Source organism: Glycine max, chromosome 9 (genome assembly GCF_000004515.6).
Source record: "Glycine max cultivar Williams 82 chromosome 9, Glycine_max_v4.0, whole genome shotgun sequence".
Lineage (NCBI taxonomy): Eukaryota > Viridiplantae > Streptophyta > Magnoliopsida > Fabales > Fabaceae > Glycine > Glycine max.
Genome location: NC_038245.2, coordinates 38,394,960 through 38,462,026, shown reverse-complemented (window position 1 = coordinate 38,462,026; position 67,067 = coordinate 38,394,960). Strand labels below are relative to the sequence as shown.

The 67,067-nt window shown below is 30.9% G+C and overlaps 3 protein-coding genes, 2 non-coding genes and 1 pseudogene across 5 annotated transcripts; 4 read left to right on the top strand and 2 right to left on the bottom strand.

Moving 5' to 3' along the window:
• Positions 1-16,026: 16,026 nt before the first annotated feature.
• LOC100812990 (protein PSK SIMULATOR 1) lies at positions 16,027-18,514 on the top strand. Its single transcript, XR_003262950.2, has one exon. It is a non-coding gene; the product is annotated as a protein PSK SIMULATOR 1 (transcript).
• A 12,155-nt stretch (positions 18,515-30,669) lies between these two features.
• LOC100811906 (probable aminotransferase ACS12) lies at positions 30,670-34,606 on the bottom strand. Its single transcript, XM_003533207.5, has 4 exons — positions 34,012-34,606; positions 33,791-33,919; positions 31,824-31,984; positions 30,670-31,742 (listed from the first exon to the last, which is right to left on the bottom strand). Exons 1-4 carry the CDS (start codon positions 34,453-34,455, stop codon positions 30,887-30,889), a joined length of 1,590 nt encoding a protein of 529 aa, XP_003533255.1. The 5' UTR covers positions 34,456-34,606; the 3' UTR covers positions 30,670-30,886.
• A 1,490-nt stretch (positions 34,607-36,096) lies between these two features.
• On the top strand, positions 36,097-37,449 carry LOC100811373 (uncharacterized; annotated as a pseudogene).
• Positions 37,450-45,972: 8,523 nt separating this feature from the next.
• TRNAG-GCC (transfer RNA glycine (anticodon GCC)) lies at positions 45,973-46,043 on the top strand. Its single transcript has one exon. It is a non-coding gene; the product is annotated as a tRNA-Gly (tRNA).
• Positions 46,044-47,381: 1,338 nt separating this feature from the next.
• On the bottom strand, positions 47,382-50,027 carry LOC100801258 (box C/D snoRNA protein 1). The gene is made up of 5 exons (XM_003533990.5): positions 49,514-50,027; positions 48,918-49,119; positions 48,562-48,630; positions 48,308-48,440; positions 47,382-48,170 (listed from the first exon to the last, which is right to left on the bottom strand). Exons 1-5 carry the CDS (start codon positions 49,743-49,745, stop codon positions 47,550-47,552), a joined length of 1,257 nt encoding a protein of 418 aa, XP_003534038.1. The 5' UTR covers positions 49,746-50,027; the 3' UTR covers positions 47,382-47,549.
• An 825-nt stretch (positions 50,028-50,852) lies between these two features.
• LOC100800717 (uncharacterized) lies at positions 50,853-58,214 on the top strand. Its single transcript, XM_003533989.5, has 16 exons — positions 50,853-51,555; positions 51,841-51,927; positions 52,362-52,530; positions 53,040-53,118; positions 53,676-53,726; positions 54,027-54,121; positions 54,252-54,303; positions 54,415-54,477; positions 54,576-54,626; positions 54,813-54,868; positions 56,014-56,089; positions 56,194-56,247; positions 56,358-56,411; positions 56,804-56,869; positions 56,967-57,015; positions 57,880-58,214. Exons 1-15 carry the CDS (start codon positions 51,372-51,374, stop codon positions 57,012-57,014), a joined length of 1,185 nt encoding a protein of 394 aa, XP_003534037.2. The 5' UTR covers positions 50,853-51,371; the 3' UTR covers position 57,015; positions 57,880-58,214.
• Positions 58,215-67,067: the final 8,853 nt, after the last annotated feature.

The following is a 67,067-nucleotide window of genomic DNA, read 5'->3' as shown; positions in this document are numbered from 1 at the left end:
TGGTGCTCGTGTGCTAAACAAGTATCGCGCTAGTCTTCTTCCTTTCAATGTTCAAGCACTAATTTTAACCCAAAATTGGATAAATGGTTTTGAAGATATTAATAATTTACATTTCTTTTTCCATATTTTTAGTTTGTTATTAGTGTGTTGTTTTATTTACTTGACTTATTATTGATATTGTTTATTTTTTTTATGTCTTTGTAGATGAAATTAATGGTGATGTTGAGAAAGAAGAAGTTAGTTTGGATTTCACAATCCATGACTCTTATGTTTAATTTCAATTTCAATAGTTTAAAAATTTATTTTTGATGACATTTAAATTTCAATTATCTTAATGTTGAATGTTTATTTTGAAGACTTCAATCACTTTAATAATGAATCTTTGAATTTGATTTAGTTTTGTTTCTATATTAGATTTTATTTTAAGTTGTTTGGAATAATTTATTTTTTTACAAAAAAAACTAAAAAGTGGGTCAGCCCACATAACCCACCAACCCGTGATGGACCAGGTCGAACTGACATTTGTTAGTCCACACAAAAGTAGGTCGGGCTGAGCTAGCTCATTTTTAGTTCAACTCGTTGCTGACCAACCCACATGGGCTAGGCTGACCCATTTTAACAGCTCTATTTAAAATCAATCAACCCAAACAGTAACACCAAATTGAAGCCAATATAAAGATGAAAATGAACTGAGTTATTAGTATATACCACCAAATTTATCTTCAATATCACTTTCATATATATCTCCTTTGTTTGAACATTTCATCTTCTACTGCAGTTCTCGCCCCAGGCACCAACATCCTTAATGAGGCTTCTTTAATTAGTTCGTGCAAAATATTAGTAGTCTTCATATTTGTATTAATTGTACCCTTAATCTCTCCACTAGAGAACACACAGTTAATAATGGATTAATATATGATCGTGTATAGGCACCTCCTCTTCGTTAAGAACTTGATATATATATATATATATATACACACACACCTCTCTATCCCGGAATTAAGTAGTACCCGTGCTTTCTTGACCCGTTTTCACGCATGATATCGTTATCATTTTTAATGTCTTGAAATTGGGAGTTAACTGTTTCTGATAACATTCATAATCAAATTTAATCTTCTCATGATGGTGAGGTATGGAGGAGCACTTATTTAATTTGATAGTCATCCTCATCCATAAAATTCATATTGACATATGTATATATGGTGTTATGATTAAGCCTACAAGATGACAAAGTTTTATGACTAGTATAAAGTTTAAAATATAAAATTCAATTAATTAGACTTTATTCTATATTTGATGTGCTTAAAAAAATAATATATGAAGTTAAAAATAATTTGTTTTAATTTTACCAAGAGGTTGATCAAGAAAAACATAATAAAATTTTAATTTTAGTTCTCTTATAATTTTAAATCTGATTTTAGTCTTCTTATTTCTAAATCAAGATATTTATTTCTTTTATTTTAAAAAATAAATAATTTTGATTATTCTATTAATTGAGTATCTAAAGTCAAATATTAACTTTGATGTGACATATTAATATGATGTGGAACTCTTGTAAGCAATTAACCTCAAATTTATGTGAAAAAAGATTAAAAAAATAAAAAAAAATTTAATAAAAATTAAATTCATAATTCTTTATTTATAGATAAAACATCAAATCATTAAGACACTTACCTTAGTTAATTACATTAATATTAATTTTTATATATTGTTAGTCAAAAATTATTTTTTCATCAAATTATCAAAATTTATAAATTAAAAAAATTAATATATAATTTTTTTTATTTTATGTTAACAATTAGAGTTAAAATAATCTACATATTAAAATCAATTTAAAAAAGTTATGAAAATAATTTACATATTAATTTATAAAATTTAATTATAAATTAGTAAAATAAAAATCAAAATATGTATATTATTCAAAATAAAAACATATAAAATAATATAAAATAAAATTAAAAAGATTTATATATAGAATATATTTTAATTATAAATTTTGATAATTTGAAAAACTTAATAACTATTAATTAATAATACATTAAAATAATTATTTAAACAAAATAAGTATATTAAACATTTATTATCTTATCTATAAAAAAATCACGAGTTTAAGATCAATATGTCACATCATAATCCTCAAATATTACATCGATCGAAATTCTACATTTGTTCAAAATTTAACATTGAAAGAGATCAGTGCGTGTTACGCCGCTATGTTCAGTGCGAAAGTACCAATCAAATTCTTCTCAAAAGAATTAAATAGCTTTAACTACCACATTAAGTATTTATATTTGTTCATACCAGTAACCCCATTTTGAGGATATTTGACACCAGAATGATGAGGACGTCAGAAGCTTCTCAAAAAACATAACTAGATCATGATAAGGTTTTCCTGTAAAAGAAAGATCATGATAAGGTTTTATTTATATGGATTATTATAATTATTTTACGTGTCCTATTAATTAAACATATTAGTTGGATAGTTATATGGATTATTATAATTATTTTACGTGTCCTATTAATTAAACATATTAGTTGGATAGTTATATGTATTCTATCAAATATTTTAATTATTTAAAAATAAGTCTTAAATATATTGAATATTTTAATAGAATAAGTACTTCTTGCTTAATCTATATTCTAAAAAAATCATTATTTATTTTCTTATTTTATTTTGTCTCAAATTTGTATAAGCTAATTTATGGCCCTATGTAAAACTTGATGTATCTCAAGTTTGAACTATTTTACTGGAAATGCGACCTCCACTCTCGAACTCTTTTCAGAAATTATTTGTAATACCCTTCCCTACATGTCTAAAAAACTATTTAGATTTCTGAAAATATATCAAATCAGTAGAAGGGAAATAAAATGCCGCAAAAAAAAAAAAAAAAAAGATTCTTGTTCTGCTGTGTCTAAAAGAATATTATAGTTTCCTTTGTTTTGCACCCTTTGTGCCCCCATATTATTATATTATCTATTTGCTGATTAAAAACAAAAAGTTTCTTTTGTTTTGCTGTGTCAAAAATGATAGTAAGTTATTATTCCGTTCTGTGCCAAACTATTTAACCATTCAAGAAATAATCATTAATTTTCACCATTACAAGAGGGAATAATAATTTTAATGAATATTCAATGGAAATTCAATGAAAGATCAAGTGAATGATTAAGCTCTTTTCAGCATACCAACATATAATTGATAATTGAAAACTAGCGTAGAAAAGCCTTTTGCAATTTTATTACATACCCTAACACGTATTTGATCGTTAGAATATGCTAAATAGCCTTTAATACACTATGATAATATATTTGTTTTAAATAATATCGTTAACATGTAATCATAACCATGTAATGCCGATGCATTAAATTTATTAGACAAATTATATATGAACACTTGTAATATATGATATAAATTTATTATTTTCTTTATCTTTCTTTTTATCATATCATATTATTTATCAAATTCACACTTATCTCTTTTTTACTCCCGGCATCCCAAAATGACTGATATTTAAAGAATAATTTTACTAAAATATCATTGTTCTCTAAATTTTAATAAATATATTATTAAGTCAGTTAAAAAAATATTATTTATTACATGCTAAAATTAAAATAAATATTTAAATATCTCATTAAAAAGTTAAAACATCAATCAATTTAATTTTTTTTAAAAGGTTAATCTGTAATCACTTTGAGACGGGAGTATCCATCTCTTTCTTTCTCTCAAGTGTCTACCGGCATATGTTAGTGTTTGTAGAGCATTTTTCTATTTAATTTATAATGGAAAATGTATTCAAAATAACTAGCAATTTTCTAAATATCTCTTCAAAGCTGTGATTGATTGATTACCAACACTATTATTATTATTTTTTTTGTCTTTGTCCAATGCTATACCATAAGATACACCATGAACTGCTTGAATCGCATATATGTACGCCCATATTCTCAAAAAGCACTTTCCAATATGCGACACCAAACATTTTTTATCGAATATTTATCACTGTCATTGAAAATCTATATATTAACATCAGATAGTGTAGATTGTTATTATCCAAACCTTCTATATATGATAATAAGGACACTCAAGCCAAAAGATAAAAGGACAGGATAACCCTAAACCGTACTATTGTAATAAATTTAAATAAACAAATAAAATATCTTCAAAGGAACCTTGCAATAGTTAAGCTATCCATTTACCATTGTTCCGCGTGTGGGTTCATGCACGTGGGTCTGATTGAATAATTTGGTCTACCACGTATGTCCAATGATGATGACACACGTGCGCGATATAGTTCATCAGTGGGGACAAAGGACAAACAAAAAGGAAAAGAGATAGATATTGAAGAATATTGGGAAGAGAATCATAAATCTCATTTGCAATGTTTAATTTCTTCATTCAATCTTTTTATTATTGATTTTTATTTTAAATTATGGATCATTTTCTGAAAGGAATGTCTCCCCAAAGTGGAACAGAACTCCTTCAATTCTGATCAAATGAGAGGCCATAATTCATAACAGCTAGGTTTCTCAAATGGCCATGCATATCCTCTCTATATATATCCATTCCTAAACAAAACAGACCAATAATAAAATAAATATAGTCCATTTTCATTGTTTTGTTTTTATCATTTTATAAAAAAAATTCTCACAACATAACATAATGCTTTGGTCATTTTTAACCTAAACTTCTAAAAGCATTTTTACTTAGTGGGATCTCAATAAGGCACACTTAGGTCACCATCACACACGCATATATATGTAGAGAGAGAGGGCAAAATGAGTATTTGGTTTGACATGAAAAGAGAGCCTTTCATTTCTTCAAAACACCTTTGAAATGCTTTTATCATATGGGTCCAGTCTAAAGTCATTGCGGCCAGTGGGTTCCAATTTTACTTCTCATAAATGGTAGGTTTCAATTTGACCCATAAATCGAAGCTAAAAGTATCATCATATGCTTTCTTTAATTTATTTTTCAGAATTTTGATAGTAACCCTACTGAAGCATATATGAACAAGAATACAGTCCCCGTATGCTTTTTTTTATAAGATTCCTTTAATAGTACTCCAAGCATTAGCTAATTGTACAATAAAGCTTCTTAATTTTTCCTGTATAAATAACAATCATGAACCTAGTTGATATAATTGATAGATAATCATACTTTTTAAACATGTGTGATTACGAGTTCAAATTTTAGATTCATGTGTACATAATGATATCATCAGCCTCAAGAATTTCAATACTTTAATGAATTATTTTCTAGTTCTCGGCTAAGGATATAAGACATCCAAAATAGAATAACAAGCTCTTGAAATATATTTGTACAGAATTAAGGAATTAATACAGCTAAATATTTTTAAGTCAGCTTCAATACTATAAATTGTCGATCAATATCTCTTTATTAATATACTAATCACAAATAAAAGATGCAATTGCAGGAATCACATGTACATACAACGTGAACAAATAAGAGCACGTATATTATTAGGGCTAGGAAACCAATTTACACAGGTCAACTTCAACATATGAGTTCAAAGTACTTTTTATAGTTTGGTAGAAAATATAAGATTTTGTATACTCTTTTACTTCATATATCCTTGGTCTTAAAAAAAATGGCATGCTTAATCAATGTATGAATATCACTTAATTGTTCCAAATTAGTATTTAAAATAAGCTGAAAATGATCGAAAAATTTCGAGAGCTTTTTTATAATATAGTTATAGTAATACGGGATAAGTTGTATGAAATCCGCACGAATTATGAAGCATAAAAATTCTTCGTAAATGTAACTGACTCACTTTCTTATCATCGTTCGTATATACTTTGAAGAATTCACTTTATATTATTAAATAACATCCTTGAAGAATTCTATTTTACTACTATTGAGGATTGAACAATTACTGAAGAAGATGTTAAAAAGTAGTTGATCGGTAAATCAATATAGGGGTAAATAATCATTTTTGTCCCTCAATGTATAATTCACTGACAAATACGTTCCTGAAAGATAAAAATACAAAATTTAGTCTATGAAAATGTAAAAAGTGCGGCAAATATATTCTGTCAATAACTTCCGTCCGTCACTGTTAATAAGATAGTCTACGTGGCACAAATGAACAAATTTGTTACTGAAATGATTGTGAACGTGGATTGTCAGCATATGGATATATTTGTCATAATATTTTTTTTTACTTTTCATTTTTTCACTCCACTGATAAATATGTCCCTGAAAGATAAAAATGCAAAATTTAGTCCCCAAAAGTACAATAATGAATTGTATAGGAGAGAAATTATGAAAAAAAAAGATTAAAAAATAATAAAATATAGCTTAAGATTTAAATTCTTATACTTTGATTATCTATCTATTTATCCATCTATCAAATTGTTAACTAGTTTTTTAATTAATCAATATAACTACTTATTTTCCAAAATAAAATAAATTTTTTTAGTTTTATGATATAAAAAAATTGAGTTACCATTTAAAAAAAAATGAAAACCTTTTATTACTTGAATTTTTTTGTTTCTTCAATTAATTATTAATCTTTAATTTATTACATATTCTGTCACAGTATATCAAATGGAATGTAAGGAAGCTGCAGCCCCTAAATCAGCAAGAGATACAACTCTACATCCCTAAGACAAAGAATAAACCTCTGTATTAGTTTTTTTTTTTAAGTTAACCTCTGTATTAGTTTGAACATTATTGTATTTTTTATTTAAATTTATTTGGGTTATTTATTTGTTAGTAACTGTTTTCATTTTATTCATATTATATATAATAAATATTGTCTCGAATGGAAGCACATAAAGTTTATTTCAGGGATTCTTTCATATATATATATTATTGATTAAAGAAAAAGACTTATAATTTCACTTTAGCTTTATCTAGTTTAAATTTTGTGTTTTTTTTTTAAAAAAGTTGATTAAATTCTTTTTTTAAAATAAATAAATTTAGTCCCGCTGCCGATTGTATTTTTTCTACTCAAAACTCTTTGACATATTACTTTCAATCTAAACATGAGAACATTTAAGTTGGAATTGTGATATGGAATAATTTTAAAGATTAAAAGTGAGAAATTTAGTAAAAATTTGATAAAATTATAAGATATAAGATAAAGTTTTTTTTTAACAACAACGATTAAGGTTTGACAAGGAAATTAAAATAATAAAAATATATATATTAAAAGAAAATTTAAAAAATATATTGCATAAGTACTAAACGAATATGAGCAGTAAATTATAAACACATAATAATAATAATAATATTCACAATCTATTATTAAACGTTCAGATATATTTGTTGCACTTTTTATATTTTGAGGAATTAAATTTTACATTTTTATCTTTCAGAGACGCATTTGTTAGCAAGGTGCAAAGACGAAAAGTCAAAAAAATATTATGACAAATATATTGTTATGCTGGCAATCCACGTTGACAATCATTTTAGTGTTAAATTTATCTCTCTATCCCACATAAGCTATTTTATAAAACGGTAACGACATGATATATTTGTCGCACTTTTTATACTTTAAGGAACTAAATTTTGTATTTTCATCTTTCAGAAATACATTTATCATTAAATTACACGTTAAAGATAAAAGTGACCATTTACCCTTAAAATATTATATAGTTCCCAACCAATTATATAACGATAATGGTTAATTAATAAACCAATTTTCCTCTGTAGCACGAAGAGACACTAATCAGTGAGAATTCATTGTGCCGAAAGCGTGGTTGAAATGCTTAAAAACCTTCCTGTTAGGAATTCTTATTTTTCCACAGTTCTCACACTGATATGAAGCTTTGATTATGTACGAATTTCTCACAGTGGTGTCCCCATCTCACTGACATCATCCGTTACCCTTTTTTTCTTCTGGAAAAATAGAGTGATCAAGAGATGCCATGTTCTTAGGACCTAAAGTGCCCTATATATCATACAACATCATCACCCCTTTAATTACAGAATGCATGAGAGCTTTTCACATTTCTTACGCAATAAGAAAATAAATTTGTTTAGATAAATAATTTAATTAAGTACTACTACTTACCAATAAGTATTTTTTACAAGAGAATATATATTATAAATTTTAACAATAAAATTTATTGATGAAATGAATTAATTAAAATAAGATTATTTTAACAATTTTTTTGAACTTATTAAAACAAAATTAAAAATATATTCTTAATAAGTATAAATAAGCTCCAAATAAACCACAATTTTAATCCAATATATATATATATATATATATATATATATATATATATATATATATATATATATATATATGTGTGTGTGTTTTATTTATTTAAACTTAACTACTTATTATCATTTTGATTTTAAACAAATTTTAATATTATCACTTAAGTTCCACATTTTTTTCAATTTAAAATTGATATGATTGCCTTTCAAATACTTTTTTTTTTTAATTTCAATAACTAATTTAACAATGTTATACCCTTTCAAATCCTAAAATAATGGCAAACTCAGTAAATTTCATATATAATATCCTTTGCATGCCATAAATATTAGAGACTTAATATTGTATAAGCTAGTTTTACCTAAAAACGAAAAGGCACTTTGGTCCCTCATAATTTCTTGCTTTTAAGTAACCAATTGGTGGTCTTCGTGGCTGCGTTGCAAGTAAGGCAGCATGCATGGTTGTTATAGCCCCACGCATGGAATTATATACAGCACGGTGCAACATACTATATGCATCGATCCTTTTTAATTTGTGTGATTGTGAATTTGAACCTCCAGCACAAACAGCCCTTCCCATATTTTCAAACTTTGTGTTGCGGGTGCATTGAAATGCTGGTTTGGATCACTGTTATATGCTAGATTAATTGCAAAGTCTAAAAGCAAAACAGTGTTATACACTTATAACAGAAACCTCCAATACTAAGGTGATTTCAACATCAAAATGATCGGCAAAATATTTCTATATATGTTACTGATCGAAAGTTTGATTGCTCTTCAAAGAACTTGTATATATATAAGAATGTATATCCACATTTTTTAGGCGTATAAATATGTGTAAGCTTCTCTCTAAATTTATATTATAAATGCATCGTTAAAATTGAAATATAATTTTTAATTAGCTACATATACATGATTATTTAAAAAATCATTTGTATTTATTTTTTAATTATAACTTTAAATATGATTTGGTGATTTATATTTATCATTCTTATTTCTCATAATAACAAAAATTTCACTTAATAGATAGATAAATAAATATAGAGATATAAATAGATATAATCAAAATAATGTGGGAGAAAAATATAAAAATGATACTAGAATTTTGGGATGTAAAATTCCTGAAGTTCATACATATTGTTGATAAAATTCAAAGAAATATATTCCACTAAAGTTGGGTTTGATGCATCTTTACTTATTTTAAATTCAAACATAATTTATAATTTTTTTTTCAGAATTTGGTGATACTAAATTTTTACTTGTGAGAATAATATTATTGATATTATAATTATATATGTAAATTATCATTCACAACATTTTAAAAATTGCATATACAAAAAACAAATTTTGTATTGTGTATTTGGTCAAACATTTGGTAATCAGAAATCAAACTCACCAGATAAGAAGTTTATTGTTGTATCTACTAATCAAACATGATTGGAACCTAGTTTTCTACTCTAACAAATAATTAAGGCACACACAATGATTGGCTTGTAATTTCATAAAAAATTCAAACGTAATTTGTACTACACAACAACACTTACATCTTTATATATATATATATATATATATATATATATATATGACTCAAAGAACAAAAAAGTCTCTTAATCAATATGACCTAGAATAACTTGCATATAACAACATTTCAAATATGGCTAAAAGTTTTGGATTTTTTACCATTTTGGCTGTTTTTTGGAAAACATATTACTCATATAGGTGGATCTTGAAACAATTTGTCTGTCATGAGTGGTTTTTATCACATTAAATTTGAGTGACATTTCATTTTTTTGTCATTTAGTGGGTGATATCACATATTCTATGTCAACTTTTCAAGTAACATTGTCACAACACGTGACATCACCTTATCTCGTGTCACCAATTTATCTTTTGTTTTATAGTGGTGACGTCGTCATGTTTCATGTCATCTCTTCAGGTGATTTGTTACAATAGGTGACATCATCCTAACAAGTGTTACACAAGAAGCGCTACCCTGAAAGTTGTCTCCTTTCTTTTATATTTAATAATTATAATTATAATTAAATAATTTTAATAATTAATTTAATTTAAGTAAAATTAATAATTAAATTATTTAAGTGAATTTAATTTAAGTAATTTTAATAATTAAATAATTTAAGCGATTTTAGGTTTTAATAATTTTAATTTTAATTTAAGAGATTTCAATTGATTTTGAATATTATTTTTACTTTTATAAATTGTTGGTCTGTAGGGTTTAGAGATATTGATTAAAATTGAGGATTAATGGTTTTATTAGGTATATGTTTCTATTTATTAATAGTTTTTTCTATTAAATAGCAAAAAAAGAAGTTAAATTCAAATCCATTATAATAATTACCAAAAGCGTCTGGTAAAGTCTCGTCACACACCACTCAATGTCCCCTACTTAGCCCACCAGGAGGCAACCTCCTGATTGGTGCCACTTGGGTGACAATGTGATGCAATCCTACCTCGCAAGGACATTGGATAGAAGACTCTAAGTAGATTGGGTCAGAGATGCAAGAGAAGACCTTAGGGTTCTCATGAGCCTTAGGGTAGATTTCGGGTTCATGGGCTAAGTATGAGCCCACTTATCTTTGTACATATTAGATTAGAATTTCATTATTTTTGGGCCTTGTATTTAGGGCTCCATAATGTAGGTAGGGTACCTTATAAATATAGGATTTTTCAACCCTTGTATTTTAAGGCACCTAGACTAGTTTTTGTATTAGGGGTAGTTTTGTAATTTCACATGTATTAAGTGAATATTTGATGTGTGTGTTTAGAAATAAATTTAATTGAATTGGGAGAAGCCCAATCCAATTAAATTTTAGAGGGGGGGGGGGTGAGCATTTGCTTGCTACACCCCATTGTCACATCATATAGTCAAACTTTGTGCATGTCCTTCATGTTTTACATGCCTAATGACTCCTAAATACACTTAGTGGAGAATCTTGGACTTGATCTTGGATTAGTGGGCTGAACCATAGCTAAAATTCACTAATCATAATTAGTGAAATTTTGGCTCCAAAATTTGACTCCACAAATTCAATTTCAAATTCAAGTGAAATTTGAATAAAAATTTAAATTTCCCTCCAATTTTGTGTGACACTTAAGCTATAAATAGAGGTCATGTGTGTGCATTTTTTGGAACTTGGATCATTTGAAAATTAAACTTCAGATTTCATAACTCTTTTAGAGCACAAAATTTTGGGCTCTTCTCTTCCTCTCCCTTCATTCATCTCCTTCTTCCTCCAAGCTCTTATCCATGACCTCCTATGGTGGTGAGTTTCTTCTAGACTCATTTTCTCCTTGAAGTGGCATCTCCTCTCTCTCTTCCTTCTTCATTCCGCTGCCATTCATTTTTCAAGAAGCAAAGGAATCCATTGATGAAAAAGATCCTAGGCTTTATAAGCTCCAATGAAGCTTACACCACGATGGGTTGATTAGCCCACCAAGAGGCAACTTGCCGATTGGTGCCACCTGGGTGGCAATTGGTTGACTAGTGTCACCAGCACTTTCCACCTCAGGAAAAAAAACACAAAGAAGGAGGTTGTTGGATTAAGTGGCCTCAGAATAATTAAGAAGGGGAGGTTGAATTATTTATTAATGTACTTTGACTAATTAAAAAATATATCCTTCTTAATGTTACTAGATTCAATTAGGCTTTACTATTAAGTTATGTAACTTAAACAAAAGTAAAGCGTAAAAGTAAAGTGCACAGCGGAAATTAAAAAGTTTAGGGAAGAAGAAGACAAACACAAGAGTTTTATACTGGTTCGGCAACAACCTGTGCCTATATCCAGTCCTCAAGCAACCACCGGTTCTTGAGATTTCTTTCAACCTTGTAAAATCCTTTACAAGCAAAGATCCACAAGGGATGTACCCTCTCTTGTTCTCTTTGAACAACCAAGTGGATGTACCCTCCACTTGAACTGATCCACAAGAGATGTACCCTCTCTTGTTCTTAGTTACAACAACCCAAGTAGATGTACCCTCTACTTGTACCACAAAGGATGTACCCTCCAATGTGTTGAGACAAAGAATTCTCAGGCGGTTATTCCTTTGAATCTTTGTGAGGGGAAACAAAAGATATCTTAGGCGGTTAGTCCTTTGAAATCTTTTGTTTAAGGGAAAGGGAATAATCAAGAGAAAATCTCTTGGAAAGGGAGAAGGGAGACACAAAAGAATTTAGGCGGTTAGTCCTATGTTCTTTTGGAAAAAGGAGAAGAGAGACACAAAAATAATTCAGGCGATTAGTCCTTGTTGAATTCTTTTTGGCAAAGGGAGAAGAGAATGAAAAGATATAGCACACTTTTGTTTTCTGCAGAATTTTCACTTGCAGAAGAACAAGGTTTAAAGAAGAAACTTAGAAAACTTTTTGGCAAAGGAAGAAGAAGAAGAAAGATGAGTAGGAAAGAATTGTAAAGGTTTAAAGGTTTCTAAAAAATTATTCAAGAAGTTGTTCAAAAAAGTTTTTTTTGAATGCAAGTCAAAGTCTTGCTTTTATAGGCTCTTCATGTCTGATCAAGAAAATCATTGGAAGAGTTATAACCTTGAGAAAATCATGTCAAGAGTCACATCTCTTGACCTTTTATTCAAAACTTGTCACTGGTAATCGATTACCATAATCATGTAATTGATTACACAATGCATTTTATGAAAAGATGTGACTCTTCACACTTGAATTTGAATTTTAACATTCAGATACACTGGTAATCGATTACCAATATATTGTAATCGATTACACCATTTAAAAATCATTTGGAATGTTGCAAATTCAGTTAAAAGCTTTTGAAATCAAATTTTATCACTGGTAATCGATTACCAGAGAGTAAATACTCTGGTAACTTAGAAAATTTTGATAAAACTCTTTTGTAAAACAAAAATGTGCTATGTTTGATTTTTTGAAAAATCTTTTTCAATACTTCCCTTGTGAAGTCTTCTTGATTTCTTCTCTTGAATCTTGAATTCATCTTCTCATGAATCTTGAAATCAACTTCTCTTGAATCTTGAATCTTCTTGATTTCCTCTAGTGAATCTTTGAAATTAATCTTGATCTTGAACTTGTTGACTCAATCTTGAAATCATTCTTTTGGGCTTTTTGTCATCATCAAAACTACTTGATTCATACTTGAATTATCATCATGAAACTTGCTTCTATGGAGGCAACTTACAAAGTGACGCCTCTTATGTAATTTCTATTAGGGTTGCATCATCTATTTTGATAAATCACCTAAAGAATTGGTGTGAAATAGGGTGACAAATTGGTGATGTCACTTTGACTCAAGCCACCCAAATTTGATACGACAAAAATCACTCATGACATATAAATAGTTTCAATATCCACCCATAAACACCCAAAATGGTAAAAAAAAAAATCCAAAAGTTTTCGTGTTTTTTCTTCTTCAATCAAATATATATGGGTGGCTAAGATTGTAACAAGACATTTTATTTTATTTTTTTAAAGTTTGTCAGATCCGAAAAACCAGCTACGAAGAATCGAACCTCACTTTAATTATTGTATATGAAATATATGAAAAAAAAATGTATAATAAGGACTAAGGAGTGTACGTCGTTGCTTATAGTTAATGTGCCATTAATTGTATATGATTGATATATGTTTATATCATTGGTTAATTTTATCAAAATGTACTTGGGTACTTGGCTGGCTAGCTAGGTCGGTAAAGAATCTAATCTTCCTAGATTTTGCAAAATGGAGTGCTGGTTCATTGCACACACACACAAAAGACAAATTTAAATCCACCTTCTTTAATTTGTCTTTCAAACACTTGTAGTATTCGTTATTGTTGTATACTTGTATATATTGAACGCTGATTGACTAAGTTATCTAGGTGATGATAAAACTATATATAAGATTAGGATTACAATCGGATCATATATATAGCCATTCCTCACACGACATGTGTTGCATTCCAGCTTGCAGTCAATAAGAAATGCCAAAAGATTGATTTGGAGGGTTCTTTTTCCAAAATTTTCTTGAAGAAAACTATTTTCTCTGGGATTTAGCAAAGTTAATTTTGGTGTTTCTTCATTGCATATCCGTGTGCTTCCGGCCACTGGCTGCATGGCTTAAAAGAAGAAGAAAAATAGATGTAAGGTGAAAATAAATGCATGCACGTAACTCATGATCACTTGGTTGGCCTTTTGCTTACATAAAATCAGGACCTATTTTAGATTACAGAACGAACAACTTGTACAATAATATAATAGGCTATATATAATTTTGTATTATAAACTTTTTTTATGATTTTTTTTCTAACTTTGCATGGAAACGAACCTTCCCTTAATCTAAATTTTTAAGTACCAAAATTAAAAGAAAAAACTAATTGTCTACAAATGAACAAACCTTTTCGATATCCCAGTAATAATGCATGTAATAAGGCTCTTTTATTTTTACTAATATTGTTTATCTTTGTCCCATGTGCAGAAGGGTGAATGAATGGATAAAATAAAAGAACTAGCAGGCTGTCTTTCTTGGACTAGAAGAGAAAATTTATTCACTACTCCATGTTAAATCGAAGAGGGAGGGAAATGCATGACCATGCTTTCTCTAAAGGCATCAATATCAATGTAAAATGTGCTCATGATGCCTATTCATTCTCCGACAACTGAACTTAGAAATCCTTCACTACCCTTCCATTGGTTGGCTAAAGACAAGCCAAAATGTTAAAAGGAAAAAAAATAACTCTGAAGATAATTTAATTTGAACTCTTTTCATCACCCTTCAGTGTGCCTCCAGTCTAATTTTTGTACGTGCATTATTGTGAGCTTGGGAAGATTGAGTTTCCCTCCTAATTTAATTACCAAGATCTTCAAATTACATTAAAAAATGCATTATTATATATAGAAAAAAAAATCTGTAGAGCATTTGATGACCCCGAAATATTTCTATCAACACACACTTCCCACTAGCCATGTGACGTGAATGAGTGAGCTAGTGGAGGGCTTTTCTTTATATTTCCACCACCAAAAATCTGCACTATGTCTCTATGCTATTCTGAATGTATCATTCTTTTAGGCGTACGCCACTATCTATGTGTTTTTATTGCTTCCTGACCCTCATTAACTATTCCAACAAGTCAAACTTGATCAATTATGCACACTAGAACTAAGCATTGTTTTCTGACAGTTGACATTACTTATATGCCATATGTATGATAATTTGATCTATACAAACAGTGTTTCAAACGCAAAACATTCTAACACAACTTTTGTAGATGTCATACTTCGTTCGCCAAATTAATTAAGAAATAGTGAAATTATAGTGGAATTTAAAGTGCATATTGGATATGTAATTATTTTCCATGATGATTTCATTATATTGAAGAATATTATATTTGCTAAAATAGAATGAACCTTGGACTTTAGTATAGATTAAGATTACAAAATATCAGTCAACGGAATTGATGAAGAACCTTTGGACCAAAACTGAAATTATTTTGTCACATTCTTGAGCGCATTCTATTACTACTCATCACTAATTAATATATAGTCTTACTTACGATATACAGCACTGTCAAGTTTTCTTTTACTTTCTTTATTTTTTTTCCCCTTTTTTACTTCGGTATGCTTAATGCGTCGTGCATGTGAGAGAGTCTAGTGAGAAATGAAATTTTTAATTAAGGCAGTTAGTTAATCATAGGAAGGAAACGAACAAATCAATATGAACAAAAACTATAAAAATTTCAAAAAAGAAACAGCCAATAATTACATGGCCCTATATCCTCATAAAATATAGCAGCATCTAAGAAAAAGCGTTTCTGTGCATTCAAACACAACAGAAAAGGTCTCTTTTACCAACTAAGAAATCAATAATACACCAGCCCCAGCCCCAGAAGCTTTTCCTCTAAACCCAAAAAGTTAAATAAATATATAAAACCAAAGTGCATAAACCCCCATTCCCCACACCCTAAACAAACACCATCACACAAAGCAAACAACTTCATCATGAGTGAAGCTTCTACGCGCATTTGGAGCGACTGAATCCTAATCAGAATTGACAATAAACCAACCCTATGATGACGCCACAATTTACCACACTCAGCCACTACAAACTGCATGTGGGTCTAAACTTTAAATACTTTAACTACACTTAACTCTCATCCCTCTCTTTCTAATTACGGTCTTCCACCTCACACCAGCATTCTAATAATCACACTTTCCCTTTATCCTCCTCTCTCCTCCTTTCTCTTCTTAAAGACTACACCTACCACACTCCTACTAATCTTATCAAATTATTTTCTTCTCTTTCTCTTTCCATGCAATATCTCAAAACACATGCTGCTCACCCCCCTAGCTCGGATCTCAAACCCCCCCGAAACCCCACAAACCCCACCAAAAAAAAAAGCTACAACCCCATTTCACCAAAATTCAATCTCCTCCCATCCCATCAAACCAAAAATCCAAATTTTTCCAAGGGCCCTGGGAAACCTGGCTCATCAAGGTCAAAACCGGCGCTGTCGCACAGCCTCACGAAGAAACCATCGTTTTTCCTCGTCGAAACCAAAAACGCGTCGCAGTTTTGTCTTTCGAGATCGCGAAACGTGATGTCGAAGCTCCTCCACCCTCTGGCAGTCCATCTCCGGACGCCAACGTCGTCCGCCTCCGAAAACGACGCCGTCTCCCTCGAAGGCGTGCGCAAGCTCATCTCGAACGACGAGTCTTTTCTCCTTAGCCTCGCCGTGGCCGAGTTCGCCGACTCGCTCCGACTCGTGGCCGACTCGGTCTCCCGACTCAGCAAAAACTGCCACGACCCCACTCTCCGGTCCTTCCATCGAGTCTTCACCGAGTTCGCCAACTCGGGACTCGACCCGCACGCGTGGACCCTCACAACCCCCAAAGACATCGAAACCAAACACAGAAAATTGCAACATTACGTGATCCTCACGGCAACGCTCCACAAGGAAATCGACGCGCTCACGCTCCTCGAAAGCGCGTTTAAAAAAGCGCTTCTCAACACTGACACAACCACCGAGCAACACAAGAAACTCAACGATCTTCAGCAGAAGATCTTCTGGCAGAAGCAAGAGGTGAAGAACCTGAAGGATCGTTCATTATGGAACAAAAATTTCGATGGGGTTGTTTTGTTGTTGGCTAGGTTCGTTTTCACCGTCTTAGCAAGGATTAAGGTTGTCTTCGGAATCGGACACAGTAGTAGTGTTCCCTTTTTGTCACGTAGTTTGTCTTCCGTTTATCCCTCTGATCATCAAAACCCTATTTCCAATTCTTGCTCCTTTGTATCTGGGCCGTTGAAAAGATCAAAACTTGGTGAAGAAAATGAGGATTTGCGAAGTGGATTTTTTGAGTCCAATTGCAAGGTGTTGAGGTTGAAGGGTGATGTTGATAGTGACGATGATACTTTGGGTGCTTCAGCTTTGGCTTTGCACTATGCAAACTTGGTGATGGTGTTAGAGAAGATGATAAAGTCACCCCAGTTGGTTGGGGTGGAAGCAAGGGATGATTTGTATGGGATGTTGCCAAGTAGCATAAGGTCATGTTTGAGAGCAAGGTTGAGAGGGGTGCACGTGGGGTTTTCAGCATGTGATGATCACGTGCTGGCTGGGGAGTGGAGGGATGCATTGGGGAGGATATTGGGATGGTTGGGACCTTTGGCACATAACATGATAAAGTGGCAGAGTGAGAGGAGCTATGAGCATCAGAACTTGGTTCCAAAGACCAATGTGTTGTTGTTGCAGACTTTGTTCTTTGCAAACAAGGAGAAGACAGAAGCTGCCATCACTGAGCTGCTTGTGGGGTTAAACTATGTTTGGAGGTTTGAGAGGGAAATGACAGCTAAGGCATTGTTTCAATGTACCAACTTTAATGGCTTGTTAAGCTTGCACAAGCCCTGCTAAGGATATATCATATATGGGTTTCTTCGTTGATTTTTTCCTTCTCTTTTTCTTTTCATTTTAAGCATCATGATCAAATTCTTAAAAAATGATCCGTGACTACAATTTCAACCGTTGCTTCAAGGTTTTTTTGTAGTCACTAGCTACAATAACAATTACAGCCATATATATAGGTTCTCTACAATTTCTTGCAACATCAAGGATCGTGATGGAACTATATCTGCTGTAATTTAAAACCTTGATTATGAGTTTTTTTCTGCTGCTGCCTTAATGAGGGTTCTAATTTTGTCTCTCTCTGGATTTATGGTGGTTGGTTGTAGGTAGTTAATTGAGGTAAGTTCAGATCCTTGAGGTTTGGTAATTTGCTTCTAACCCGGGTCTGTATATGTATGTAAATGATATATGAATTATGAGTAAAATCTCCAAGAAAATGCATGTGGGCTTTCATGATTCATATACCGTTCATAACCATGTGAAAATATTCCTACAGTTTATGTCATAATTAATTTTATCAACTGTTACATAGAGGGGTTTAATCAATTTATTAATGTTGGTTTTTATGGCTGTACCATTAGTGCCAGATTCAGCTCTCTGCGGTTATAGATTGAGGTCTGATACAGGAAAAACAACTCATCCTACATCCGATGGCGTGACATAATAAATATTACTTTAATATTTAATAAAATAAAAAATTAAAAGAAAAGAAAATATTTTAAAATGGGTGTGTTGTTTTGAGCGGTTGTTTGTTAAACATTAATCTTATGGATTATAATCAGTCCTTCCATATCTTGATGGCGTTAATTTCATTAAATATTCAGAGTGGAACGGGCCCTATATTATTATTGAAACTTATATTTGGATACTGTTTTTTTCTTACATCTCGTGGGGGAATCGGGAGGTGACATTTTGCCAATCATATTCTTACCACGATTGTATAACAACTTTTATTTCTTTGTTAAAGTATTTTTTACACATTATTTTATATTGTGTTGTTATTACTTAAATTGAAATATTTTTTTTACAATAAATTGAAATATGTTAATACGTATATACTAAGTATTAAATCCTAAGTACAAGTTTTTACTTGTATATTTAGCATGACGTAAATCTAAGTTCTATATAAATGTTCTTTAAATATTGTACATAAAGGTTTTTCTTGCCTTAAATGGCTGCATTTGTTTTTTGGTACAAAAAATGGCTGCATTATCTCCACTCACTAAATTCTCTTTACAAAAAAATATATTGGATATAATGTCAAAATATTCAATAGTTGAATTGTTGAAATTTACATGTATAAAAAGATTTCGGATGCCCTTTCAAGAAAAGGAGGGATTGGATGTAATAATAATTATCTATCGAGATTACTCTATAGGTAACTCACTGGTTTAATTTTTATGAATAGTAAATATTTTTATATTTTCAATTAATTAAAAATATTTAAATATGACTTATAAAATAATTAATTAAAAATAACAATCTTATCACATGATAATTTATAATTTGATGAAAATATAAAAAAAATACACTACCAACATATTTTAGAAGTATATACACTTATTTTAGAAGTATTGTTAATTACTATGCTTGATATTTTTTTTATAAATGTTAAATTTCGTTAATCCGAATTTTAAATTAATAGTTCTCCTTAAACGGGAACGTCCATTAACACATGCACAATGCAATACCTTTTTTTTCTCCACTTTTTAAAATCATAGATACATGAGGATATTCATAATTGAACTTCAAGTCAATTGGCAAAACTTGCAAGAGTTCTCTCTCAAAAAAGAAATGCAAGAGTCAAGTTTTAGTTTGTTTTTTTTAGAAGTCAAGTTTTAGTTATTAAGTGGTTAAATATATACAATTTAGATCTAAAACCATCGACATGCTTATTTATCATACTTTTGTGGTATTTTTTTGTTTCCTTTTTTATTTGTTCTTTCTTTTTTCCTGGGCTTAGCCAATAAAATTATGTTTTAAACCTTCTCTTTTCCTATCACACATCCAAACTCAACAGTGCTATAAGGTAGGTTGAAGAAAATTAAACTCAATCTTTCTGTTAGATATATTAATTTGAAAGTCAATACGTTTTGTATCTATGATAGTCAGCCCCCATTGTTTTCACGCTCTTAGTTTTTCATAACTTTAAAAATTAACTAGCATAAATACAAAACATATTTAACTTTCAAATAAATCTAATAATTAAAAAGATTGGGTTTAATTTTCTCATACCTACCTTATAACACTCTTGAAGTGGACTTTCGGATGTGTGATAGGAAATTAGGAATAGAGAGGGATCAGAAACATAACTTTATTGGCTACGAAAGAAATTTTGTTGAGAGTCAAATCAAGCTACTCTAGCACTGGTAGAGCCAATAGGACCTTTAGATCTATGAACAAAGTTACAAATCATAACCGTAAAGTAAAATAAGAAAAGGAAATAGAAAGAAACGTTGTTTGTAGGAAGCTTTAGGACACCCTAAACTCAATACAGAAAACTAATGTAACTTAATAATTCGTCTCTTTCACTACCCGTCTTAATTTTATTGTTAGTATTTTGTGAAAGCTAGTATTGTTAAGGCATTTGGGCCCTAATCAATTATTTGATTTAATTATTAAAAAACATTTATAGAGGACAAAATTCATTTTTTTTCCTCAACTTTTTCGTATCCATTGTTATTTTTTAGTTTCCTTTGCTCTCTTTTCTTCTTTTTTTGGATCTTCCTTTCATTAGCAGACACAGCTCACAAGTTTGCAAATAACAAGTGGTCCAATTTGTTCAAGTTTCCAATAAATGTCTCCCCTTTTTCAATATTTATAACTCTTAGGCCCTACTAAACATCATTGGCCAAGCAACTATTTGTATTTTTTTACTGTGTAACTTATGTAGGAATAAATAGGAAGATTGAACCCCACCTTCTCAATCCTATCTCTTCTATATGGCTCTTTAAAAAAATGATACTCTTTCTCTTTATTTGATCTTGAGTAGTTAATCAAAATAAAGATGGCACACGGCTTTATTGAGAGTTTCACCATTTTTTTTTCTTTTTCTCTTTGTTTAATTAAGTTTTTTTCTTTTATTGATGTACGCAAATATTTACTAACCTTTGTGGATAACTAATATTTATTAAAAAAATCTATCCAATCACATTTAGTAAGACTAATATTCTTAACTGCACTTCTTTTTTTTCAGAAAACTCAAATTTAAAATATTATTTAAAAGATTAGAATCTAGTTTTACTGGAACCAATGTAATGTTAGTAATTTAGCCAAAAGAAATGCTTAAGTGAAAGAAGATAAATTGAAGACATCTTCTGATTTTTATTTCTTTTGAAGGTCAAGACATGTCTTGAGATATATGAGAAGAGGTTCTCTAGGCATTTGACCTGTTGTTACACCCATGTGGTGGTGACAGGTGAATTCAAGTGGGCCTAAACATGATTGGGTTTACATGTTTTGGTTTTATATTTTGTACGCATCCCCTACATCATAATTTACAACGAAAATACATTTTCCTGTTCATTTGAAAATTGAGTATTATTAATCAAATTTTCAATTAAAGTATTTCATCATTTATATTTCAAATAATCAAGAAAACCTAAAAATTTGCAATGTTTGACCAAATTAGTATTTGACCTAGTATTTTCAGCTACTACAGTTCTTTCATGAAGACAATGTTAAAAATTCATAAAATTATGAAGGCCACCAGTTTCGCGATAATATGTAAATTTCAAAATTTATTTGAAACTGGACCCACTTTTGATATAGGGAAGTTGAAAGTTAATTTTTTTATGAAGGCAATGTTAAAAATTCATAAAATTATGAAATTCATATCTGAGTATTTTACAGTAAAATTATTTGTGCTTGGATGATTTTATCCTAAAACCAAGTTAGTAGTATAAGTTATTATATATTTTTGGATTTAATGTAAAAGATACCTAAAGTTGAAGTCAAACTTGTCTGATTTTGTACATAAATTCACATTAACTGGTATTTTAATTGCCTAAAAAAAACATGAATCCAAACATGTAATCGGGAGATAAAAAATAAAATGATGGAACGATTCTATTATATTTCATTCTATCCTATTATTGTCTCCAATTCAAACAATAAAAACTTGTCTGTCTCATCTTTTTTTTTTCATTCTATTCCACCAATCCAAATATTATCTTAATTTATTGAAGTTTTAATTGTTTTTTCTCTCTAAATTATGTTAATATGTACTTTTAGTCTTTCAATATTTGGTGTCATGCACGGATCTTAGGTTTACAATTTACAAATTCTTATTTTATTATAGTTTTTAATATATTTGTAATGTCTCTTTATTTTAAATATATATATTTATATATGTCTCTATGTTTTTGCATGTTTATATACTTGTAAAACATATATTTATACTAAAAGTAAATAATTTTGAATTTTTATATTTATACTAAAATTATATTAGAGCAACCGAACTTATATATAATTAAAGTTATTTAAGTAATTTTAAATTACAAATATCCATAAGTTTAAGTTATTACTTACTCATGCTCCTTTAACAGGCGAGTAGAGTAAAAAATGATTTATTTTGCTATTACATGTAAATACTCATTAAATTATCTATTTTTAATCCATATTTTAACCCAAACTAAAAGATGAATCAAACAAAAGTTGAAGATTCACATACGAAATAATATTTTTATATATATAACAAGTATATATATATATAATATTTTTATATTATATATATTAGTCATTCAAAACCATAATTATCATTTTATTCCATACATGCTCATTCATCACATTATACTCATCATCTTCAAAAAAAAAAAAAACACCACAACCGAGAGATCAATTTTAATATTACATTAAAGTATTTTTCTTTGAAGTAACATATGAAATGTGAGAGAAATCATTACCAAGGGAAAACATACTTTGTCCAACTTATCAAACTGGAAAATGAAACATTAATAATAAAGACTAAACAAAAGGAAGAATAATAAAAGTTAAACAATAGAAAAAAGGAAAGAAAGCAAAGCATATAAAGGGACGAATAAAGAATACATTTGGAATTTAAGATAGAAATTAAATTTAATTAAAATAATTAATAAATAATCAAACCGAAAAGATAGACAATCTTAATTACATATAATTGATTTAGAATAATTATAATTGAATATTTAATTGGTGGATTACTTATAATTAACTAACAACAAGCAAATTTCATAATACTAATCAATTTTTTTTATTAATTAATTAAATAATTTTCATTTTAATAAATATATTTAAAACTTTTTATCAGAAAATTAATTATTAAAAATTTATATATGAAAATATATTAAATTTTTTCTTATTGTAAATTTAATCATATCAAAATTAATATCTAAAAAGTATACTAAAAACATTTTATTTTTTAATATTTTAGAATAAATTAAACTTACAAACATATTTTTAAATACAATCTAAATCAAAATAATGATTTAAAGCATAAGAAAATATAGTTTTAAAAGACGTTGAATATCTGATTTTAAATATTCATATTGTTTAATTGAATTATATTTTTTAATAACCAATATATGTATTAATATTTAAATTTAATTTGTTATCGAATCAAATTATTATGAATTATCAAATCATAACATGTGTCATCAAATCTTGAGAAGGGATTTGATTTCAACATGTTATCCAAACTGTTTTTTTTATTCTCATATATATATATATATATATTTATATTATTATATATATATATATTTATATATATATATATATAAAGTCTTGTTTTTTACTTGAATTGTTAGATGTTTTAGACGAAAATGAGATTTTAAAAATGGTGTAAAATGCATCGAAATAAAGATTTAATTAAATTTGATGGATTTTGTAGCATGAAAGATTAAGGTTTTAAGGAAGAGAATTTGGGAAATTTTAAAATAAATTGTATCGTTTTTTATTACTGGTTTTTTTTTAACAAAAAGTAATTTAAAATAACTCAATTGATTAAATACGTGCGAATTGGGGGAAAATTGAAAAATGAGAATTTTAAATAAAAAATTTATTGTAACAATTAAAAAATGATATTAGATTTGACCTAAAAAAACTTGAAACCCAAAACCGTATTGATAATGGTAGAGAAATGAAAAATAAAGAAAATATGTGAAGTAAGAAAATAAAATTATTAACATGTGTTGTATGTACATTGATAGATGTTCGAAAATCTCATTTAGTGAGAAATAACAATAACAATTGTTTATTTTTGGTTGAATGTCCCTTTCTGATCCACAATAATCCAATGTTCCAAAATCACATTTAATGAGAAGAATTAAGTTGTTATGTTTTGTTGAATGTCTGTGGTCCACACTAATAGAAAAAATACAAATTAAATTGATAGAAAGTGATGAAAAAAGCATGAATACGAATTAGATCCACCATAAGCAATAATGAAGTGAAATAATATGTTAAAAAAACACTAAGTGCAAACATTTCAAGGACACTGCAGTAAGAGAAATTAAAAGTTCACAACTTTTCTAAACAAAAACAAAAAAAAAAAAAAAAAAGGGTGAAAATGCGACTAGCCTGAAACCCTATTGCACCCTTCCCATAACACTAAATCTTCAACCATTATCAACCATTAAACATAAAAACAGAATTAAGTTTTTATGTTATGTTGAATGTCCTAGTGGTCCACTCTAATAAAAAAAAAATACAAATTAGATTGACAGAAAGTGATGGGAAAAAGCATGAATACAATAGAATGATATTATTAATTAAATTTTATTTTAGACGATTTAAAATAAGATAAAATGTATTTTGTAGAGAAACACCCAACACACTTATTTTTCTTTTTTTAAATTCGGAATATGGGATAAAATCATTAGTAAAATCTAAATAACAAAATGGTAAGTTATCACGTTCCACTTCCATTCCAACCCAAAGTGAGTAGACACGTTTCTCTTTGGAGTTGATCTCATCTAAATTAAAAAATGTAGCTAAAGAATTTTCCAAAACATAAATTTATTTACTACCAAGTTGGCGATGCAAGAATGACTGAGAAACAGGAATGTGTTGAAACCTTTATTGTTACGTTGAATCAAGCTAACCATGAAATTAAATAAAAACAAAATTTTAGGCAGAGAAATCTATTGATCTTGATTCAGACAAACATCATTTTGAGAAACTGGAATCAATTTGTAATTTTTTGTATTGATCTTTAACGGAGCAAAATACCTTACAAATTTATGGACAACTATTGAAGAACATGCAATTAAATCTGCTTTACAAAACAAAATTGAGTAAGACCCTAAAAGGTAAATAGAAAAGGACATGAACCTGACCCATAGGTAAAGTAGGTCTACCTCAATGTAGAACAGCATTTGGAGAAGGTACAACCTAATCATTCCAATTGTTTGGTACGACCAGGAGTTGAACCATTCAACCTCAACAGTTGAATACAGCTATTGCAATGTTAGAACAGAAGGGAAATCCTCCCACAATTTATGGCTAAAAAAAAATTGACAAAATTTAGCCTTTATAAAATATGATGGTTGGATAAGAGAAAATGATTGGAAGATACATCCAAATAAATAATCACAATGCCAACTCATTATGGATCCTATTTTGTCAAATTAATTCTTGCTTTCTGTATTCTTTGTTACTTGCACGAGCCAGAGATTCCAAAAGTTGATTTCCCTCATCATGTACGTACGCCCTGTACTACTACAATGGAATCAGGAGACTGTGTTGAGACATTTTCAAGCTGTATCTCGTTGAACTCTTTGGTCCTTAAAGATTGTTCTTTGCATAAATCCGCTAAAGTTCTTTGGATTAATAATTCTAACCTGGATCGTGTTTACCTTTCCCTCTTCAATTCTTTGCATAAATCCGCTCAAGTTCTTTGGATTAATACTTTCTTCCGCATGCAATCTTTCATTTCTTGAAGTTTGATATTAATGTCTGTGTTTCGCCATGTTCTCCTCCATTCTTTGAAAGCTTGTTGCAAGTGTTAGCTAAGATTAACAAATTGATACATTCAAGGTCGACCCTAGGATAAAGCAACTAAAACCTATGCTTTAGGTCCACTAACAAAAAAATATTTGTTATTAATTTTTATAAAATAAAAATGTCACATATGACAACAAGGCCAAAATATTTAGAAGAGCCTTAGGGTGATGCCATATGTAAGTTATTTTTGTATGTTTTCTCTTTTTTGGTGTGTTTGAAAGTCAATGTATTTTTCTCTAAAATCTTAAATTTCTTATTATCTATTATAATATGTCCCGGTTCACTTTAACTGTGTAGGTTCTATTGCATTATGATTCAGTGGGAATTCAACTTCCTTGCTTTGATATATATATTGGAGTCAATGAAAGTGAGAAACAATCTAGGCTGTAAAATATCTGATGGAGTAAATGTGATACTGAAAGTTGTATTCCTATTTCTTTCTTATAAGGATTGGAGTAGAAGACTAACAAACATTAATTAATTAGGTAGAATGTAATTATGGGGAAAGAAAAAGAAGATGAGTCTCATTAATTTTGAGGGTAATTTAGAAAAAAAATAATACAAACAGCAAACAAATTTAATGTTACTAATTAAATTAAGCAACTTTCTTAAAGGGTATGAATTACTTGAGAGAGTTTTATATTTAGGGACGGAAGTATTACCCTCTATGGTAATGCAAACAGAATGTTGTGCTAGTAAATGGTTTACCAGGCATTACTTAAGAAAAAATAGGATCAAATAATGACATCATCAAATGGTGTCATTTGTGTGTGTAAAACAGAAAAGAAAGTAAGGATAGCACATACATGAGATTGAATAAGAAATAAATGTTGAGCATGTAATGATTTAAAAATATGGATGAAAACAAGGATGTGATTCAACACAAATGTAGAAAATCAAAGCATATTAATCAAATGGCAAGCCAGGAAAGAAAAATCTTTATTTAGTACTTAGTAGAGACTAATAGAGATATGGAAGGGAAGGTGGAATCTGGATTTGTGGAGTAAGTCCATAGACTAGTGCTGAATTCATAATAATTCGCCTACTGATTAAAACTATTAGAACAATTGTAAACAACCTTTCTAATGACTCGTTAGACTTTAGATGTACTAAAAATCGCAATGCATGTCTTACAGAAGCTAATTGCTTATGTTGCTCTTCCGATTTTAGTATCAGGTAATTTTGGTTTTTATGAATTACGGAAGGAGGGGAGGGGAGGCGGTGGAGCTACTGCAATCTGCTAAGATGCAGTGTGTATTCTTTAATTTTAGCAATAATGAAAACTTGTGCTTCGTTGTTGCATTAGTTTTTAAGAATAGTACTAACTGAATCTAGGATTCTCATATCATTCTGAGTACCATTGTGTATCCTGGTCCTTTCAAGGAGTGTTTTTTTCAACAAAAGCATTTGACAGATTCTAGAGGATATTTGGTTGATGAGGATGGATTTGACTACATGAAAATATCATTTTTGAGAGACATCAAAGCTCAACAAAGAAGTTTACGGTTAGAGTATCATTTCTGTTGTCTGTTTATGCTTTATGCTTCATATTATGTGGTATAATTTTACTGTCCTTGTTCATAAATTGACAATATGCAGAGACTATTCAAAGACCTGTGCTCGTGCGCTCCAGATATTATGATGAAGCAAAACCGTGGAATGAAAGGTGTGATGTTGCATTTGCTTATGCTTCACAGAATGAAATTGATCAATCTGATGCCATTAATTTGGTTAATTCAGGTTGTCGTATACTAGTAGAAGGTAGCTGTTCTTGTAGGATGCAATATTGGTTTTTTTCCTCCTCTTCTTCCTTATATATACTTATGGAAGCTACTTGTTTAGTTTGAATCACAGGTTCAAACATGCCTTTTACCCCTGAGGCAGTTCAGATTCTGAGGAAAGCTAGTGTTCTCATTGCTTCTGCAATGGCTGCCGGGGTTGAATGGATGAGATTTTTACTTTACTTTTCCTATGTATAGTGTACACATAATCCCACCATAACCAAAACAACAGCGACAATAATGATTGTGGTGGTGGTGGTGTACAGCCACTTTTGTTTCTAATAACGCCACGATGAAAATGCAAATTTTATCCACCTTAATTGACTTCTGTTCAACTTAGGGCAGATTCAATTTCAACACCAAACATTAGACATGACATTTGGATGGACCTTTCTTTAATCTTCCGTTCTCCTTGCTTGCAGGTTGTGGCTGGAGAACTTGAACTGAATCACGAATGCAGTTTGATGCACTGGTCACCAGAGGACTTTGAATCTAAATTGCAAGTAGTTTTGTGAATCAACTGCTCTTACAAATCATATAGTTTGCCTTTTAAGAATTGTAAATGGTTGCTAGGTTTATTATTATGTAGCTGTACGCCATGTTCTTATTGACTCTTCCTATTCAAATTGCATCTGACTCATTCTTACATGTTAGAATAGCATGATATAATTTCCATAAGCGAAGTTATGTTTCTTGTGTACAGAGAAATGCATTATAATGTGTTTATTTGTGATTTTCTGTTCTTTTCTCAGTAAGCATCGGCCACATACTGTTTTATAATAACTTCTGTCTTCAAATTTGCTGTTTCTTTGGGCAGGAAGCAATGGAGTAGACTTATCAGAGAGCTATCAAAGCTGCAACTGATTTTGGTTATAAAAAAGAAAGCCCTGAGTAAGTGCTTTCTTCGGTAACATTACAACAATGACGAAAGCCTCTTTCATTTTTCTGTCTTAACACAATACAAAATGTATGATTTTCCTCTCTGAAGATCTCTCTTGATGTTCTGAGTATTGAGTATGCTAATTTAGAAGAATTATAGTGATAAGGAATCATGATACCGATTCTTATGAGCAATTGCAAAGAAAATCATACTTTTACTTTCTTACAAGACAAAAAGTGTAGTTTCTTGTGAGATGCATTCTAGTATTAAATGTCATTTTAATGGCAACTGTAGATTCTTGTGAGTTTAGTTTCCTTGCAATGGATTTGTTTGAATGATCATTCATCTAAATATGGAGCCCTAGTTAATATTTGTATGCTTACAGTGTCAGGGCTCTGGTACATGGACCACTCATCTCTGCCTTTCTAACCATTGCTAAGGCCATGACTGATCAAGGCTCTATATAGAAGTTCAGGTTCATATTGCAAAGTTTTGAATGCATCCAAATTCTGATGTTAACCAATTAGCAATATGGTTGAAAATTTGCATTCACTGAATAGTACAAAATCATTGCTGATGTTGCAATGCAAATTGTCAATGATAAGATGACACACTATTGCCAAAGCATATTTCCTTGTAAAATATGTAACAAAATTTAGAGTTATAAAAGAAAAATATTTGGAGGACAAATTCTAGTTTCAAAACAGAATAAGCATCTTTATTATTGCCAAGAAAAAGGAGAAATTATTCTCGGGTTATTAAACCCTGTTTGATGCTTGTTCCAAACTTGGATATTGAGGTTTGAAATAAAAGGTTAGTGTTCAAATGGAATATGCTTATTGTTTAGAAGTTTTCCCCAACGAAATAGCCTGAAGATATGTATTTCAAAATTTTACTCGAGACATTTTTCTATACTGAACTTAAAAGTGGCCAACCATGCTATTAAATACCTTATATAAAGATTCAATGTGGGTTGATCAGCTTAAAAGAATAAAAAAGTTCTTAAAAAAAAATACCTTCATCGAAGAATAATTCCTATAAATATTCTTGTTTAAATTGAAGTCTGTACAAAAGGTATTCAATCTTGCTAAACTTGCCCATGGAAATAACTATGAATTTTCAAATCTTCTAAAACTAATTTCTACAATAATACTATACTGGTTTCAATCTTTTATGTTTTCTACTATAAAGTAAAAGAAATTAAAATACTAACAGGTGAAAGATTTTTAAAACAAACTACTTCAAGGCACACATTTTCACAACGCACTCAACACAAAACTCGAAACCGTGCAATCATAGCCACAGGAACAACACCTTCCACTTTTTTACTTGGCAAAGTTTTCCTTCTGTTTCCTTGTTATATTCATGCTCGAGATTTTTTATCTATTGTTCCTCCACACGTGCATATGCTTTGTGAAGGGTACTTACCTTAAAGACTCCTTTCATAATGTAACAGTTTTTTATAATTTACAAATTTGAGAATTCTAATTGTTGAATCATATAATACTATATTAATGATTACATTATTAAACATATTAAATTTTAGATAAATAAAGCATTCATAGGTACATAATATTATATTTTAGAAGTGTAGTATCTGTTAAAATAAAGTTGATTATGAAGTATAAATTTTATAATATCATATAAATTTGATGTTCCCAATGAAAGCTTTCAATCTTCATATCAAAATAAAAACTTTCAATCATTAATTGGATTAATGTAATTTAATGTTTACAAAAATTTATTAAGAGATGTAAGCTTAATAAGCTTGAAGTAAATGAGCCCCAACCCACAAGGTTTACAAATAAACTTGTGTAAGTAAATGTTTACAAAATTACTATACCAATTTATTTTCTCTTAATCTTATTATCTAATTTTTTTTTATAACTTTATTTACTTAGTTGCAAGTGTTTTTTTGTATCTTATTCTTTGTTATTTGTTAAAGAATAAATTAAAGAAGCAATTACACCAAAATTCATTTTAAACCAAACTCTGAATTGCAAACTGAGTTTACTCTGTTGAGATTATGCATTATAAGAGAATATTTCCCCTTCAAAGTAACAAATTTTGGACTCCGCAAGACAGCTGAACTTGATAACTAGGGATGTATACATTCCTTTCCAAAATTTCTAAACAGCAGCTTCTGACTGCAACATCAGGCATCTGTAAATGTCAATGAAACAATGGAACTTCAACTAGAAAAATTACAACTTTCAACAACTCTCCTAATTCGATCAATAACCATAGGGATCTCCTCTAATGTTATAGTGGTAAAACAAATCCGAAACCATCCTGGTTCTATGCAATGACAGGCTGACCCAGGAGTTATATTGATCTTGGCAACACTCAAAAACTTCTCCCATAATTCAATTTCTCCTTTCTCACTATAAGGTCGGATTAATCCACTCATATCAACCCAACAGTACATACCAGCACTGCTCTTGGCACACTTGATTCCTAGTTTACTTAAACAACCCACAAATTCATCATGCATTTGTCGTATTCTTTTCCGGTTGGTTTCAAAGTACTCCTGAATAAATCTTTTATCTGAAAGCATTGAAGTAACTAACCTCTGGGTTGGAGCAGATATAGAGGAAAATCTACTCAACTTCTTGGCAGCTGCCAAAACACTCTCATTGAATGAACATATAACCCCCACTCTAAAGCCAGCAAGCGAGAGGTCTTTTGATAGACCATATATTATATGAACCCGGCTCTTGTCTATATAATCTGAATCAAGAATTTCAGCTACGCTCACAAACTTCTCACTTCCATATGTGGAGCCTGCAAATACTTCATCAGCAATGATATGAATATTTTTCTCTTCAGCAAAGTCTAGAAGACTGTAAAGCATGTCTTGTGTCATCATATTGCCAACAGGATTTGAAGGGTTGGAAATTAGAATTCCACGAACTTTGACTCCTCGTTTTCTTGCTTGACTAAATGCTTGTTCAAGAGCAGTGATATTTAAATCGAAATTGTCAGTACTGCGACAGTGAACAGGTATTAGGTCTACCCCAGGACGCCACCTTACATCTCTGTCAAAGCTGTATAGTTCCTTTTAAATTAGCTTTTAAAATTAGCACAATAAATTAGAAACACAAGCTCAAGAAAGTTCCATTGATTACCCTGGATAATATGGTGTAGGGACAAGGAATGCATTTCCATGGTCTGCCAAACAGAAGGACAATATCTCAATAGCAGGAGTTGCCCCAGCTGTTAGTACCATGTTAGATGGGTCAAATTTCACGGATCCACCCATCACCTGATGCATAAAATCTGACAAAGCCTGCAAAATCAAAGCAAAACAAAAGTTTAACGGATAAATAAAACAACAGCATGACTTGAATGAACCAAATTTGAACATATCATAGTACAGAGTATAAAAGAACAGTAGCCAACTAATGGACAAGTCCACTATCCAATATTACCAAATAACCAACAAAGGACAACATCTAAATTTTAACTTTTAAAACAACAAATAATTCTAATTAAAACCAAAACGCTTGTTTACAGCACTATGAAAAAAGGTAATTATTTTCAAAAGCAGATAATTATCATGTATCTTAAAGAGAATTTTGAAATGTAATGATTCTGATGACAATTATGTGTGTTTAGTAACAGTAGGACAGCCATAACATAAGATGTGTTTTGTGACAGTTATGTGTGTACTTTTTACATAGGATGAATGATAGATTTCTGATTCATTGTAAGTTAAATTACTTAAGTTTGTTAGGAGGAGACTCCTTGTTATAGTTTATGCCCGCATCAGTGTTCTGTAATCTGTACTACAAATTCTGGATTAATTCCAGAATTCTTTCAATTAAATCTTCAAGTTTGTGTGTTCAAACTCTCTTAACAGATTCTAAAAGCTCAAGTTCTTCATTCAAAATATTGACCATTGAGTAGCAAAATACACCAAATAATAATTAAATTAAAACCTATAGGCAAATAAGCTTGTATCTGTCAAAAAAAAAAAAAGGCTTGTATCTTAACTGGCCCCAGCTCCAAGACAGGTGTAATGATAACATTTGTCATTAGAATATTTTCAATCCTTTATTATGTTATAAATGCTTTAAGGCCATTTGTATTCCTTCATCTAACAAATTAAAGTTTTGGAATGATTGGTCGTGACAGAGTATCAGAGCCTCTTTAAACAAGTGGTCAAGACTCTCTAGAGTTCTATCCTTATATTGCTTCCATACTTCTTGAAAAAGAAGTTGAAATTGAAACCAAGCATAAGTAAGCCAGCACATTATTCAAACTCCTAGGCAAAAAGCTATTGGGCAAGGGATTGTGTTTGAAACACTATAAAGCATTGCTAATATATCTTTGCCTAACAGTTATAAGTTGTAACTTTTGGGATAATTGGTTCACATCACACTATACCACCTGTCTCACACTCCTACGGTTCAACCTAAATGCTTGCATTTCCATTACACATAGTAAAAATAACAACGAAAAATTAGTGTAAAACACCAATTTGATCCTCAAAAGGTTTACGATGAGTCACATTAGTCTTTTTCTGTCAATTTAGTTCCTTCCGGGGACTAAATAGATTGACATTTTCATTTTTCAGAAACAAAAAAAATAATTTCCATCTTACAGAGCTAATATGACTGATTCCAAATATTTCAAACACAAACAGTGCTTCACACACAAGTCACAACAAAACTATCCCGTTAAAACAAGTGAATCCAGACACTCCATCCACTTTCATGAGTCCATGGTCCCTACCACAACTTTACACATAACCAAGTTTTTATATATATATATATATATATATATATATATATATATATATATTATTTTTTTCGATTTAAAAAAAAGAGTTTAATAAATCTCGGTTATGTGTCACTTGGACCATGGTAGTGAAATAGTTGTTTGGAGATATAAGGTTGATCCAGTGGTTGGAGAAGGGTCAAAGGTGAAGGAAGGAGAGGTCATGGGTTTGAATTCCCCCAATGACATTTCTAACAAAACTAACATTTGTTGATTAAAAGAAAAAACTTGAACCATGGTAGTCTCAAACAGAACATCGCCAGTAGCATTAATTACCACTAACACACACTAAACTAAGCAGAAAAGCTCTTACCATTTTCAATTCCATCACCCCATCAAACGACTGATACGGCACAATCCCATTGATTCCCAAACCAACACCACCACTGATGGAACCTTCCAAGTTCCGCGCCACCCATTCCCCTATCAAATCCAAGCACAGCTACAACAAACAACAACAACGACAACAGCATCATCATTAGCAACACCAAAAACCAATGCAAAAAATCAAAACGAATGAACCAACGAACCAACCTTGTTATCCGACAAGCCCAACTGAATAATCCCATTGGGATTCTCCAATGCATCGTAGGGATCTCGCGAGACCCTCTCCAACCCTACGTAATAGAGTGACTCGTCGGGTTTGGAAATCGACGTGGCGAGCTTGGAGACGCGGACGCGGGAAATGGAGCCACGCGTCGACAAATTGGAGCGGGAGGAGGTGCGGGGGAGGGTGGATTCGGAAGAAGAGGGGGAGGGAGGGGAGAAGTTGGAACGGCGTCGTTTGAGGTAGAGCTGGAGGAAGTAGAAGAGCGTGCAGGGGACGAGGGTCCCGAGGAGAAGCCCTCCGCGGCCCTGCACCACGCCCTGGAGGGGGACGATGAGTTTCATGCCGCTGCTGGAGAATGAAGAAGAAGGGCTCTCTTGGGCTTCGCGGGCTTGCGGGTTGGGCTTTCTGGGCTTCCGGGACTGGGTCATTGACCCGAGAGTGAGTGAGGGTGGAGTGTGGAGGTGGGTTTGGTGTGTGTGGTGGTGGGAGAACCCAAGCCTAGAGGGAACCAACCAACAAGGAGAAGGAGAAACAAAGAAAATAAACCAATCAAACCAGTGTGTTTCAGTTTTTCTTTTTTTGTTTAATTATTATTTCGTGTCAAGTTATTTTATTTAACTCTTGAATTTTTCAAATGTTTAAATTGATTTTTGAATTTTTAAAAATTAATTAATTTGATTCTTGAATTTTTAAAAGACTTAATTTAATTCTCAAGTGGTTAAAAAAGAATGAATTTGATTTTAAATTCTTAAAATTATATTAATTTTTTTCAGTTTTAAGAATATAAGGAAATTTATTTTTTTTTAAAATTTGAGGAATAAGTTAAATCATTTAAAATAATTTAAGAAACAAATTTATAATTAAGTTTTTTTTTGTTTGGCTGTGTTTTTACCGTTCTGTCCTTGGCCTTGGGATCCTATTCCTCGTAGTTGTAAACACCATGAGTCAGGGATTTGTTTTACTAGTATTTATTTTTAAAAAAATTTAAGGAGCAGGAAGAAACAAGGATTAGATTAACGCGCTAACGGGCCTGAATCGCTTGGCTGATATTGGAATTTTGTTCTTTTCTGATGTATTGTGGTATTTTAGTATTTCTTTGCTATATTAGATCCAACGGGCTTATTCGATTTTGATCTATGATTGCAATGTGTCTTTTAAATTAAATCAGTCTTTTTTTGGCTGCGTTTTTATTACTGTTTCTGGTATCAAGTATAAGTATAAGAAAAAGAAAAAAAACACATTTTTTTAAAATATAAGAAAATTTTAATTAATTTTACTTTATCTAATATTACTATCTTTAAAATATTCTTAATTTAATTAAGATACTAGTTTTTTTTTTTTTTTTATCTTTGATACCAAATTTCACAGATAAAAACAATTAATTGAAATTAATATAATTAAATGTGATTAATTAATTTTCTTTCCTAGTTTATCATTTTTTTATATTTAAGACCAAATAAATTATTTTAGGGTCAAAAGCCTTACCAAACAGCTGGAATATTAGCCGGGTTATTGATTTCTGTTTTTAATAAGTGCTTCATAGTGTCTGGCAATAAAAAAAAAGTATTGATATGTGATTCATCTTATTTACATTGCTATTTAACTTATACTATTGTTTTAATAAACATAAATCATGATTTTCATGAGAAAAAAAATCTTTATATCAAATATCTTCTTATATTATTAATCAATTAAAAATCAATGTTAATATGACTTTTAAAGTTATATATGTTAATTTATGATTAGACGATAATATAAAAATATTTTACCTACTTAATATAAAATTAATATTTAAAATGAAAAATCCATAATTAATATGTTCAACAAATAATGAGACATTGAAAATATGACATAAATAAATACCATCAAAATGGAAATGATTCAAGTTAGAAATGTCATATTTTTAGATATGTGAAACATAAAGTTTTTAAGTTAAAAATGGTAACCAAAAATCTTTTAGTTGGTAAAGTGAGTATAATGTTATTAAATGGGCAAAGGATGAGGAGAAAAATTATTTGATCTCTGATACACATCTCAACATAACACGGAGGTAAAAGAGAATATTTACAATGAATTCTAGTTCCAGAGAGTATAACATTGTTATATTCTCTTCAAATTCTGCCACACGTGTCACCCCTCCTTCCTTTTTGGTTTGGATGGCCATGAGAATATCTAGAGCTAGAAGGTTTAATTTTTTAAGAAGAGTTTTTCATTACAAAAATGGATCAAGCTCCAATATTGGCTCCAACCCTTTCAATTCTAGCACTTGGATGATGCTGGAGTTTATTGCTTTGGTTGTCCAAATAACAATTACAACATTGACTTTGGCCATTTTCGAGAGGGAGAGACCTATTTGGCCTATGAGGATATGGATTTCTAGTTATGATATTGGTTGTATTCTTGATCTCCTACTACTTATTTATCTGACGCAAGTATATTCTCAAAGCCTTTCTGATATGGAACAATAGAGAAACAATGATGAAACAAAATAGGTATCTTATGCACTTCAACCTTATTTCAGTCAAATTTATTATTAGTGTAAGTATTATTGACTATATTATAGTGTACTACTGGTGTGAGTATGCTTTAAAATTGTCATTTTATTGGTTGGATATAAGTATATAACCTTAGATAAATAGTAAAATTGTTTCCAAAAGAATAGGAGCAACATATAAGACAAACATTAATGCATAAAGAAACCAGAAAAGTGGCTAGGTAAAGTGTTAAACGAGAATTAGCTATTTGTAGTATATTGTCTGGAATAATCCATCATCATTTACTCAATCAAAGAAACAAGTTTTTTATTTTATTCTTAGAGCCATGCTATAAAGGTTTAGAGAAAGTAAGGTTTCAATTCAATATTATTCATGGTGCTCATGACCACATATATAAACTTGAATGAAACTAAAACTAGTAATAGTATGCAATTAGTTTTATCTAGGATAATTAGATAATCATTGGTTCTAATTATCTAGAATACATTTGAACTTTAATTCCATAATTGGTATCTTTAATTAAAATAAATTCCAAATTGTTGTTATGCACTAATACATGCAACTTTTTTGTGGTTGTAATTTGAATTTGCATCGTATTGTACAATGTATAGGATGTCACACTTGTTGAATAAATGGTAACTTGAGCTTTTCTTCGCCCTATGGTTTGTGTTGGGCACTGTTTGGATTTTTGAGTCACGTTTTGGATCTTTTCGTGATGCTCCAAAGCTCTAAGTGGTCTACATCATTCTCCTTGCTTGGAATGCAATGCGTTACTCTTTCCATTTATTATTGGTTGTGTTGTTATGCTTCTGTGTGCTACTAATTAGCACCTTTCTCAGCTAGAACATGAATATGGCTTCTTCTGATGATGATGATCAAATTTCACAACTTCCAAGTTGGAGACATAAAGAAGTTTGTGCCATGTAATAATTTTCGATTAAAATCTTTAATTAACTCCATAATAGTTGTCTAAACATTTTGGACTTAGAAGGTCAAGTGTTCCATCGGTTTTGGAGTTGAAAGATCAAATATTGAATGATATCAATGGGTGGTAATGGCTACTAAATACATTATTGATGGTAGAATACCTATGTATAGCACATGTGTTTGATCCCTAAGCTTACATCTTTCATTTTTGTCTGATACACCATTTATATTTGGTATCACAGGTTTGTTAAAAATAAGATTAGAAATTTTTATTTTGGTTGATTTCCTTCTTTTCTGGCTTTTGAATCATGTAAAATAGTGTCCAAATGAGTGAGAACCGACTAGGTTTGTATATGAGTCGGATTGACCCGCCAAAGCTGACGAATAATAAATTTTTGTTCGTTTTAAAAAAAGGAAAATAGACCATTTTTGCGTTGGTTAGGTCTTGAATCAGCGACCTATAGCTTACTGAATGTTGCATGATTCATTGGGAAGTTTAAGGTTCTTTGATATTTATTCGTTTTCCTGTATGTTTATGCTTATGTGTTTCTATTTACTTTTACAATCTATGTGGTTTTGATTTATTTTATATTTTGGAAAATTTTATTTTGTGCATATATATATAAAATAAATGCATAATATTATGTTTCAATTATGCAATTATACATGAGAATTTTATTCGTCATTGTATTATATCTTGATCTTCAAGTGCATAATATGATTTATTCTCATATGATTAAGTGTTATGTCTATGTGATCATTATAATTTAGATTAATTATAGATTAGCCACAACATCTATAATTTGATTAAAATTATATATTAAGTTGTTTAAAGATCATATAAGGAATTAGGCATAATATTGTGATTAATTGTACTTTATAAAATGAATTTTATCCCACAGAATTTTTTCTTATATTTATATAATTAATTAGGATAAAATGTCATATTATTTTTCATAATTTACCCACAGGGATCATGAGGTGATGTATAATTTGGCAGTTTTATTATAAAGTAAATGTTTGTGATAGAAAATCAAATTATTTTCATGTTGTACTTGTAAGGCATGAATTTGAGTATGTAATTTGATTATTCTATCATAAAATTTAATTGTATCTTATTAAATTAAAAATTTAGTGCACACACTATGTCAAAAGATTCAATTTTTTGGTATGTTTACATTGGTAAAATATACAATTAAGATTAATATGTTTCAAATTTTGACATAAGCCTTTGGATTTTTGCAATTTCTCAAACTGTTATTTTTTCTGATATTCTATGTGATTTTCCCAAACTCAAAGGAGATAAGTATAAGATATGGAAGGAGAGAATTTTTCTATAACTAGGATGGATGGACATAGAATATGCTATAAGGAAAGACAAACCTCTTGCAATCACTAATGAAAGTAATCTAGTTGTTGTTGCGCTATATGAGCGGTGGGAGCGATCCAACCAGCTCAATGTGATGTTCATCAAGATCAAAATCTCAGTTGGGATACGTGGTTTTGTCGATCAGCATGAAAAGGTATGAGACTTACTTAAGGTTATTGATGACCAGTTCATCACTTCAGATAAGGCTTTAACAAGCACCCTGATCATGAAGTTCTCCTCTCTCTAGCTCACCAATGTGAAAGGTGTCCGTGAGTACATAATGCAAATGCGAGATATTTCAACTCAACTTAAGAAACTGTAGGTTGATATGTTTGAGTCATTCCCAGTGCACTTCATTTTGAACATCCTTCCGTCGGAATATGGGTCATTTAAGATTTCCTACAACACACATAAATGGTCTATCAATGAATTAATGACCATGTGTATTCAGGAAGAAGAAATGTTTGTAATAGAGATGGGTAAGAGTGCATTGCTGACAACTGCTTATGGAAAGAATAAAACAACTAAGTCTCAAGCTAATCAGAAGGGGAATGATAAAATATCACTTTAAGCTGATATTAAGAAGGTGACAAAGTGTTTCTTTTGTAAGAAGAACGGACACATGAATGAAGAATTACCCTATATTCCAGAAATGACTGGAGAAGAAAAGTAAATCAATCTCATTAGTATGTTTTCAATCTAATATGGCTAGTGTTAATATTAACACCTAGTGGATTGATTTTAGATCTACAATCCATATTGAAAATTCTTTACAGGATATGCAAAACCTAAGGAGACCAGTGGGAAGTGAACAAAGCATTTTAACAGGCAATAAGTTGGGATGTGAAGGCTATTAGAACTTTTCATTTTAACTTTAAGTGGTGGCTTTATTTTGAAATTAGAAAGGACTTTTTATGTGCCAAGTTTTTCTCAAAACTTGATTTTTGTTTCCAAACTCATACCTTTTGGATATTCCTTTAATTTTAAAGACACATCGTTTGAGTTATTTTATAATTCTAAATGTGTTAGGAATGGTATCTTATCTGATGGTCTTTATCTTCTTGATTTATAAAATGATGCCACTTATAGTTCAATGCATGTTCAAATTGGTATTAAAAGGTGTCATATTAATGAGAATTCCTCTATGTTATGGAATCGCAGATTAGGACATGTCTCCATTGAAAGGATTAAAAGGTTAGTGAAAGACGGGGTATTCAATACTTTAGATTTTGCTTGACTTTAAGACTTGTGTGGACTACATTAAGGATAAGCAGACCAACATGTTTAAGAAAGGTGCTAATAGGACTTCAAATATATTAGAAATAATTCATACTGATATTTGTTGTCCAGATATGGATACACGTGATTTGAAATATTTTATCACCTCTATAGATGATTATTCACACTATATGCATGTTTATTTGCTTCATAAAAAAACTGAAGCATTGGATGTCTTCAAAGTCTTTAAGGCTGAAGTTGAGAAACAATGTGGCAAGCAAATAAAAATAGTGAGATCAGATAGCGGTGAAAAATATTATGGCAGATATACTGAGAATGGACAAGCACTTGGTCCCTTTGCAAAGTTTTTTCAAGAACATGAGATTGTTGTCCAGTACACTATGAATGGTTCTCTAAATCAGAATAAGGTTGCAGAATGAAGGAACCGAACATTATTGGACATGGTATGGAATATGCTTAGAAACTCCAATCTTCCTAAATCTTTGTGGGCTGAAGCACTAAAGACTACAGTATATATATTAAACCGTGTTGCAACCAAGGTTGTCCCAAAGACATCTTTTGAGTTGTTTAAAGGTTGAAAATTGAGTTTGAAACATATGTGTGTTTGGGGTTGTCCATCTAAGGTGAGAATATATAACCCACAAGAAAAGAAACTCGACCCGAGGACTATTAGTGAATATTTCGTTAGATATGCCGAAAGGTCTAAAGGTTATAGATTTTACTATCCATATCATATTACTAGGATTATGGAATCAAGAAATGCCAAGTTTCTTAAAAATGACTTGATAATTGGAGTGATCAATTGAGGGACTTAGGTTCTGAAATTGATCATATAGAGTCTCAACCTTCCACATCAAGTGAAAGATTGGTTGTAATTTATACTCCTCAAGTTCAAACGGATGATGAACAACAAATGACTAGCATTCCACAACCTGTTGCTGATAATCCAGTAGATCAAGTTGATCATCAAATTCTTGAAAATGATGAACAACCAGTTGAACCACATGATCCACAAGAAAATGTTGATGCAACATTAAGGAGATCTACTAGAGTAAGAAAACCAACTATTCCTAGTGATTATACTGTATATTTGCAAGAATTTGACTATAATATTGAAGCTAAAAATGATCCCAAAACTTTTGATCAAGTCATGAGTTGTAAAGAGTCAAATTTATGGTATGATATCATAAATGATGAGATGAATTCCATGTAGAGTAATGAAATTTGGAACCTTGTAGAGTTGCCTAATGGGACAAAGGCCATTGGTTGTAAATGGGTCATTAAGAGCAAAAGGGATTCATTAGGCAACATTAAGAGATACAAGGGAAAACTTGTTGCTAAGGATTTTACTCAAAAAAGAATGAATTGATTACACATAGACTTTTTTCCTGTATCTAAGAAAGATTCTTTTTTGTATTATCTTAGTATTAGTTGCTCATTTTGACCTTGTGGTTCAACAAATGGATGTGAAAATATCATTTCCTAATGGAGATTTAGAGAAGGAGGTTTATATGAAACAACTTGAAGATTTCTCTTCTAGCAGTGGTGAGCATTTGGTTTGCAAGCTTAAGAAATCTAAATATGGTTTAAAACAAGCCTCTCGTCAGTGATACCTTAAGTTTCATGGGATAATTTCTTCATTTGGTTTTGATGAAACCCCATGGATTAATGCACATACCACAAGGTCAATGGGATTAAAATATGTTTTCTTGTATTATATGTAAATGATATTTTACTTGCAGCCAATGATTGGGGTTTGCTACATGAGGTGAAAATTTTTTTTTAGAATTTTGACATGAAGGATATGGGTGATGCATCTTATGTCATTGGCATTAAGATTCACAGAGATAGACCTTGAGATATTTTAGGTCTATCACAAGAAACCTATATTAATAAAATTTTAGAGATATTTCGAATAAAAGATTGTTCACCAAGTGTTGCTCCCATTGTGAAAGGTAATAGGTTTAATTTGAACCAATGCCCAAAGAATGACTTTGAGAGGGAACAAATGAAAAACATTCTTTATGCTTCAGTTGTTGGAAGCCTCATGTATGATCAAGTATGCACAAGGCCTAACATTTCTTTTATAGTTGGAATGTTAGGAAGATATTAGAGTAATCCAGGTATTGACCACTAGAGAGCTGCAAAGAAAGTGATGAAATACCTTCAAGGGACCAAAGATTACATGTTTATGTATATACAGGCGGACAATTTAGATGTGATTGGTTATTTAGACTTAGACTTTGTTGGCTGTGTGGATTCTCATAAATCAACATCTGGGTACATTTTTGTGATGTTTGGTGGAGCTATTTCATGGAAGAACGTTAAGCAAACTTTGACTGCTACTTTTACCATGGAAGTTGAGTTTGTCTCTTGTTTTGAGGCTACATCACATGATGTATGGCTTAAGAGTTTCATTTCTAGGTTGAAGGTAGTTGATACTATTTCAAGGCCTTTGAGAATTTTCTGTGGTAACTCAGTTGTTGTCTTTATGGCTAAGAATAACAAAAGTGCTAGTCGAAGTAAGCACATCGAAATTAAGTACTTAGCCATTAGAGAAAAAGTAAAAGACAATAAAGTGGTCATTGGACATATAAGCACTGAGCTAATGATTGCTGATCATTTGACTAAGGGCATGCCACCATTTAAGTTCAAGGATCATGTAGAGAAAATGAGATTTGGTTCCACTTTATGATTGTATACATACAATTATAGTTGAAACTCTTATATTGTAATATTTTCTCATATTCAAGTGCACATTGATTTATTTGAGAAAATCTATGTTTTGGACCAAGAATAAACATTGGGTTTATTCATTAAGTTTTATTACCACATTGAGTATACTAATTGGGAAATTGAACATGTCGTAATACATGGATGATATTACTTGTTATAAGAGGAACTATCGTTATGATTCACATGTTCATTTCTTAAGGAAATTGAGCATTGACTTATTTTAGCCAATGAGTCAAAACGTTTGGACCAAGTGGGAGAATGTAACAATTTTCTATTAATAGCTTTGATTAACTCCTTAATAGTGGTCTGAACGTTTTGGACTTAGAAGGTCTAGTGCTCCATCAGTTTTGGAGTTGAAAAACCAAATATTGAATGACATAAATTGGTGGTAATGACTACTAAATGCATTCTTGATGATAGAGTGCCTATATATAACACGTGTGTTTGGTCCCTGAGCTTACATCTTTCATTTTTGTCTAATACACCATCTATAAAAGAGAGAGTGAGAACTTATATGAACCAAAACAAAACAACTCTTTCATGGCAATGATTGGAGGTATATTTTGATTTTGTTTTCTGCATTTGTTAACGACATGTGTTTTGTTTTGTTATTTGTAACATCACAGGTTTGATATTTTAGTCTTGCATGCTGATGACTTTGAAGGCAGTGAAAAAGAAGACCTTGTAAGTGGCACCATTAATAATAATGCATATAAACTAAGTAATGCTACTCAAAATTCCATGAGACACAAAAATGACAAGTGTATTTGCTAGCCCTTGATTTGGTTGTGTGATGTGAGTAGCAAAGAAATTACACCTTCAATTCTTTTTATCCATAGGAATTGAACATGGTATTTGAGGATTTACAACAATCACACATTTTGTTCAACCAACTGAACTAGACCCCCTTGGTTATACCCTCAATTTGAGTTTATGCTTCTAAGTTTCATTTGTCATATTTGAATTGATGATACATTTGTTATGTTGTGATATGATTACAAGAATGTCGTATTTGCTTAGCCAAGTACGAAGACAAAGAGGAAGTTAGACAATTGCCTTGCGTCCCATATGTTCTGCCTAAAATGTGTGGATCAATGGCTAAAAATTACATCTGATTGCCCTCTTTGCAAGCAAGGATTACAGAGGTAGAATACTGTGAGATGAGCATTTGCATCATCTCTATAGGGGAAGAAATAATAAGCCAAATAACATATTTCTACTACTAATTGCATAGATCATAGAATTCCTAAGTCACTTTTCAGTTCGAATAAAAGCTTAATTTATAGAGTTAGTTGTGGTTTTTTACATTTCTTCGTGCAATTAAGGTTTCTCTTTCTTTGGAAGATCTTCTTATATGCTCTCCACGCTAGCTAAAGAACTGTAAGATTGAGCCTCTCCAACATGCATATGTGATATAAGCTATTGGTTTAAATATATTTTTAATCCTGATAAGTAAACGTTTTTTTCATTTTTGATCTTTATAAGTTTATTTTTCTAATTATAGTTTATGTAAGTTAACATTTTTACAATTTTGGTCTCTTTAAGATATTTTCTCATGTTTAGTCTATCTAAATTTGTATTTTTTTATTTTAATTCCAGTAAAATTTTTATCTTTTCAGTTATCATAAGTCATTCTCATAGGAAATAAAATTGAAAAAACACAAACTTATAAGGATTAAAATTAAAAAAAAAACTTCTAGATACCAATTTTTTTTTTAAAAATGCTAATTTACAAGACTAATTTTTTAAGCGTAAGCTATTTAACTCACCAACTTACCCCAAAGAAGGAAACTGAACTAAATTAAGTTAAAACAAGGCATATATGCACATATCATACAGTGCAGGAAATTGCTTTGTAGGGAGTTGATTCATCAGGTCTGATAGTTCAAATAAAGGATAACCAACAATTACAAGATAAAATGATTCTAAGTTAATAGTGCATTGAGTTTAATTTTCATAACTGTTAGTATAAAAAAATTATATTATTAATTAATTAAAAATCACTCTAAATGTATAATTTTTAAAATAATTATTATAAAAATAATCTTACCATACATAATAATTTTTTATAATATAATAATATACCAAAACAAAAAGTTTGCATTACTAGTACATTCTACATAAGATCATATAAATTGTGAAAGAATTTAAACGGTGTCTAACAGCATATTATGTTTCCTATAAGATGCATTATGTTCCATCTATCTGTTTTGGTTACCCAAGTTAAATAACTTGCAACACAACAGAGAAAAAGAAAATGGCAAACACATTTGCATGGTGGTCAGCTACACAATAAACGAAAAGATTACAAACACATTTGGACATAGATGAAAAGTCAAGAATAGTGCCAAATAATTACCTCAAAAAACAAATTAAAGAGGTTAGATCTAGATGGGTCACGTTGCCTCGTGCAACAGAGAGAGTACAACTTGGGTGAATAGAGATAGGCTTTCAAAAGTTTCTTTTTTCTTTTCATTATTTGCAATAGCATCTTTAATAAAATGTGTTTTCACAACTTGTTCTCCATGTTTTCTAGACAAAACATGATGAAAAGAACAAAACAGGTAGAAATCGTTCTGTTTTTTTTTTTAAAAAAAAAAAAAAGATTAAGATGAAATTTTTTATAAGTTATCAATTAAATATAAAATAAGCACCAAACATTATTCGTAATTCAAAGAATATTTTTTTCGCTAATAAGTGTGACGCAAAATTTTAATATATCAATGGATACATATAAAACAAAGCCAATCTCTCTACAAGTCAATTAAAATTTAGGTCTCTAACCATTTCCTATTAGAAATTGCCACTTTAAAGATAAAAAAAAGGGTGTCAAAACTCAAAACGCCCATTTGTGCTGACTGGGGATTCATGCAGACTAAGGCTTGGTTCAATCCAAGTTAGTGGGTGTTTGAGTAGAAGATTACAAATTAAACATACGTTTAAGATAAATGTATATTTACAGAAGTATTACTATCCTTACTTTTACTTTCAACTGACTTTTATATGTTAAATTTGTATAGAATCGCGCGTATCACATTTTTAATTTAAATCCAAACACACACTCACTCAATAGAATATGTACTTCTATTTTTCTCAAGTTAATAGAATATGATAGCTGCCAGTGTGGGCAAAATTAATATTATTTATAAAAATGTGTACTGAAAAGTCTTTCAACATTGGCACCAGTGGTCTAGTGGTAGAATAGTACCCTGCCACGGTACAGACCCGGGTTCGATTCCCGGCTGGTGCATGTTTCTTATAAATTTTTTTATAGCAAGTACTGCTCGTGATCTTGCATACTTGTTCAATCATTGATTATATTTGTGTGGGAAACGAAACATTCGTACAACTGCCACTCCATAAGAGTACAATCATTTTACAACCACTCGATACTCATTGTAAAATAGTGTCTTTTCCTTAACTTTTGCTATTGCCACACACCATCGATATTGCCAAAAGTATTTTTTATTTTTGTGTTAAAATTAAATCATTTGAAGTTTTTTTTTTTTTTTTTACCAAATATTAATAGTTAACATGCTGACATTAACAAGGAATAGATCACAAATTTTTCAATCATACACACGCATACAAACGCCCATTTCTTATCTTATTTTTCCTTTCTTTTTCATTATTATATCTCTTATTATATTTATATTTTCTTTTACTTCTTTTTCTCAATCAAATAATATAGTGTCCATACATTATTCCAAACTACAACTGTTTCAAGTATATTACTCATATTGAATGTTTAAAATTTTAAAAATAACCGGATAACTTCATAGAGATAAAATTATCTTTTTCATGAATAAAATAAAAAACAAAACCCAAGTTTAGCAATCAAATTAAAATGGTTTCTGAGATGTATCTTGAAATATCCTCAAGTATTGCACATTTTCTCATTCCTATCCTCCCTTATCGAAAATGTTTGGTTATGGTTAAGCTGGTCTTTCCATCCTCTTTACCATTGGCCTGAATTACGGAAATCAAATGCAGTGTTGATTTTCTTCTAGAGCGAATCTTCCTTTAGTGAAATTATGATATTTTTTTTATTATCAATTATGAAATAAAGATTGATTACTGTACTAATACATTTGGAGTGAGGGAGTTCTTTTTCTAATGTGAGAGTGCTTGTATTTGTAGAAAAAAAACATAAGATTTGAAAAGTTACTTAACTGAGGCCTGTAAACTCTACAAAAACTGAAGGGAAAACATAAAATAAAATAAAAAGAATGTATTGATATTAATGAAGGATGAAAGTTCAGATTTGCATAAGCAAATTGGATGCATCTGTTTTTTTAAGTTGTTTGGCCGCCACAGGTTCTTCACAATGCAGTAGCAACAGCCACAGTGACAACATACCAAGTAAAGGTAATCCACGACGTATTAGTTATTGTTATGCATTTTGATAGAGATTTTGATAGTATTGACGTTAACTTGCTATATTAAATAAGCGATCTTCAAAGATATTTAAATAAACTAGACCAAGAACATCTTTGACACTGAACATCAGGAGATTCTTAACTCTTTTTGTAAGTTCTGTCATGGCACAAAAAGATAACAATCTTAAATCTCTGTCATGCTCAATATAAAGGAAAATATGAACTTTTAAATCATGTCCACACAACTGGAAACTCGGCTTCAAACCCATTATGGGAATCAATGGACCTCAACCTCAAAACATATAATAGTATTGATGTTGTCAATGTTTTCTCATTTTCTCTCCAACTATTCAACAGAAGTGAATTATAGCTACCAATTATTCTAAAATTTCCCCTTCCTCCAATTCCTCTGGCATAGGGAATAAATCACTAGTACCAATTAAATCTATTTCATTTTCTGTTTTCTTTGAAAATTCACCATCAAAATCAAAAAGATCACCAGGATTTGTTTGATCCAAGATATCAGTATAGAAATCCATCAAATCCTGATCAAAGTCAAATGTCATATCTTCAGAGAATTTTAGTTCATTGGTTTCCGTCAAAGAATGTGAAAGATTACCCCCAGAAGCTCCTTCAAACAGAGACTTCTCTGGGGAATCATTTGGTGCTTTCTCAGAACTCATATTTTGGGTCATCACTTCATGTGATAAACTTGATTCCACTTGCTTCATGAGATCAAAAACCTGAGGATCTGCAGAGTTGTTGTCATCTTCTATCACTTCCTCCCTAAAAGATAAACCTTGAGGGAATTGGTTGTCTTCACAATCTTTCTGCAGTGATTTATGTTTGCTGGTATTGACATCCTTAATAACTTCAAAATTGATTCTGTGAGATGGCAAGAAAACAAAAACAACAGGAAACTCCAAAATGACTATATTTGCTAATTGCTGTCTGATTGGCGCTTTTATATCTAACTCCTTGAAAGATGACTTGGGACCCTGTATTCGCATGAACAAGATAAAATTAATAACTAATATGAAATCATGTCTTGATGTGTTCAGTCAATGTGATCCTACAAGTCTGCCAGCTCAGTAGTATACAGAATTTCAACCATAGAAAAGGTAAAGAAAACTACTTTCGGGTATTTACGAATGAAAAGCTTTAGACAATCCAGCTGGACTTCACAAAATTGCCTTAGCTGATTCTTCCAAGGACCAGGCTTGAGGTGCTTCTCTAGAATGGAGTAAAAGCTTGTATTTTCATCAACTCTGGAGAACATGAGCATAATATCCTTTCAAAATTGTATTCTATAGAGTCCAACAAGCATGCAATAGGAATGCAAGGTGTGGTATTGTATTCCAAATCAAAGGATTCATCTATGTTACTCACTCATGGTCGAGTAAAACAATATCTGTTGAGTGAAAATGTAATTCAATTGTCCAAGATATAAACTTCTTCCTGAAAGCATTGTATGAAGGAAAAATTAGCAATCAAAAAATGAAGCATTCTTATAATCTACATCTCCATCTGGCATCAATGTGTTAAAAAGAAATCATCACAACTTGATAAAAACCTTATAACAAGAGCCCCGCATATCCACTTTGTATATCACGTATATGGTATATACCAAAAGATCAAAATTAAACAAGGAAACAGTAATGAAAAAAGTACAAAAAACGTGGAAATGACTTGCATGTGCCATCCTCCTAATGCAACAAAAGCTAGTTATAAAATGATGAAAATACCGCTGGTCATATTGAGACCGATTCTTCTCTCTTCTCGACATTCCGTTAGGGAGAAACAACAGTTTGGTTCTCCTGCTCCCAGCAGCATTCTTTAGGCTTCTAAGGTAACGAGGTAACCTAAAATATGCATAAATGCCCAATTTATTTCTCATTCTCTGAGCAGATTCAGCCACCCTCTTCACCTCCTCCAGCAACTTATAGTCTAACAGGGGAACATCCACAAAAATAAAAACAGATTCAGACATAGATAGATTATAAGAATCCACCAACAAAACTATCCAAGTGCATGTGTACACTTTTACAAAAATTCAGACATGATGAATGAAGAAAATGCAAAATCCACAACAAAAATCACATAAAAAGAAGCTGATAATAATTAAATCAAGAACCATGAATAAGGATTTGCATCCTCTGAGAATAAAATAATATAAAGACATAATTTTTAGCAAATATAATTAATGGGCACTTCAACAAATTCACTATTCCTCAAAAAAAAAAAAAAATGCGTTTTCTCATTCAAACTAACACGACATGACAAAAGGGTCGTTTCTTCTGCTCATGCAGAGACATAATACGAGGTTTAAGGAGCAAAGTACCAGATAATAGGACATTGTCATCGAACTTGGAAAGAGGAAGAAACTGGGTCTGGTTCCTCTTGCCACTACACCCAGTTCGGTCTTTGTGAGACTTCACGCATGGAAGACTGCACGAGTGTAAGGAGCAACCAGGGCACGTGTATTTCGATGGGTTTGATTTGCATTCTTCACACAGTGTTGTTGGTTTCCTAGTTGAGACTTGTTCTTCGGTTTGTGACGCAGAAACAGACATGGTTTGTGCTTCCAATTTCACCGTTGCGGGAAAAAGTGGACGCAATTGGCTAATAAAACGCGACCACCGTGCCGTCACCGGAAAGAATTGCGCCGTCGCCGGACAACTCTACTACCTTCTTCCTCCCTGCCACGCTGAACTTCGTTTCAATTCATAGGAGGGAGCTCACTGCTCTTTAGAATTAGGGTTTCACAAGGTTGATGGGACATATGGGCACAATGAAGTTTTTCTTTTCTTTTCTTTCTCTGAATTAGTTTGTTGGGTTTCATTTAACTCCAATTTATCTTCTCTTACTATTTTTTTAATTCAACAATAACACTTAAATATAAAAAAAATCATCAAAATATATAAAAAAATAAACTAAATAATAAAAAAATATAATAAACTTAATATTGACAGTAATAATAAATAAAAGAGAGAAAGTGTGAACATTATATAAGAATGAAAAAAAAAAAAAAATATATATATATATATATATATATATATATATATATATATATATATATATATATATATATATAAGAGAACCGTTCAAAAAAAAAAATAGCAAGACAACTTTACATTATCATTTAATAATAAATTCTTATGGATTTTGGTAGCTTATAACATTAATTAAGAAATTAAAAGAGAAAAAAATATAAACAATGAGAACACAAAAAAATTATGATTTTTTAATTAATATCCTAAGAAAATTGGTTAGTATTTATCAATTATTATATATAATAAATTTATTAGCTTTTAGTATATCTGCTATAGTTTTTAATTAATTAACAATATAAAGTTACAATAATAATACATAAAAACTAAACTAAAAAAAGAACTCATTTCTTCAACTATTTTTTTCTTTTCTTTTTAAAAATTATATCTATAATGACTTTTAATTAATTAACAATACAAAACTACATTAATCATATAAAATAAAACTATATTAATAATACAGAGAAATTAAACTATAAAAAACATTGAGAAGTAAGGCATGATGGAAATGTGAAATCCAACCGTCCATGACATAACCCCCACATGATGTGAAATTCAAAATTCGTAACCTTCCATCTAACCTAGGCAGCATATATATCTAAACAAAGCTAAACGCCCTTTTCTTCTAACTTTTTTTCTTCTCTTTTTGTTATTCTCCTCTCTCACCAACGAAATATTTGTCATTCTCTCCCACACCACGTTTTCTTCCTCCACATTCCTCATTTTCTTCAATTATTGCATTCCCACGCCATCATAGAAACAAAACAACAATACTAACAACGATAGAAAATTTTTAAAATCTAATTAACTGACTTTCATTCCGAACTTTCTCTCTTGTTTTTTGGGAAAATCGACCGTGGACGAATTTTCCCAAGAACGAGAGAGGAGGTGACGGGATTTGATATTGTAATTTTGAAATTTTAATTTTTCTTTCATTTTGCAATCATTGTTCCTCAACTTTTGTTGTCCTCTCATCATTTCATTTTGTGGTTTTTAAGTCAAAAAAGGAACACCAATGTTGGGAAATCATCACAAGATGGAAACTTGTTTTTGAATTTCATTGGTACGAACATGGTGCCTGTGCATTGATCGTGGGTCATTATTAGGCTCTGGAAAGAGAGACAACAGAGAGATAGAGAGAAAAACGTCATGGAAGAAGAGTTCGAGGTGATCGAGGTTGAATACGCGCCTCTTTGCGAGGGTCATGAGATTGATGTTGATTACGAGTTCGATGCACCTCAGTTCTTCAATTTCAAACGCCAATTAGAAACTTTTTGGGATGCTACTGAAGTAGAGCAATGGTTTGAATTTGCCCCAAGTTACCCACCTTCACGTAAGAATTTAAGGAAAATCAAACAACGTTGTGATGTTTTTTGTTGTGTTTGAAAAGTGGGTTGAGTTTTGTTTTTTATTTTGTTTGAAGTTTATGAATTATAACATGGGTTAATTGTCACCTTGAATATTTTTATATTGTCAGACAATAAAAAATCATTCATGATATAATTTCTTATGCATGGCAAAAATGTGACTCAATGTTCCATTGCAATTGAATGTTTCTAAAAATGAAAAAAAAAAAGATGATTTTTGTTTTGTTTTGTTTTGGATGTGTTGTTTGAAGCGTTTCTCTTGAAGACGAAATGGGGAAATTGTGGTCCTAGCATAGAGACCGAACAAGTTTCAAATATTGAGGAGAATAATAGCACAGGTATGATTTTCATGGGGTTTAAATTGTAGTTAAATTGATGGCACAATGCTTAGTTTCTTATTATTGTTCATTGTGATTGATGTTGCTCAAAATGATTGTTTTAAAGTTTTTGCATTTCAAACATATGAATATGTTTTGTTGGTTTTATATTGTTTAACATCTTTCTCTTTTAGATATTAGAACTTCTTATTGATGATTTTTTTTGTTAAAAACATCCATTTTCACGGTAGCTTGTAATTGCTCAATTTTCCAAATTCAATTGCATGTATGAAATTTGGGAAGAACGTGTAAGATGAGTCTCTCTATATTTTGAATTTGGACTTTAGTTTTCTATGTAGAATGAACTCTTGATGGGCATTTTTTTGTAGTTTTATGTGAATTCTCTTTAACTTTTCATGTATTATTTGTTTATGTGAGTACATATTTATTTTTAGGACTCGAGTATTGTAATGAAACAATACAAGATACACTAAATGGTAACACAAAGCCTCTTAGCAAGTCAAGTTCATCAAAGGCTAAAGAATTCTCTTTTATGAAACCAACAACCAGTCATTTAGCCAAACAAAAGAACCCTTCAGAAGTTCAGAACCCTCAACATTTAAGGTGATAATTATAGCTCTTGGTTTTCTTGGTGATGATGAACAATGTCATATTTTGTGTCTTATTAAGCATTTCATAATTTCTTTTGAATTTAACTTTGATCCATACTTAAAGATGTTTACTCTATCAACAAAATCCTAAATATGATTCTTAAATTAATTATTACGGAAGTTAATAATCTTATCATGATAATCTATGATAATAAATGATAGTATAACGAACATTTATATTGTTATTAATGCATTATAATTAAATTCATTTTTAAGTTTTATTTTTAAGAAAGTGAAGATTGATTGTTCACTCTATCATCACTTATGATCTTATAAATTATACTGATGTTATGCTTTCACATTTTATCATACGAATAATATAATTGGACATAATTTTTCCTGTCTTTACCCTTCTAAAATGGTTATATCTATTTCATTCTTTTTGGCTTTGATTTTGATTTTTTTTTCTTATTTCCTTCCTTTATCGTTCATCTTTTGTCATCTAAAGTCTAAACTTATCAGGTTTCAAAGACAAAATTCTTCTCCCATAGATGGCCAATTAACCAAAAGGCAAAAGCTTGGATCTGGTTACTTACGCAAGGTATATTGAAATTTATAATCTTTCATTCTTCAGTTTTGAATCTTAACTTTAGCTTAATATAATTTTATATCCTTTATATTGCATTTCTTCTCCTTTATTTCTCATAATATCTTTAGTGTTGTTAATGTCATGTTGGAATTTACTTGTTTATTTTCAACTAAGAAAGCCAAACTTTTGGCTTCTTTTATTGTTTGCATGAAAATCTAACTTCTTTTATTAGATTGCATTTTTTTAACAGCAAAAGGATAAGTTAATTTTATTCAAAATAAGAGTCTCAATACATGATGAAATAAAATGAAAAATATGATGACTAGCATAAAGTCATGACTCCCTAAGAAGTGTGTGAGCGAGATGATTCGCTCATCTCCAAGGAAAACACACCACATGGTTGTGATTGCATTCTTTTTTTAAAAATAAACATTAGGAATAAGCACTTATTTTAATTTTGGTTAGTTATTATGAAAATTTTGTATTTAGAAAATATGAGGTCCATTTTTTAATATGATGTTTATAGTTAATATTTGATTCATTGTTTGATTTTTTATTATTCATAACAGGTTGCTCGTTTGAAGCATCACATTATTTTTACACATAAGAAGACTAAGGAGGTAACCATCTTTTTATGGAACATGATCCATTATTTGTTTGATATACAACTTTAGTTTTGTTGTTTAAAAAAATTGTGTTTTCATATAAGAAGAAAGTTGCTGTGTGTAGTAACCTAGACAATTTATTCTTAATTTTGAATATAATTTCTCATAAAATTTGATTTATACAATAAAAATAGATTAAAAAATAAGAAAAATGAATAAATGATAAAATAACTAATGTAGTAGACAGAAATAAAAATAAAAATATTATAAAAATTATTACATGAATAATATAATTGACTTTGAATTGTGATGCAGGTTGATCATAATGATGCCAATTTAGCATCTAAATCAAATGTTACCATTGCTAAAGAACCTAATTTGATGACAGCTCTTAGGGCACATAGACACAAGTATATCAACTACCTCTCAAGTTATAGTTGACATGGTTTTGATACATTTTAGTAATATACCATATCCAACATGATAAATTGTAATGTGTTTGCATTTTAATACGTCTAGAACCAATGTTAAATTGTGCAGACCTACACAATCAAGTTCTCAGGTGCTTAAAGCAAAATCCTTAAATAAAAAAGTAAGTGTTTTTTTTAGTTTGTACTTTTGGAAAAAAAAATAATTAATACTCAATCATAGAAAATGTAAATGCATAATTTTTATAATATAATAAATTTTTTGGACATGACAGATTTTGGAGGGTCCAACAAAAATCTTCTCCGAGATGAAAACACCACAACCAACACAGTTTCAAGTAATTAATATATTTTTTTTGTCACACTGTATCTTTTTTTATGCATTCATTTTTAATGGAATGTAGTGATTTTTTTTTTTTTTACTTTTGTTTTTTAGGTGTTCCACTTGAGAACATCACAAAGGGCAATGCAAAACACGTATAATAGCGTTAGTCACTTAAAATTTGCTTTAGTTGTTGTATATTGGAAATTATTTGTTTATTTTTATGTTTCATTGAAGTAAGATTACTTAGTTTTGTATTTCAAGCAATCATATTCCCCTACTCATAGCCCATAGGAGGATTGATATTCACAATGTTTCTACTAATAATAACTAATATGTTTTCCATTGCAGACTCGAAATAGTTTGAACTATAATTCTATATCAAATAATGACACACGGGATCTAAGGTATGAACATATAGATTTTGAATGAAAATATAGGTTTGTTTATTATTTTTTTTTATGTTTCTTTAAAGTGATTCATTAATTTTTTAATAGTTTTGAAACTCAAAAATAAAATAATTTAGTTACTGGAATATTTTTTATGATTTTTTTTCAAAAGATTAAATAATCATTATAATTTCTTAAAGTTAGCTTCAAGGTGTTCAGGGTTCATGAATCCAATAAATCTAACCCACTCAAACAACTTTTAGGCGAGTAATAATTTTTTTACTTCCAAATCCGTGAACTCAATGACTAGACATGTTAACATGATATTTTATTTTTTATATTTACTATTTAAATAAATTTTATTTATTTATTTATTTATTTTTATCATTTGCAATTATTTTAAAAAAATATTGAAGTTTTTCTCAATTTTGACCCAATCTGTCATTAATCGGGTTGATTGAGCTTGAGTTTGACAAGGAAAGAATATATAAAATTGACTCAATTTATTAAAAAATACTTTAATTAGACCATGTTAGGAGTTTAACTAAATCCAATCTTACTCGTGTACACTCCTCCTGTATATCTTTTTAATTATAAAAATACTTTTATTGAAAACTATTGTCCTTACATAACATATGATTTTATTTTATTACTCATTATCTTAAAATTAATTATAAGGAAATTAATGAAAAATTAATTGTTTATTAAATATCACGTATAAATATATAATGTATTAATAAACATTTTTTTATTTTGAAATTATTATCTTAAAGGCAGTGGTTAAAATGATATCATTTGTGATAATATATGTTTTTCTTCTTAATGATTGCATAAATGATAAGTGGGATCATTGATTCATAAATGATTCTGTGGGTGCATGTAAATAAGCAATTATTTTATCTGTTACTAATTATAAGAAAATTTCAATTAATTTATATTTTTTTAAAAAAATAATTTATCAATTATTTATACTATAATTTTAAAATTATTCATTTCTTCTCTCTATTTACTTACTTATTTTTTATTTTTTATTAGTGTTTAAATAAAATAATTAATTAAAAATATAAAAAATAATTAATACAATTAAAAATTAATCTTATAAAAAAAGACGAAGAAGTATATTATTTTTTTTTAATTTGGTGCAAATATTTTATTCCCCACAGGACAAACTCCAGTGTTGGCTCAAGACACGAGAAATGTAGAACAAATAACAAACTTCAAGGTAGTCATAATGATAAGGTAAGCAATATTAATTCATGTTTTCAAATTTTCTTTCTCTTCGATTTTTATTGAAGAAAAAATTCATTGATTATATATATTGTTCGTCGTTCTTCCATAAACAGCTCTCTAGTAAAAGTGAAAGAGGTGTCTTCCGAAATATCAAAGTATATCCATTGGTAATGAGCATGTTTACTTTTGTTTTTTGTTTTTTCTTTTCGGAAATTACCATGTTTATGCATTGTCCTTCATTGTAATTCCATTTTATTTTATTTTTATTTATTCATAGGAACTAAACGACAACGGATCTCTAAATGAACCGCCCACGAAATTTTTTGGCAAGGTACCAAATATATAGGGATTCATTTTTCTCATTATCTATCCAATTTATCAAGTAATTACTTCTAAGGTTGTCATTTATTGCATGAGGTAGCATCACTTTTTTTAATAGATTTCTGTCAATATATTTTTTTTATTAATTAAAATTTATTAAAATTATGAAATCATAAGTGATACTAATTAAATAAGATTTAGGACCTATAAAATTTTATAATTTTCAAAAAATTAATGAATAATAAAGAATATAAAAAAGTGTTAGAATATGTTGTTAGCATTTCTCTTCCCATATATGTTAATGTTTATATGATGCATGCTTGCATCACAATTATTAGTTTTTATTTTACATCCTATTTTGCTTTTCTTTTTCTTGAATCTCGGGACCTAATCAATTTGTAGCTCTCCCTGGCTTCTAATGTCAAACAAACTACAAAATCACCATCAAAGGAGCAACCAATTTCTAAGGTTCATTTCTCTTAGCATTCTTACGAAACAAAATAAGATTCTTTCGTGCTTACAACATCCCTACTAAAGCCTGGATATTCCTATTATTCTATTGAAGGACTTGAAGGAGAATAATAGACCTGGATCATTGTGTCAAGAGCATTAAGGTATGTTAGTAGTTGCAAATTCATTAAAAGCATTTATTGTCCACGAAACACATTTATTGATGTTTGAATTGATAAAATTTCAAAACTACGTATATTAGTATAGTATTAGATCATGAATTTAATTAGAATAAATATGATAGTCTAATAACTTTTTATGATGTTAAACCATCATGAATTTTGTTATATTATAAGAAAATTGTTGACTGCTTTAAAAAGTTTCACCAATAATGTTATTTAATAGTTTATGACAATATAAATTTTTTTACACCGATGATGTATCATAACTAATTAACTGTTAGATTATACCTAGTACTCCTAAGTCTTGATGTAAATTTTACCCATATTCAACTCTTATTTTTTACTTAATACCTTTTTTAAAGGCAAAAGGTAAAAAAGTTATTAAAAATGTAGGAAGCAATATCAATGTTTGAATAAAATGGGGTTCCTTGTTTTTTCTTTTGTTTTTTTATATCAGCAAATAAAATAACATTAAACAAAGGCACAAGGCCTGCCCCAATCTATATACAAGAAGTGCACCAATGCACATGTAAGTACAGCTCCATGGTTACATGATATTAACGTGCCTTTACAACACATAAATATACGGTAACCATCTTACCCCTGATACAATTAAATTCCCCATATATACAGCACAAATGTTAAAAGACCCTTCACAAAAGTCTACAATTAAAGTATGATCCATACAACTTTACTAACACCATGACGTGCACCAATGGGGTCCCTTGTATCAAAGCAGACTTGTATGCTGGTAGAACCAAATCCAAATATGATTTAATTATGATGCCATCATTCTGGGAACTTAACAACTACCTAAATTACATTAAACTCTTGTTTTTGACACAGGAAATTGGACATTAGCAGAAAATAAAGTGGTGTTTTCAAATTGGTGCCGTTAGTCTAGATACATTTGCTCAAAATTCCACAACAAAGCTACTCTCATTGATTGGAAGTTCAACTATAAATAGATTAAAAGCCAACCAAAGGGACCTTGTTTGCTAATCTGAGGAAACTGGAAACAAAGGATTTTGGCTAAAACAAATTACTTAAGGAGGAAGTTTCAAGATAAAACCTTATGCATGTATTATATACAACAAAGCATTAGACTTTTGGAATCTCTTAATGTCAAAAACAAAATGTAATGTGGTACAATTTGAGGCATAAAAATAGTAAAATATTCGTAAATTGTTGCTTGTTGTGGTGTTAAAATTCAAATCGATCCAAAATAAAAATTGAAAACCGCTAAAAAAAAATCTGAAAGCTGAATTAAACAAATTCTTTTTGGATTTGTTTGGATGATTTTTTTTCTCAAATCAATCAATGTGGTTTGATTTGCAATTTGTGTTTTTGAAATTGAATCAAATCGTAATACTTATATTTAGTATTATGTATTTTATGTGTATATTACTTGAGTTTTATAGTGTTTTGTAATGTTATGCATATGAAACTTATATAATGTATCCCATTTTCATTTGTAGGTGACATTTTTAAGATATATTTGATTTAAATTAGATAAAAATTTGATAGATTTTTATTATAGAAGGTTTAACATATTAATAAATTTTGTTATTGACAATTTTTTGATTAATTTAATTTAGAGGATGAAAAGAAAATATATAAATTTTAATGAATTAATATTTTAGTAAAAACCAAACCGCAAAATATTAATTTTGTTTTATTCAAATTTTATTTTAAATAAAAACCAAATCAAATTCAACCGCATATGTTTTATAAGTTTGGTTGAGATATTTTTTTTTATGAATAACCGAGCCAGATATACCCCTAGTTGCTTGTTTCCATTAGTTACTTGGTTTTTGTAATTTCATAGAATTTGAGATTTTTTTATTTTCTTTTGACAAACTTGTAACTGTAGGTCTTTTGGTTCACCCCTTTCAGTACAAGCACTCTCTATATACATACTAGTCTTCTTTAATCATTGATTACTTTCAGATTTAAATTAATTAAATGTTAATATTTTAAATTAAAATAAAGACTTAAATATGTTTTTGACTTTTTAAATTGATGATTTATTTTTTTCTGTCTCATCTAACTAATTTTTTATGGTTTTAATGCATAATTTGTATCGCTTGTGACTACAGGAAGAACTACAAAACGTATTTCACAAATTTAAGAAATTAAAAAATATAAATTTTGATTTGAAAGACTAAAAAAACAAATTACGTGAGACAAAACTACTTAAGCCTTGAAATAAAATTGTTATGCCACTATAATCTGTGAAGTATCGATAGATTTAACTTGTAGCTTGTTTTTTCGCACATTGATTCAAGTCATACGTGTGTTCATTTTCCTAATATTCTAGGCAAAAGCTACTCTGCATACCTTTTGCTTTTCACGTTTTCTATGTAAGTTTGTTTCTGTTGATGCAACACCAAACATTTAATTACTTTAAAGTACAACATTGTTGCTGAATTAGAGTATCATGTATTTGAAAAATATAAAAAACTTCAAGTGATAAGTTTAGCTAGTGGTTAGAATGAAATTACCTTGGACTTTCCTTATAAAATTTGATATAAAAAAAATATAATCTACTAACCTTTTTTTTTTAATTTTGAATCATCCAGTAATATTCATTTCAATTTTTTTACCGAACAAATACTCTTTTGTACTTATATTTCAAGCACAACAAACACCGTTCCGTTCATCAATTCATCAAAGGCTACCCACCCCAAACTAAAATAGAACATATATGGAACATGATAAATATTAGAGTATAGTTTTCTGTAAAAAAAAGTATAATTTAATTTTAGAAGTTAGAAAGGAGATCGAAGTAGATCACCCTTGCTTTATTATTCATCAAAGGCTACCCGAAAGTGAAGTTACATTGAATCAAGCAAATTTAATTTGTTGACCAAAATATAGAAATCTGAATTAGATCGAGTTTCCATCAATTGAAGGATCATAGAAAATGAAGTAAATTGAAAGGCAGATATCCATGCTCGCATATGGCTTGAATCACCGCAAGATGCCATTGAGTCTATAAATAGTGTACTTTGGAAGAAAATAGTTAAAGTTATATAAGGGAGGTAAAATTAGTTAAAAAGTTAGTTGAAATATGTGAAACTAATTAGAAATTAAAAAGTTAATTGAGAGCTGAAAAATTAATTTCATAAATATAAGTCTTTGATAAAACTAACTGTAGTTAAGTAACTAAAAATTTTAAGATGAATGAAAAATAATAAAATTAAGATTTATTTAAAAAAGATAAATAGGAAATTTAATAAATATATTAACAATAAAAAGAAAATATAAAAAAAATTAGAAGCTAGCATTGTAAAAAAAATGCTACTTGAAGTGATGTTTCAAAGAAAGTAAAAAGTTACTACTACTAATTAAAAAAACTTTTTATCAAATAGTCAATTAAGAAAAAAACTAATTGAAATATCCATAACAAGTCACTCAATATCTATATTCAACAAATCTTGATCAATATAGTCTATCCAATAAGCAATTTAATTGAATCAATAACAGAATCGTGCTGAAAATTTAAAGAGCTTAAGGTTTAGCGATAGTGTACCATTAATTTTGATGCTGGTTCATTTTCTATTTTTGAGAGCTATGAATCTATTTTTCAATTGAGATTTTCACGATTTTAGTTAATTGTATAATCAGGATATCTTGCAGTATTTTGAACCTTGAAACTTGTGCTTGTCATAGTTAAGTTTGATTTTTTCAGTATCTTCATTGCTTTCATCATTTGCCATCAATTGTTTGTATTATGAACAACAAGAATATATTTTTCTAACTGCCATGAGCAGTATTTTGTGCCATTATGAACAAGAAGAATATATTAAGGTAGTTATAAAATATCTTACGCCAATATATGCATGGGAGTTTACAATCTACACATGAATTATATAGTGTTATGAATGCTAGGACGGGAAAGAACAGTCTAGCTTCGAGGGCTAGGAACTTTCATAGAAGAGAAGGATAAAGAAGAAACTTGTATTATTTTTCTGCTGTCCTCTATTACATACTAAGCATCCCTTATATAGAGGCACTAGTCAAGGGTGCTGCTACAGAAATAGAACGTGCTAGAATGCCAAAAGAAAATAACAGAAAAGTGGAAAATGACGACAATGCAGTGCTGCACCATGGGAAGCAACATGCCAACATCATATTTCCTATGAACCAGTATCTTCCTGACAGCTCAGCACCTTCTAATACATTCTGTTAAAGGGAATCCACCAAGGGGTTTGTGCCCTTAGTGGTGCTTTTGCTGGTTTGTTTTGTCCCTCCTAACAGAAATCATCATGTAACTGCATAGAAATGTATCACTGGAGTTTCCAAGAATAACATAGTACTTATGTAAAAACAGAATCATTACAGGATTTAAAAGGTGTTTGGCAATAATTACATGACTATGAGAATACAAAGTAGCTTAATTCCTGTTGAAAGCAAATATTGAACTAAGCTGGAAGAAAGACGTGAAACTCATGTTTCTGAGAAGAAAAATATTAGGTAGTGCAGTGAAAGCTACGCTTGGCTCTTGATGATCGAAACTGCAACACCTCTTATTCAATGAACGTGAGGGCTTATATATGTACATGCACGAGAGTGGTTATAACAGAAATAACTATCTGAACTAACATAACTAATTCTAACAAGATGCTGTTAAGATCCCCCCCTCAAGCTGGGAATGGATATTTATCATTCCCAACTTGGTACAAAGGTGTTGAAAAATAGAAGGAGATAAAGCCTTGGTGAATATATCTGCGAGTTGCATAGAGGATGAAACCGGAAGAAGCTTTATGAGACCCATGGTGACTTTGTGACGGATAATATGACAATCGATCTCGATGTGCTTCGTGCGTTCGTGAAATACAGGATTTGTTGCTATCTGAATTGCGGACTGATTATCACAATACAAGGTAGCGGGCTTGATGAATGTGATACGGAAGTCTTGGAGGAGGTATGTTAACCACTGCAATTCACAAGTAGTCGAAGCTAGAGCTCGGTATTCGGCTTCCGAAGAACTTCGTGAAACTGTAGATTTCTTTTTAGATTGCCAAGATATGAGGGAAGAACCGAAGTAGATCAGGAATCCCGTGGTAGATTTCCTGGAATCTGGGCATCCTGCCCAGTCGGAGTCACTGAAGGCTCGAAGCTGAAGAGTGTTTGTTGCCGGGAAGAATAGACCAGACCCGGGTGTTCCCTTGAGATACCGAAGCACTCGATACGCAGCCTGTTGATGAACATTGGTCGGACTAGACATGTATTGACTGAGTTGTTGGACGGCATACGCAATGTCAGGTCGAGAGTTAGAGAGGTACATGAGTCTCCCGATAAGTCGTCGATAGGAAGAAGAAGACTCAACGGATAAGGGAGTGCCTACCATAGCCTGCAACTTGGTAAAGTAGTCCATTGGGGTGGCGTTTGGTCGACATCCGAGCATTCCCGAATCGGATAATATATCTAGAACATATTTTCGTTGACACAAGTGTATCCCTGTTGAAGTGCGTGCAATTTCGAAGCCAAGGAAGAACTTCAAAGTCCCGAGATCCTTTATCTTGAATGCCTGATCAAGGAGCATGGTTATGTCTTGTATTTCGTTGATGCTATTTCCTGTTAGGATTATATCATCTACGTAGACTAAGAGCACCGTTGTTATAGAACCAGTAAACCGCAAGAAGAGGGAGTGATCTGAATTAGACTTTTGAAAGCCATGGGATACCAGGAAACCTGATAACTTTGTGAACCATTGACGGCTCGCCTGTTTGAGGCCGTAAAGGGAACGCTGCAAGCGACATACCAGTTGAGGATTTGAAACGGTCAATCCCGGTGGAACCTGCATATAAACTTCTTCATCAAGTTCTCCGTGGAGGAAAGCATTATTAACGTCCAGTTGCCGCAGATGCCATTGATTCACGGCAGCAAGGGCAAGAAGAAGACGAACGGTAGTCAACTTTGCTACAGGAGAGAACGTATCAAGATAATCAAGACCCTCCATCTGCGTGTAACCCTTTGCCACTAAACGTGCTTTATATCTTTCAATCGAACCATCAGCGCGATACTTGATCTTGTAAATCCACCTGCAACCAATGGCGGTTTTCTGTGGAGGAAGAAGAGTGAGCCTCCAGGTCTCATTCGACTGTAGAGCTTGTAGTTCAGCCTTCATTGCCTTAATCCAACAGTCGTGCCGTGAAGCTTCGGCATAAGAAGAAGGTTCTACGGTTGATGATATGGACAAGACGAAGTGTTTGTGTGTGGGTGAAAGACGCGAGTATGACAAAACGGAACTTAGGGGATAACGAACAAACATGGAAGTACTTGTATTGTTGATGGAGAGATCACGATGATAATCCTGCAAATAGGTGGGTGCATGTCTAGTTCGTGTGGAACGTCTTGGTGGTGAGGAAGAAGGTTCCGTTAGGTGGTCAATGTTTATGGGTTCTTGTGTGATAGGTTCTACAGGTGAATCATATTGGTTAGTGGAGAACGAGACTGGTAATGGTGCACTAGAATTGGAGTCAAGTTGTTGTATTTCAGAGATTTGTGGGAAATAGTTCTCATAAAAGATGACATTTCGTGATGATATGATGTCATGTGAATGCATGTTGTAAACCTGATATCCCTTTGTGTTTGCTTTGAAACCAATGAAAATACATGGGTGTGCTCTGGGATCGAGTTTCTTTCGATTTGCTTTGAGCGTGCTAACATAACACAAGCAACCGAAAACCCGAAGATTAGCTATATCTAAAGGATGACCATGAATTTTTTCGTATGGTGATATGCCATGCAGAAAAGGAGTAGGAATGATGTTTACTAAATATATAGCATGAGTTAACGCGTAACACCAGAAACCAGGAGGTAGATTTGCCTGAAACAAAAGTGCACGTGTGACGTTAAGTAAGTGTTGATGTTTTCGTTCAGCTATGCCGTTTTGTTCAGGCGTTTCTACACACATGGTTTGATGCACTATTCCCTTTGAAGCATAGAAGCCATGCATCATGAACTCAGGCCCATTGTCACTTCTTATTATTTTAACTTTGCTATCATATTGGGTTTCAATGGACGTAATGAAATTCATGATAATGGGTCGTGTTTCAGCTTTATTATGCATGAGATGTACCCATGTAAATCGTGAATGATTATCGACAATTGTTAAGAAGTATTTGTGACCATGCATAGATGGTTTTGAACACGGGCCCCATATGTCCATATGAAGTAAATCAAAAACATGAGATGCATGAGAGATGCTAGAAGGAAAAGGCAGTTTCTTATGTTTTGCATAGTGACAAGTGTTACATGTAAAGCTTTTATCATTGCTTAGAATAGGATAGTACGATTTCATACATTGTAATCTCTCGGTTGAGGGGTGGCCCATTCAAAAGTGCCATAGGTCTATGGGAAGGATATTGCACTTAGGGTGAACAACGGTTGAACATATAGTTTTGGTGGTTAGCTGGTCTGGTATTAGATGATAAAGACCATGTCTCGCTTCAATTATACCAATCTTCATACGTTTGTTCGTATCCTGCAACATGCATGAATTGGAAGAAAATATCAATGCACAGTCAGTAGATGACACGAGTTTTGAAATGGAAATAATATTGAAGGTGAATGTGGGTATAAATAAGACATTAAACAGCGTTATAGTGGGTGAGAGGTGTACGATTCCGGAATGAGTAACGTGGACATGATGGCCGTTAGGAAGCTTTACTGTGACTGGGTTGATGCATTCATAGGAATGAAGATTGTCGAGAGAAGAAGTAACGTGATCTGTGGCTCCTGAATCTAATATCCAGGAGGTAGATTTTGTAGTTACAAGAGGTAGGGTCTTACCTGGACTTGATGATTTATCAATAGTGCACGACGAGATGGAAGCAACCTGTTTGGGTTGATCAGATGCTGAGTTTCCGACGGTTGGCCGTTGGATTAAAGCAAGTAGGGCCTTGTACTGCTCCGGTGAGAATCGTACGAGTTCCTGGGATTCACGATGTTGTATGTGATCATCTTCAGGTTTGCCATCTGTAGCTGCTACATTATTCACGCTTCTTCCATTGTATGGCTTGTATCCCGGTGGATAACCATGCTTTTGATAGCAGACGTCGATGGTGTGGCCAGTTTTACCACAGTGGGTGCACGTCTTCCTCCCACCTGTATTCTTGCTTCTTCCTTCACGATTAAGGGGCACGCCGTGTTTCTTGTAGCACACATTTTCCGTGTGACCAGTACGTCCACAGTAGTCACATATAATTCTTGCAGCGTTAATAGAAATGTCTTTAGGTTCTAAGTTGAGATCAGGGGTTGAGTTACCTATTAGTTGTCGTTCTTGTTGTGCCACATAGGAGAAGATTCTTGATATAGCAGGTATGGGGTCCATGAGGAGCACATGAGATCGAACGTTAGCATATTGCTCATTCAGGTCGCGTAGAAACTGCATAGCTCGATCTTCTATTTTCCTTTGTGCAATGACGGTGAAGGTGGAGCAGGTACATCTAATGTTGCAGGTGCAGACCGGGTCCGGTCTGAAATTTTTAATCTCGTCCCAAATAACACGAAGGCGAGTAAAATATTCCGTCACCGAGAGTGCTCCCTGTTTCAGTGTCGAAGCCTCTTGTTGAAGATCGGAAATCCTTAGAAGATCTCCTTGCGAGTATCTTGACTTCAAGTCTCGCCATATCTCTTCCGCTTTGTCCATCCAAAGGATGCTCTGCCTTATGGAGGTTGCAACGGAATAGACTAACCAAGATACTACCATATTATTGCACCGTCGCCAAGCTGCATACATTCTGTCTGTTTTGAGTGGTTCCGGCGCGCTTCCGTCGATGAACTCTAGCTTGTTTTTGGCACTTAATGCCGTGATCATGGATCGGCTCCAGGAATGGTAATTGGTCGAGTCCAGGACAGGTGAGACGAGAGTTGTAGCTGGGTTCTCACTTGGATGGAGATACAAATAGCTCTCAGTGCTATTGAGTACTGTTTCGTTCATGGTGAAGGTTTAGTGTTTGGGAGAAAAGAAGGAAGAAAAGAGTGCGCAGCAGAGCTCCTCGTTTAGAAGAGCTCTGATACCATGTTGAAAGCAAATATTGAACTAAGCTGGAAGAAAGACGTGAAACTCATGTTTCTGAGAAGAAAAATATTAGGTAGTGCAGTGAAAACTACGCTTGGCTCTTGATGATCGAAACTGCAACACCTCTTATTCAATGAACGTGAGGGCTTATATATGTACATGCACGAGAGTGGTTATAACAGAAATAACTATCTGAACTAACATAACTAATTCTAACAAGATGCTGTTAAGAATTCCTATAAGGAAGCACCAATCTTTCAACATTGTTATAGAAGAAACTTAAAAAGGGAGTGAGTGTTTCTGGATGACCTTTGAAGTATCAGGATGCAAAATGAGAGAGTTCCACTACTTAGATACGCACCTGAGTTGCATGAGAACCTTCACCATGAATTAATTACCTTAGGGAAGCTTATACAATGAATTACCTTGAATCCATGGGCCTACTTTCCTTAATTAAGCGTTATCAATTATCTATGATCTTTATCTTATTCTTGGTGATAATTTCATTCCTAATCTTTGAATGATCTTAATACTTTTATTACTAAAGATAAACTTTTCAACCTTCATTGTTTATTTATATATCTCTTATATCATTTCAATTTATACAAAAGTTTGCAGCAAAGACTATTTTTTTTTATATACACAGTTTGTATCAACGACCCTGTAGGTAAGTGGTTGTTTTGGCTCTTCTTCGATTTTTGTTTGGAGAACTCATTTCGTAAAGCAATCATGACTAACTCTTTTGGAACAAACTTTTTAGAACACTTGTATCACAATTACAAAAAATCTTTAACATAAATAATTATTATCCGGAATCGACGTTCCGAAATGACTTAACATGCATTCCAGAATAACCATCCCATAATATTCATACTACACTTCCGGGGAGCCTATTCCAAAAAGTAATAAGCTCTTCCATAACTATTTAAATATGCTTCTGAAAATCATTTTCCGGAAAACAAGTTTTGGGTGTAATAATTCATGGTCATAACATTTTGAA

Bases quoted from the DNA above. Each gene is read 5' to 3' on its own strand.
- LOC100811906 (XM_003533207.5), bottom strand. From the start codon at position 34,455: ATGACCCAGTCCCGGAAGCCCAGAAAGCCCAACCCGCAAGCCCGCGAA. The intron at 33,920-34,011 runs GTTGGTTCGTTG...TGTTTGTTGTAG, and splicing joins TGGGCTTGTCGGATAACAAG to CTGTGCTTGGATTTGATAGG. The intron at 31,985-33,790 runs GTAAGAGCTTTT...TTGATTTTGCAG, and splicing joins GGGTGATGGAATTGAAAATG to GCTTTGTCAGATTTTATGCA.
- LOC100801258 (XM_003533990.5), bottom strand. From the start codon at position 49,745: ATGTCTGTTTCTGCGTCACAAACCGAAGAACAAGTCTCAACTAGGAAA. The intron at 48,631-48,917 runs GTATTTTCATCA...CAATGCTTTCAG, and splicing joins CGGTCTCAATATGACCAGCG to GAAGAAGTTTATATCTTGGA. The intron at 48,171-48,307 runs GTAGTTTTCTTT...ATGCGAATACAG, and splicing joins TCATTCGTAAATACCCGAAA to GGTCCCAAGTCATCTTTCAA.
- LOC100800717 (XM_003533989.5), top strand. From the start codon at position 51,372: ATGGAAGAAGAGTTCGAGGTGATCGAGGTTGAATACGCGCCTCTTTGC. The intron at 54,304-54,414 runs GTAAGTGTTTTT...TGGACATGACAG, and splicing joins CAAAATCCTTAAATAAAAAA to ATTTTGGAGGGTCCAACAAA. The intron at 56,090-56,193 runs GTAAGCAATATT...TTCCATAAACAG, and splicing joins AAGGTAGTCATAATGATAAG to CTCTCTAGTAAAAGTGAAAG.